Source organism: Salarias fasciatus, chromosome 17 (genome assembly GCF_902148845.1).
Source record: "Salarias fasciatus chromosome 17, fSalaFa1.1, whole genome shotgun sequence".
Taxonomy (NCBI): Eukaryota; Metazoa; Chordata; class Actinopteri; order Blenniiformes; family Blenniidae; genus Salarias; species Salarias fasciatus.
The window spans coordinates 14,554,309-14,624,570 of record NC_043761.1 but is presented as its reverse complement, the minus strand read 5'-3'; the positions used below and the strand labels follow the sequence as shown (position 1 = coordinate 14,624,570).

The 70,262-nt window shown below is 46.0% G+C and overlaps 3 protein-coding genes and 1 long non-coding RNA gene across 4 annotated transcripts; all 4 read left to right on the top strand.

Annotated features, from left to right (window-relative positions):
• Window positions 1–18,652: 18,652 nt before the first annotated feature.
• LOC115404070 (uncharacterized) lies at window positions 18,653–19,296 on the top strand. The gene is made up of 4 exons (XR_003933297.1): window positions 18,653–18,721; window positions 18,815–18,915; window positions 18,987–19,092; window positions 19,176–19,296. It is a non-coding gene; the product is annotated as an uncharacterized LOC115404070 (long non-coding RNA).
• A 215-nt stretch (window positions 19,297–19,511) lies between these two features.
• LOC115404659 (plexin-D1-like) lies at window positions 19,512–26,947 on the top strand. The gene is made up of 7 exons (XM_030114063.1): window positions 19,512–19,594; window positions 25,515–25,590; window positions 25,737–25,778; window positions 25,863–25,996; window positions 26,226–26,405; window positions 26,568–26,676; window positions 26,930–26,947. The coding sequence occupies exons 1-7, from the start codon at window positions 19,512–19,514 to the stop codon at window positions 26,945–26,947; spliced, it is 642 nt and encodes a 213-aa protein (XP_029969923.1).
• Window positions 26,948–30,880: 3,933 nt separating this feature from the next.
• LOC115404658 (plexin-C1-like) lies at window positions 30,881–38,558 on the top strand. Its single transcript, XM_030114062.1, has 16 exons — window positions 30,881–31,490; window positions 33,219–33,320; window positions 34,249–34,383; window positions 34,477–34,577; window positions 34,649–34,754; window positions 34,838–34,997; window positions 35,150–35,252; window positions 36,226–36,301; window positions 36,461–36,502; window positions 36,587–36,720; window positions 36,950–37,129; window positions 37,298–37,406; window positions 37,590–37,769; window positions 37,850–38,017; window positions 38,184–38,283; window positions 38,500–38,558. Exons 1-16 carry the CDS (start codon window positions 30,948–30,950, stop codon window positions 38,556–38,558), a joined length of 2,298 nt encoding a protein of 765 aa, XP_029969922.1. The 5' UTR covers window positions 30,881–30,947.
• A 3,719-nt stretch (window positions 38,559–42,277) lies between these two features.
• LOC115404657 (plexin-C1-like) lies at window positions 42,278–67,727 on the top strand. Its single transcript, XM_030114061.1, has 13 exons — window positions 42,278–43,293; window positions 45,533–45,673; window positions 49,066–49,200; window positions 49,294–49,394; window positions 49,466–49,571; window positions 49,655–49,814; window positions 49,967–50,069; window positions 51,793–51,868; window positions 66,717–66,758; window positions 66,843–66,976; window positions 67,206–67,385; window positions 67,546–67,654; window positions 67,701–67,727. Exons 1-13 carry the CDS (start codon window positions 42,367–42,369, stop codon window positions 67,725–67,727), a joined length of 2,241 nt encoding a protein of 746 aa, XP_029969921.1. The 5' UTR covers window positions 42,278–42,366.
• The last annotated feature ends 2,535 nt before the right edge of the window (window positions 67,728–70,262 follow it).

The window sequence follows — 70,262 nt, the reverse complement described above, 5'->3', positions numbered from 1 at the left end:
AGACGTTAAAGGTAAATTTTGTTTTTCAACTGCAACTCAACATTTTATTGCATCAAATGTCCATGTACACAGAAATGTTCCTGCATTTGTTTGGACACATTTTCATGATGATTTTATCAATATTCACTCAAAATTCCAGCCTTCATGTCTCTGGCTCAAGGCTCTGATGAGATGTTCTATTTCATCCCTACTCACTGCCAGAGGCATTGCTGAAAGCACTGGAATGTTCCCTTTGCGCATGCGTAGTTCGAGTATGTATACCAACACACGTCACTCGTGACTCCCCGGGTAACCCCGGAACCGTATAAATACTGGTTCCCTGACCCGGAATCGGCTCCTGTGTTCTTCTCGCGTTTGTTCGAGGCTTGAAGAAGTGGACTTGCCTTTTTTTTTCGGCATATTTTTGCTCGGTTGCTGGGAGCCTTGAGACGCTGTTGGTCGGAGCTGCGGACGCCCTCCAAAGGCTGCAACCGTACTAATCTTTTCCATCTACGCCGCGGCGCCTGGTAGTCACCGCGTCTCCTCGGCAGGAGGATCTGTGCAATCACCGTCACCGTAAGGTTGCTGTTTCTGTCTGGACTTCGCGGATTGTGGGACTAGCCGGAGAGCTCTCCTCTGCCGCATGCACGCTGCTGCCGCTCCGTGAGCACTGGGCCTGTGCTGCGGGCTTAGGGAAGTGGCGCTGGGCGCCACGCCATGACCGCATTTCTCGTTGTGGCGTGTGTTGGCCTGCTGGTCGGGACGCCGGCTCTCTCGCCTGGCTGTTTCCGGCAGGTTGCGCCGCTGTCGGCAGTGGGAGAGGGTGCCGCGAGGCGGTCGCTTCCCTCTCCCATGTGTGCTCGGCTAGGCAGCTAGCTTCCCCTGTGTGATTCGCTACTGTGGTGTGGGCTGTGCAGGCGGCGTATGCCTCCTTCCCTCGGTTTTCTGCACTAAGTGACATTTGTCAGTTGCGTGTGGCCGTGCAGGTGGCGTCTGCCCCCTTCCCTCGGCTACTGCACTGTTGCTGTTTTTTTTTACCCGCTACGTGCGCTCAAGCGGTGCTGCGTAAAGCCGAGGGGGCCGCCTGGTGGCTGTTCCCCCCTCTGGCTGGGAGTGGGTGCTTCGTGCCTGGTGTTCACGGTGGGTTGTGCAGGCGGCATACGCCCTCTTCCCACAACCCTTCGTATTCTGGCTTGGCTTCAGGTGGAGGACGACCCGAGTGCCTGGTGATGGACGGTCCCCATCGTTGTGTGGCCTGTGGGGTTCCCCTGCAGGTGGATGATGGCCACGACCTTTGTCCACGGTGCCTTGGCCCTGTTCACTTCAGGGAGGCGCTCTCGGACCACCCCTGTATGAACTGCAGCTTCATGCCTTATGCCCAGCGAGCTGCTCGTCTGGCACAGGTGTCTGCGGCGGCCGGAGGAAGCCAGGAGTCCTCCTCGCCGGGGCCACTCCCTGCCCCTCAACCACGGCGGTCTAAACGCTGTGCGGCGACCTCGATGGAGACCCGACCGCCGGGGAAGAGACCAAAGTCTGAGCAGGAGCTCGCCACGGAGGTGGCTCAGCTGCACCGGGAGCTGGAGGAGATGAGGTCTCTCCTGCAGGAGCGTGCGCCTGCCTCACCTGCGGAGGAGGGGGCAGGGACGCCATCCACCCAGACTGCATCCCCCCCCCCGAGGAGGACGTGATGTCCTTGGCGGCGTCCGCCTCACACTTTTGTGAGGTGGGCGGCGACCATGTCTCTGTGGTGTCGGGTCAGGAGTCTGCCCGGTCATCTCAGAGTTCTACGGGCGAGACGGGGGATGACTCCATGTGGTCTGTTCTGCGTGCGGCTCTGGAGCGTCTTCAGCTGCAGATTCCGCCACCGACCCAGCCTGCCACAGTGAGTGCCTTCTTTAGACGCAGGCGCCCTCCCTCTGCGTTCGTTGTCCCTCCCTCTGAGGACTTTGTGAGGGAACTGCACTCCTGCTGGAGGGATAGTACCGCCCCCTCCAGAGTGTCTGCGGATGGTCGAGCCTTGGCGGCCATGCACGATGCAGCGGCGGCTGGCTTGGAGCAGATGCCCGACGTTGAGCCAGCCATGGCAGCTCTCATCATGTCGGCGGAGGAGTCACTCCGGTCTGAGGTACGGTGCCCCCATCCTCAGTGCCGGATCATGGACGACCTCCTTACACGGGCCTGCAGTGCGGGTGCGCGTGCTGGGCGGATGGGTAAGTCCCTGGCCCACCTCATGCTTGCACTCTCAGCCTCCCTGTAGGGAAGCGTCGTTGATGCTGCTGCGGTTAGCTTCTCTGATGCGGCGCTGCAGGCCTTTGCCCTCATCACACGGGACCTGGGTCGGATGATGTCGTTGCTGGTTTTGGCGCGCCGCCACGTGTGGCTGGCGCAGTCCCCCTTGTCGGAGGCCTCTCGTCGGGCTCTCCAGGGATTGGCGGTGGAGCCCAGACAGCTCTTTGGCTCAGCCGCCGTGGAGGTGTTGGAGAGGTCGGCCCGGGCGCGTGAGACTAGGCGACAGTTGGTCGGCATCGGTAGGGACCGTGCCCCCCGTGGGGCTTCTGGGGGTCCCTCCGGCCATTCCCGTTTTCGCCCGCCTCCAGGACCCCACCCCGCTGCGGACTACGCCCCCGGACGGGCGTCACAGGGGGCGGCGGGGGCCTTTCGGCCCCCTCCCCCTGGACAGGCATCTCGGCGCACCCGGCGTGCGGGCCCCAGTGGTCGCCCCTCTGGCGCCCCTAGGGGCCGGAGGACCAGGGACTGATGCCCGGGGGCCGGTCGTCGGAACATTTTCTCATCAGCAGCTTCACCTCTGGGCGGCTACAGCCGCAGATCCCTGGGTAGTGTCCGTCCTGACCCAGGGGTACAAGCTGCAGTTCCGACGCCGGCCCCCCACCTTTCGCCGGGTCACCATGACCTTCATCAGGGACCCGGCGCAGGCGCTTGCTTTGGACCAGGAGCTGGCCTCCCTCCTGGCCAAGGGGGCAATCGAGGCTGTGGACCCCCTGGTGGACCCGGGGGGTTCTACTCACTGTATTTCCTCGTGCCCAAGAAGACTGGATCTGAGACGTCTCAACCACTGCTTACAGGTACTGCCGTTTCGCATGTTTCGCATGTTGACACTAAAGGAGGTCCTGCGAGCCGTCTCTCCAGGAGACTGGTTCACATCTGTCGATCTACAGGACGCCTATTTTCATGTCCCCATTGCACCTCAGCACCGGCGGTTCCTTCGGTTCGCCTTCAGGGGTCACCACTGGCAGTTTCGGGTGCTTCCCTTCAGGCTTTTCCTGTCGCCGCGGGTCTTTACCCGGGTCGTGAAGGCGGCTCTGTAACCCTTACAGGCACAGGGTATGACGGTGCTCCCGTATATAGACGACTGGCTGATTTGTGCACCGTCGCAGGTGCAGGTGGCCCGTTCCACTGCACAACTTCTGGCCCACGTGGAGCGGTTGGGCCTCAGGGTCAACCGCCCGAAGTCCTGTCTGGTTCCTGTCCAGAGGATAGACTTCCTTGGGGTGACACTGGACGCAACAGTCATGAGGGCTTGGCCGTCCTCTCGCAGGGTGGACGACGTTCTCGACCTTCTCGGCCTGTTCCGAAGGGGTGTCGTCGTGCGTTACGGCACCCTTCTTTGGCTGCTGGGGAAGCTCGCTTCCCTTATGACAGTTGTCCCCCTGGGCCTGCTGTCGTTGCGCCCCCTGCAGAGGTGGTTGAACGGCTTCCACCTGGACGCTCAGTGGCATCGCCACCGCAGGCTCAGAGTGTCATGGCAGTGTCTTGTTGCCCTGGCCCCGTGGAGGGACAGGGCTTGGTTGTTACGGGGCGTTCCGCTGGGCGCGGCCCCTGCCCGCCACGAGACCGTCACCTCAGATACCAGTCTCACGGGCTGGGGTGCGGTCTGGCACCGCAGGACGGTGCGAGGGTGGTGGTCTGCCCGGGACGGCGCGGACCACATCAATGTGCTGGAGCTGCGGGCTGTACACCTGGCCCTCAGTCATTTCCTGCCCTTCCTGAAGGGACGGCACGTGGTTGTGCGGTCCGACAACACCTCGGCAGTGTTCTACATCAACCACCAGGGCGGGACCAGGTCTGCCCGCCTGTTGGAGGTTGCTCGGCAGTTGCTCCGCTGGGCGGCCCCCCGCCTAGCCAGCCTGTGGGCGGTGTATCTCCCAGGGGTTCGCAATCAGCTGGCGGATTCTCTCTCCCGCCCGGGGTTCTCGTCCGGGGAGTGGCGCCTCCACCCACAGGTGGTGTGTGCGCTCTGGGAGCGTTTTGGCAGGGCCGAGGTCGACCTCTTTGCCTCCTCAGAGGCGTTCCATTGCCCGCTCTGGTTCTCTCAGGGAGAACCCCCGGGCCCTTGGGCCAGGATGTGCTGGCGCACCCTTGGCCGCGGGCCATGCTCTATGCTTTTCCTCCGAACCCCCTGATTTAGCCTACGCTCCTCCGGGTGCTACGGGAGGGACACACCCTGCTCCTGGTGGCCCCTTTCTGGCTGGGCCGGGCGTGGTTCCCCCTGCTCCACAGGCTGTCTTGCAGCAGCCCATGGCGCCTTCCCTGCAGGAGGGATCTGCTGTCCCAGCACAGCAGCCGGATCTGGCATCCCTGCCCTCACCGTCTCTGCCTTTGCGCTTGGCTTCTGAGGGGGCCGAGCCGATGTTGAGCGGCTGTTCGGCGCCGGTCCAGCGCACCATTCTCAATGCTAGGGCGCCGTCTACCCGGCTGCTGTATCCCTGCAGGTGGCTTTTATTTGTGCACTGGTGCAACGGCTGCGGGGCGGACCCGGTGCTTTGCCCGGTTCCGGTGGTTCTGGACTTTCTGCAGTCCCTCTTGGACAGGGGCCGCTCCCCGTCCACCCTGCGGGTGTCTGTGGCAGCAATTTTGGCTGCCCATGTGCCGGTCGCAGGCGGCACGGTTGGGGGCCACACGCTGGTGTCGGCCTTCCTCCGGGGGGCCTTGCGGCTTCGGCCCCCAGGGTTCTGCGGGCACCAGCCTGGGAGTTACATCTGGTGCTGGACTCTTTGTGCCTGCCTCCCTTTGAGCCTTTGGCGACAGCAGAGCTTCAGTGGGTGTCCCGCAAGACGGCGTTTCTGCTGGCCATTGCTACAGCAAAGTGTGAAGGGGAGCTGCACGCACTGTCTATGCACCCGACGTGCCTTCGGTGGCACCCGGATGGGGTGGGCGTCACGCTTTGGCCGAACGCCACCTTCTTACCTAAGGTGTTGTCACGGCGAGCCGGCCAGCCCATTTGGCTCGCTCGATACGACCCCCCGTTGGTCGACGTGGGGGGCCGGTCGGAACTCCTCTGCCCAGTCAGGGCCCTGCAGTGCTATATGGCAGCTACGGCGGATGTGCGGGCGTCAGATCAATTGTTTGTCTGCTGCGGTGGCTGTCGTAAGGGCTCTGCGCTGTCCAAACAACGCCTGTCCCACTGGGTGGTGGACACTATACGTCATGCTTTTCAGGGCGCGGGCCGGCCTGTGCCCCAGGGGGTGCGCTGCCACTCCACCAGGGCGGTGTCTACGTCGTGGGCCGCCCTGAAGGGGGTGCCCCTGGGGGAACTGTGTGCTGCCGCATCCTGGACGACGCCTGGCACCTTCTCCCGGTTTTACAGGCTGGATGTTGTGCCTCCACATCCGCTGCGAGTGGTGCTGGACCCTACAGAGGCGTCCCAGTAAGGTGGGTGCCTGGCTTCCTCGTGACTGAGTTGGCATTTGTCATTCCAGTGCTTTCAGCACCGCCTCTGGCGGTCAGTAGGGATGAAATAGAATGAGAGTTACGTATGTAACTACGGTTCTATGAATCCTGGATGACCGCCAGAGCGCTCTGTCACTCGGAATCCTCGTAGTACGCGAGAAGATTCCATTGGAGCCGATTCCGGGTCAGGGAACCGGTATTTATACGGTTCCGGGGTTACCCGGGGAGTCACGAGTGACGTGTGTTGGTATACATACTCGAACTACGCATGCGCGAAGGGAACATTCCAGTGCTTTCAGCACCGCCTCTGGCGGTCATCTGGGATTCATTGAACCGTAGTTACATACGTAACTCTCGTTTTCTGTTTTAGATTAAATACGGTGACAAGACAGTGTTACTTGCTCCTCCAATGTTAATGCATCCAGTCATTGTCATCCTGCGTTTCATGCTGATCCCCTGTGTTATTGCTGGTAAGTGGACAAAAACAACAACATATCCACTTTGAAAACACTAATTTTGTTTTCCAGTTTTTCAAATACTTGAACTGTTTTCTCATAGACTTTTCTCTTTCACCGAATCTTATTGAATGGTTCTCTGCTTTTGATAATCAGTGTTTTCTTCTTCACTTGTGATTAAAATTGTGTTTTTCCTTGATTTGAACTGGAATGTGTTTTTTGTTTTATTTTTTTAGCTCTGGTGTTTATCTGTCTTTGGGATAAGAAAGTCACCACGAAGAGGAACAGACACTGATGACTGGTGCTGTTTTCTGAGAAAAAAGGTCGAAATCCTCCCCAAAAAGTATGGATTTGTTGTTTTTATTATTAATTTCAGATGCTTGTATGTCCGCACTGTAAATGTGGCTGTAGTGGTTAAAGCTTCTAAACACCACAGGCAGCGTCTCCATTTCTCTTCTTTTTTAAAGTATAATTTACCATTAAATCATTTCTTTTGGTTTGATGTGAAGCAGATACTGTGACCAACAAAGACAGAATCCATCAGATTTCAGACTGACTGTATGTCACTGGGATCAGGTTCTCATGTTCATGCATCTCATGTTTGCTGTATTGAGAGGAAGCTTGTAGGAATCAATTTAAATCAGGTGAAGCACTTTTTTGTAGTTTTATTCACGTATGATAGCTCATATTTAATATAAGTCTATTGCAACTTTTTGTCTAACTTTGTAATATTACTCAGACTTGCCTCCATTTTAACATATTTGTTCCAAATAAAATAAAGCCTTTTTTTTATTCAAATGTTTCTTGTATTAACCAGTTTTACAGACTCTGTACATGTTATGCCTGGTGACCATGGTTACCCATTTTCATAATAAAATTTGCTTATTATACTTCTTATCTTCTCAGTTGTCCTATTTGCTAGATTTAGACTAAATTTGGAAAAATTTGCTTTAATATAATAGTGCATTGGTTTTATATAGTGCTTTTCAGGACACTCAAAGACACTTTACATTATTCATTCTCGCCATACTGGGTGGTGGTCAGCTATTGCTATAGCCACAGCTGCCCTGCGGCAGACTGACGGAAGCGAGGCTGCCAATCTGCACCATCGGCCCCTCCGACCACCACCACCATTCACTCTCACAACTTTCATGCCAGGCAAGGTGGGTGAAGTGTCTTGCCCAAGGACACAACAGTTTCATACCTGCGGGAGCGGGGATCGAATCGCCAACCTCCCGGTTAAAAGACAACCTGCTCTACCAACTGAGCTACATTCGCCCCAATATAGAAAGAACAAAAAAGAATTGAAATCATGACAAAGTCAAAACATTTAATTTTAGTCAGAGTTCAACAAATGTGAAACATGTCAGCTTCTCTAAATGTAGAATCTCTGGTTAACCTGTCATGTTTTACACTGTGGCAGGAAACTGGAGGACCTGAAGAAAACCCAGCAATGTAATGAGAGCACAGCGCTCATAGTTTATTTTAGAGGTTTGAGAAGTTACTCTTTATATTCATTATTCAAATCCCAAAGTTAGCAAAACATTCATTGAAATTCTTATCATTTAATTAATCATCTACTCAAATCAGGTAATTAAATGTTATTTGTCTTCAAAAAATTATTTCATGTGGATTCAAACCTGACCGATTTTCATTCTCGGTCTGTGTCAGTGGTAACAGTTGAGGTGGTGTCCAAACAGAGTGTGTGTATTAGGTGCATGAAGTCTATCTGCTCATGGCAATACCACAAACCCAAGTTGAAGATACTGTGAACAGGCCTCGTGCGTCTCAAAATCTCAACTTATTTTTTCTTTGATGCTTCGACAGGCTGTGTGACTGTCAAAACTGTTGGTACTTAAAATGCTTCTTGTGCAGTTTGTCGCAGAGACATGGGGAGAATATTGTCTACTTACTTGAAGTAACATGCCATAAATCAGCATCAATAACTTCCTGTCATATTGTCACATGTTGCGCACAGATTATTGTTTTACAGGTTTAGTTTTCTCCCCCCTGACCTGCCACCTTAAAGTGGTGTGGGAGTTTGAGTGCCCACGTGATCCCAGGAGCTATGTTGTCCGGGGCTTTATGCCCCTGGTAGGGTCTGCCATGACAAACAGGTCCTGGGTGATGGGCCAGACCAAGGGCAGGTCAACAGCCCTTATGAGTATAGTACAATTGAGGTCCATGATGCATCGAACCTGGACCTACAGCATGCACTGGGGCGGTTCGCAGCCAAGTGTGAAGCGACAGGAATGAGGATTAGCACCTCCAAATCCGAGGCCATGGTCCTCAACCGGAACAAGGTGGCTTGACCTCTCCAGGTTGGTGGAGAGACCCTGGCCCAGGTGGAGGAGTTTAAGTATCTTGGGGTCTTGTTCACGAGTGAGGGACGGATGGAGCGTGAGATTGACAAGCGGATCGGTGCAGCGGCTGCAGTGATGCGGTCGTATCGGTCCGTTGTGGTGAAGAGGGAGCTGAGCTGAAAGGCGAAGCTCTCGATTTACCGGTCAATCTACGTTCCCACCCTCACCAATGGTCATGAGCTTTGGGTCATGACCGAAAGGAAAAGATCTCAGATACAAGCGGCCGAAATGAGTTTCCTTCGTAGGGTGGCTGGGCGCTCCCTTAGAGACAGGGTGAGGAGCTCAGTCACCAGCGAGGAGCTTGGAGTGGAGCCGCTTCTCCTCCACATCAAGAGGGGCCAGCTGAGGTGGCTTGGGCATCTGTTTAGGATGCCTCCTGGACGCCTCCCTGGGGAGGTTTTCCGGGCATGTCCCACCGGGAGGACACCCCGGGGAAGACCCAGGACACGCTGGAGAGACTATGTCTCTCAGCTGGCCTGGGAACGCCTTGGGATCCTCCCGGAAGAGCTGGAGGAAGTGTCTGGGAACAGGGAAGTCTGGACATCTCTGCTGAGACTGCTGCCCCCGCGACCCGGCCCCGGATAAGCGGTGGAAGATGGATGGATGGATGGATGGATGGATGGATGGATGGAGGTTTAGGTTTTGTAGCTGTATGTGTTGTAGGATAAATCAGCACACAATACTGAATCCTTATTTGGTCCAAACTGAAATTGGCAAGCGACAATTTTCTGTTCTACTTCATGTGGTGCTTCGCCCACCTACGGGCTTCGCTATTAGTCCTCTCCCTGGCGCCAGCCAGACACTGAGACAGATCAAAAAAGCTGACGCGCCAATCCCACACGTGCGCTGGCACACTGCCCCGCCCCAGGGACAGTGTGCCAGCTTCTGATGTTTGTATCATCAGATAGTTGTGTTATTGGCTTTTAAAGAGAGGATTTGTGTGCAAATTCTCCCTGAACTCTGATAGGCTGATTTGATCTTGAGACAGCGGCCTCATCGCGGTGTCGCTCATCAAAGCAGCCTCTGTGTGGCTGAAAGCACGTTTTAGGACAAAGTTGAGCAAAGTCTCAGGCAGTGACCGAACTCCTCCTGTCAGGACGAAGGCGTGGAGGGCGTGAACGAGGCGGTTGGCGCCGAGTGCAGCAGGCGTCCCGACCTGAGCATGATCGCGTCCCGCCTGGACAACGAGGAGGCGACGGTCAGCCAGCTGCTCCAGTCCCTGAGGAACAAGACGCAGAAGGGGGAGCGGCTGCAGGCCGAGCTGCAGGCGTACGCCGCCAGGTAGACCAGAAACCTGAACGGATGTTTAACACAACTGTGAAAAACACAGCACCGCAGGGGGACAGATGAAACAGAAACACAGCGTGTCATTTCAGGTTAACCAACTGTTTTGCCATTAAATTGTTTTTTTATTTTGACTTTTTGCATTTTTTCACATTATTAAACAGAATGAAAGAGTTGGAAGAAACGAAGGTAAACGTGGAGGAGATTTCAACACAAACAGCCCAGCTAGAGAGCACAGAGGGCAAAGAGGAGAAGGTATTTTTAACATAATTAAGCTGCCTTTTTGTCGTCCAATCTCGTCGGCAAGACGGGAAGTGGAGTAAATTCCTTCCTGTAAACGTTCCAGGCGGCGTCGGAGGTGGAGAACCTGAAGTCTCAGATGATGACGCTCTTCAAAGAGCTGCAGCAGGCGCAGAGCAAGCTGGACGAAGCGGAAGGCATGAAGAAGAACCTGCAGGACAGGTTACACACACACACACACACACACACACACACACACACACACACACACACACACACACACACACACACACACACACACACACACACACCGACGAGTCACTGTCCTCGCATGGCCCCCTCCCCCGTCACCGACTCCGTCTGATCCCGCAGGTGTCGGGAGGTGGAGCAGGACGTGGCCACTCTGAAGTCGCAGCTGGTGGAGAAGCAGGCGGTGCAGGCGGAGAACGAGCGGCTGAAGCTGCAGCTGGGCAGCATGCAGGCGCAGGTGGCGCTGGAGCAGAGGAAGGCCGAAGAGGAGAGGTCCACACACACACTCACCGCCACCAACACACACACACACACACACACACGCTGACCTCCCCCTCCCTCACAGGAAAAACCTGGCCCAGCTGAAGGATGCCTACACCAAGCTGTTTGAAGACTACAACGAGCTCAAGGAGGAGAAGAAGAAGAGAGAGGTGATCAGAAGAGTTTGGGCATCTTAAAAATAATAATAAAGTGCATTATTTACGCGTCCGTTTGCTCCGGCAGGCTCAGCTGGTGGAGAAGGAGCAGGTGGAGGAGCTGCAGCAGCGGCTGGCCGCCGCCGAAGAGGCTCTGGCGGTGAAACAGAGCAAGATCGACGAAATGAAGCAAGACATGTTCCAGAAGGAGAAGGAGCTGGAAACCATCTCTGTCTTCCAGGCTCAGGTGAGCGGCTGCAAGCAGCTCCGCCGTCTTGTGTTTGGAAAGCTTGACGCTCATGGCAGCCACGCGGCGTTCTCCCTCCGCAGGCGGAGGTCTACTCCTCGGACTTCTACGCAGAGCGAGCAGCGAGAGAGAAGCTCCACGAGGAGAAGGAGCGTCTGGCCACTCAGCTGGAGTACATCAAGAAGCAGAACAGCCAGCTGCAGGAGGAGATGGACTCTCTGGGCCGGTATGGACGACTCCTCTCCCGCTCTGCAGACATTTCCATCAGATTGATGGATTTCTGATGTGATTCACGTTGCTTCTCCTCAGGCGCTCGCTGAACGAGATGCAGAGAAGACACGTGGCACCGGGAGGAAGCCCGCATGGAGCCGGGCCGGCTCTGGTCGGAAGAGGTACAAGATGACTGGTTAAAGAAGAAAGCAACTAAATTCAAAATAATAATGACATTAAAGATACTAAAGCCAGAATCGCTCTCTTCCCCCTTCAGGAGCAGCCGCTGACTGGCAGCATCAGGAGAACATTCCTGAACACGCCTGTCCCAATTCTGGAAACATATTTAAGCATTTAACCATACGTAGATAAGATAGTAAAGCCTGTCCACTCCTGGGCGCATTTCATCTGAACACTGGAAACAAGCTGAAACTATTCAGGGCAAAACTAAACTTGTACATGCAAAATAAAACCTGTGAACCTTTGACAGCACCTGGTAAGATGCTGTCCGACACACACCGATTCTTCCACCAAAGCTGAGCCTTCACAGGTTGCTTTTGTTAACTAAATATTTAGTTGATGAAGGTTGTTTTTTCTATATTTTAATGAAGGCTTCTTTTTCAATTTAAAGTGAAATCCTCTCTATTTTTCCTCGGTGACAATATTTGTGTTGTTGATGTTGGGGGGAAAAGAATATGCAATAGGCACTTTAATACGAACAGTGTGTTTTATTTTGGCTCTGCAGGTGGTAAATTAGAGCGTAATATATTTACCTTGTTAAGCTGGAGGTTCTGTAATTCTTCCATGTTGTAATTCTGTGAAAGAAAATAAAATGATTGAAAAGTTTCTCCATGTTTTTCTCTGACTCTGATGAAGTGATGAAATGAAACGTCAGATTCTGTTATAAAACTTTTGTCCTCGTCTCTTGGTATTTGATGTTTGTATCATCAGATAGTTGTGTTATTGGTGAGAGGAGAGGAATCGTGTGCAAATTCTCCCTGAATTCTGATAGGCTGATTTGATCTTGTTCTGAGGGCTATCTCATTTGAATCAGTGATTAAAGATTGCAGTAGGGACCTAAATCTGCACGCATTGGTCAATAGCGAGGGTTTGCAAAGTGAAGAGTCTTCATACATATCGTGGAATAAAATATTTTGCCTTTAAGTCTTGCAGTCGGGGTAAATTTGTATGTTTTTATTTATTGCAGCATTCAGACCTTTAAGGTTCCTGATTTCCACACTGAAAAATTCTCAACAAATTTCATTATGAATAAAGTCGTGTTTTATTGAGGAGGGCTCAGCATCAGGATGGTCAGATTTTGCACACAGATTATTTGCGGACGGACTTAATTTTGAAATTAAAATTCACATTGCGCAGCAAATAGTTCTACGCTGTGTAATCGGGACATTTCCTGAACAAACACAGATAAATGTCAGTTGATTTTCAGCCTCACAGGACTTGCTCCCTCCCATTTTCAGCACCTCTCCTTTTCACTCAGGCGCTTTTACGCACGGCTTCAGGACGTGTGTGTTGGAGAGCAGAGAGCCATGCAGGTCTGAAGTGTGTGAGGGTCTCTCAGCTGAAGCTGCCTCCCTCCCTGGAAGATGGTCCTGCTGCTCGGTCTGCTTTTAACCCTCTGTGGAGCCCCGAGTCTGTGTCTGGAGGAAGACACATCCTTTCTGTTGGATGGAGACATCCGTCACTTGGCCGTGGACAGTAACACGGTTTACATCGCCACTGAAGAGAAACTGTACCAGCTGAACCACGACCTGACCCCGGTCCACAGTCTGACCCTGAGAGGAGTCCTGAATCCGGACACGGAGGACTTCTACAGAGTTCCTGCTGCCGCTGACTGGAACGCAACTTTCAGGGTCAATGTTTTATTACCGTTTGAGAAGAATCAGTCTGTGATCAGCTGCGGTGTGATCGATGGAGCGTGTGGATACTGTGAGATTCTAGACCTGAACAACATCTCCAACATTCTGCACAAGGAAAACTTCCAGGTGGGACCAGCCAAACGCAGCAGCGCGTCCGTCGCTTTTCTGGTGACCCTGAAGAAAAACCAGCCTCGCAGTGACTCTTATATTCTGACTGCGATACAACAGGACGGGTCTGGAGAGGAGAAATGTCCCTCTGATTCAGGAACTGTAAACCTTCACAACACTGAAGACACTTCCAGCGGGGGGATATTTTCTCTCAATGAGGCATCTGGCGTACCCACCATCGAAAGTAAAGGGAACGTGGAGTTCGTGGACGGATTTCAGATCAACTCGACCATTTATCTGCTCGCCAATGAGCCATCAGACGCTGAAAACAACCGAGTCCGTCTTTTTAGACTCGAAGACAAATTAAATGAAAAGGAGACTCTGGAGTCTCTGAGGGGAGCTCTCATATTCTCTCGTGTTGGTGATGGCAGCAGACTGCTGGCCTCCTCGGTCGTCCCGGGTGGTCTGCAGAGGCAGTGGAGCGGCGTGTTCAGTGTGGATGGAGGAAAAACCAACACCCAGCTGCTGCTGTTTGACTTCAGTTTGGCTGTCCAAGGAGAGCACCATACTCCACTCCAAAGGGCAATGAAGGTAAGTCTGTGTTTCACATCAGTTTTGCTCTTAATGAGTTTTTACAAACAAGTTTAAGTCATTGTAGCTCAGTATGGTCAGAAAGAAATTACGAAATTATGAAATTTAACTTCACAAAAAGCCCAGAGAGCTTCTGATTTAGTGGTAGAGGAGGATCTCAGCGACTGTTTTTCATCCATCACTTCAGAATAGAGAAACTATGTTGTGACAAACAGGCTCACCTTCTCACTAATTTCACCTGTTAGTGATGTGAGTGACTGAGTGACTCCTTCACTTCCTGCAGCCTGCTGGAACTCCAGGACCCTAATGAAACATGTGACACTGGTCCTGTTCTCAAAGCTGGAATAGCTGTAAATTTAAAATTCTAAATGCTACGAGGTAAAATTGTAACTCGAATAAAACTTCACGTGTTTAAACTTATGGAAATTATGTTGATATTACTCCAATTTATTTTTGTCAAGTATCTGTGTCTACTCCACAGATCTGAAATATTTAGATATGTAAATTCAAAAAATAGATTACTTTTACTTTTTTCTTCTTTTTTCTTCATTAATAAAACAACACTAAATTATTTAGGGGGGCTCAAGAATATATTAGGGGGGCTTTAGAATCAGTGTGTTTGAAATTTCCCTGTAAATTCACAGTAAGCAGGTACGTTGCTGCTATGATCCTGTTATTCTATAGTAACCCCGCCCTACCCTTCAAAACAGTTTATCACTGTAAAGTGTATCACAGTGCTGTGCTGTTGAGAATGTCTACAGTGTAATCCTGGCAGCTTGATTGGTGTCATTTTAATATTGCTACTGCGCTGCTCAGATTGAGACATCAGATTGAATATTTTTGTGGGGTGGACATGAAAACGAAAACGCAATCCCCCTTTAGCTTTATCTTCTTAGTTGTGATACAAAATGTGCAACCTTAAGATGAAAATTAAAATGCAGTTTGGATGATTGTTTCTTAATTTTAAGAGTAATTTAATGCAGTCAGAACCTTAAAATTAAAAAAGCAATTTGGCTAATGCATTTCTAATTGAATTTTGGCCCATATTTGCTTCCGTAAACCCAAAGTATAACAACAGGGCATCACTGATGATAAAAAGATGATGGTGCTGAGCAGTGTGTGCAGTCCAGGTGCTTCATGCTAGCAGGTCAAAGCTTAGCAGAAAATCATCATCCTCACTTCTTCCACTCTGGTCCATCATATTTTACACCTATTTCTTCATAGCTCAGTGTTGAACCTTTTTTTTTCTCAGAAAACTAATGCAGAACACAGTCGCACTCAAGTCAACCTAAGTCAAAAATATTGTCACCTACTGTAAGAATGTAATTTGCTTCAAATGTATTTTTCTTTAACAACATGTGAATTAACATAAGCTGTACCAAAAATACCCTATTTTTACAGTTGTTAGTTGCGGGGTTCTCTGTCACTCCAGAGGCATTTCTCCTCAGACAGAGCAACATGACCTCTGTTCTGGCAGTGAGGCAGAACAGCTGGATGGTTTTCTTCATCGGGACTGGAGACGGGCAGCTCATCAAGGTGAGTCCATCAAACTGTACAGCTTGTCAGCATCAAACAGCTTGTTAGACCTAAAAGCCAAAAAAACCTCAAACTATTGAATCTGTATTTCGAGTTCATGTACAATGCCCAAGAAAACAAAGGAAAGAAAAACTGCATGAAAGAGATAAAATGGTAAAAATTACTATCTCTGTTCCTATAAATATTGTTCATGGTATTTTGGTACTCATTCTTTCTGTTTATATTAGTCACTATTAATCTTTGTACATATTAGTATTTAAAATTACTCATGATTAATTTTTATTCTGTCTTGTTTTTGATTAAACTTTCTTTCTATTCATTCTGTGTGGATCAACAGTTAAAACATTTTTCCTCTGGGATGATTAAAGTATTTCTGTTCTGTTCTAAAATGTCAAATTTCTCTGAAAGATGCTGGACCAGAAGGATGAGACCAATAAATCAGGAACAACAAAAGCTGAAAATGTATCAAAATGTTTTCCATCCTGAATTTAAATTGAAACTTCATGAATGCAGCATAAGACACAGTTCTACTTCATAAGTGCTTAGCCCACCTACGGGCTTCGCTATGGGGACCTCGTCCCTTGACCAGTCACTGAGACAAAAAGGAAGCTTGACGCACCAATCCCCCACGCACGATGGCGCAGCGCCACGCCCCACGCCGAGGGTATATAACTTCAGGGGACCTTCTGCAAATCCTTCTTCTTCCTCAGTACTTCATGAGACTAGAAGCTTTCTCCGGATCAAGACCACGGATCAAGAGATGGATTCACCGGCCCGCGACCAGTCGCCATCGGGCGTCGGGCCTTTCACCTGCCGCTCTTGCGGCACTCCGCTCTGCGAGGGAGATCATCACGAGCGCTACTTCCTCTGCCTCGGCCGGCAGCATCACCGCCAGCGGTCCTCCTGTCCGGCCTGCCTCACGCTGCCGCCAGAAGAGCTTCACCGGCGAACCGCCTTCGTGGGAGAAACCTCTCTGGTTCCCGCCCGCGAAGACGACGCCGAAGACGCAGTGGACATCACCGCCCCTGCCGCCTACGAGTGGGTCGACGCCGTAAGAAGCATCATCAGCAGCAGCGATTCGGTGTCGCGGAGACAACTCCGCCTCCACCGTTTCCCGCACCAGCCGCTGTGAGTCCCCCCGCGAGCCTGTCGAGCACCTCGCGGAGCTCCTCACCTCCGCCACCGAGCGCATCAGCCTCGCGCTGCCGCCGCAGCCTCCGGAGCCGGTTCAGCGCGATTTTGCAATCGGGCTAGCAACCTCGTCATGGACTCGGTCCCGGACTGCGGTGTTATGTCCCGCCGTGCCTTCATTCCAAGAGTACATACGGAAGGATTGGGGTACGCCGCTCACCGCCAAAGGCGCGGTGAAAGGCTACCGTGAATATTCCTGCGTGGACGGCTGGCCGCCGGTCCCCGGAGTGCCTGCAATAGAGGACTCCATGAGATTGTGCCTTCTCCCCAAGCCCTCCGCCTGGCCAGGCGGAAAGCCCATGCTGCCGTCTGAGAGAGACAGGCGCATGGCGACCTTCCTGGATCGTGGTTACGCCAGCGGCAATCAGATATTCGCCCGAGCTAACAACATGACCATCCTGCTGGGCTCTGTGGATAAGATCTGCCACGAGAGGTCCCAGCTCACTCCAGACGACATCGAGGAAATCTCGAACGCGGCCGAGGTTCTCATGCGGATGTGCAGAGCTATCGCCATCAACGGAGGCCGCGTCATGGCAAGCGCACATCTCGCCATGAGGCATCTGTGGCTTGGCCTGTCCTCGCTCTCTGATCGTGACCAGTGGGGAGTCCTGGGCCTCCCCCTGTCCACCTCCTCTCTCTTCGGGCCTGACATACAGGCCATCATCGAGCGCTTGGAGGCGACTGCGCGCGGTTCACAGTAGCTCGCTCCGCATCTGCAGCCTCGCTGTGAAGCGCCGCCGCAGAAACGGCGTCCCGCGAACCAGCGGCGCCCAGCCCCCTGGAGCTCCCCGGTGTGTGGCCAGACTCGACCGTCTTCCCGCCGACCCTTCCGGGACGACGACCAGTCGAAACGGGCCCACGCTTCCGAGTCCCGGAGCGCCCCGTCCGCTCGTCCAACTTTAGCTGTGAAATCTGTGAATAAAGGCCGCCGGGCACGTTACAACTATTTCAGTGCAGCTGTCTCTTCTTTCCCCCGGTGTTTACACGATCAAAAAGTGTTAAACTCGACAGGTTCTCTCCAGCCCCCCGGTTTCAGGACCACGGCCAGTGACCTGGGAAACTCCGCGCTCTCGCAGCTTCTGCCCGGGTTGTCTCCAACAAAGAGCCGGCCCGCGGCCCCGGAGCGGCCGCCCGCGCTCGAGCATGGAACGCCCCCTCTACGGCCCTTTCATAGGCGGCCCCCCCGTCTCCCGAGGCTGGGAGGACGGGTGGGCTGTCCCCCCAAGCCATAGTGCAACCACTCACGCTCCGTTTTCATGCATGGCGTGTTATGTTGGGTCCACTTTCTCCCTGGCTGTCCAGGACGCTGGGAAACGGTTATGCCCTGCAGTTTGCCTGTCGCCCGCCTCTCTTCAACAGCATCCTTTGTACACGGCTCGCATGCCCTGCGGGGGTGGCCGCTCTCGAAGTGGAAGTAGCCTCGCTCCTCCGCCAGGGCGCGATCACGGAGCAGAGCGTGGAGGAGGCGCACTCGGGCTTCTATTCCCCCTACTTCTTGGTTCCCAAGAAGTCCAGGTGAGTGAGATCCATTTTGGACCTGCGGGTCCTCAACACTCACATAGCCACCAGGAGTTTCCGCATGCTGACGGTCAAACACCTCCTGGAGTGCATTCGTCCTGGGGACTGGATGACGTCGGTCGACCAGACAAACACCTACTTCCACGTCCCCATTCTGAGGAGGCACAGGCCCTTCCTCAGGTTCGCCGTGGGAGACAGGTGCTTTCAATACACCCGGCTCCCTTTCGGCTACTCTCTCGCTCCTCGCACTTTCACCAAGTGTGTCGAAGCAGCGCTGGAGCCCCTCCGTCGTCACGGTTTGAGGATCCTCACTTACATCGACGACTGGCTCATACTGGCATCTTCCCAGCAGGAGGCAGTGCTGCACACGACTCAGGTCCTGCACCACATCGAGCTCCTGGGGTTCAGGGTGAAACCACTGATGCTAATAAAACTCAGCAGTATAAGATCTTAACACACGCATATTAAATGCAAAACCATCCAAACATCGCTCGCTCTGACTTGTCACGAACCACATCCTATGAACGATGAACGATTCACAGCTTTTTAAAGACTTCTTAGAAAAACAGGATGCAGTTTGAAGTTGAAGTTTCTTCCTCAGAACATTTATTGACTCACACTCTTTTGTCGTCAGCTTGCTGTGGACAGGAACTATCACACCACCTGTCCCAGAGTGCTCTACATGTCCAACCAGGACTGCCGAGTGTTTCCCAGAATGCATCTGGATCCAGTGGATCATAAACATGTGTATGTGCCATTTCAAAATGAGGTAGATATTGATGGAATTGTCTCTCACAGCGAATAATAGTTTTCCTTTGCATTTGGTGTGTTTTGAAGTCTTCCTCAATGTACTCGTTTGTAGATGAAGCGTGTGGCTGTAGCAAAGTGCAGCACACACACAAATGTCCAGGAGTGGTGGACTGCTCAGGATCCATACTGTGTGTGGTGTGTCTCCAAAGGAAGGTGAGAGAAGAAGCTTCTGGAACAGTTCAAGCAGTCATGAACTTGGTGAGAACATGTGTTTCTTTCCAAAGCTGCACCTTTGAAGATGACTGTGAGGACTCCGACTGGCTGTCCATTCCTGATGTCTTCCAGCAGAAACTGATTTCCCACAAAGTTGTTGAAGACGGGACTGGACAGGTTCAGACCAGATCACACTCTGAGGACTGAAACCAGCTGGAGCTCCTTGATTCACCACTCATCTTCTGTTCTTTCTCTCTCAGCTCACTCTGAACATCCAGACTCATGTGAGTGTGAGCAAAGAGACGCGGTTCGCCTGTCAGTTCTCCACAGCTTCTGGGGAGCTTTGTAGCCAGGATGGCCTTCCTCCACAGTTCCCACAATGCACCTGCATCCTTTCTGAGCAGACCGTTCCTCCTGAAGGTGGGTGATTTGATAGAAATGATGAAGGTAATGCAAAACAGATCCAACATTCACCACCAGTTGACTGATCTCTTGTCTCATTACATTCTGTTACACATTAAAATATATTGTCAGTTTTCAAAATGATGAAATGCAGATCATGTTTCTGTTTGACAGGCCTGCTGGTCACTGTAAAGATGGTGCTTGGCTCAACAAATCTGACCGAACAACTGCAGTTAATGAACTGTTCTGATATGAGTGGACCACCAACCCGAGTCTTGTAAGTCATTCACTCACACAGCAGTGGAGACAGCTGCAGGGGAACATGTTTCCACAGTGGGGGTATTGAAGTGCACGGTTCAGTTATATACAGCAAAATGTCATCAGCATAAAGTGATCATTTGTGTTCATCGTGACCAATTTGGAGACCTGTTATGGAAATGTTGGATCGAAGTGGAATTGCTAATAGTTCAATTGCTCGTGCAAAAAGTAAGGGTGAGTTGGAGCAGCCTTGCCTGCATCCCCTGGTGGTCTTAGCTTTTTTTGTGTCACATGATTCAAATTTGTATATACTTTTCATCTTGAACCTTACTGACAGTTTGTTTATTTTAATTCTACTTCGTAAGTGCTTAGCCCGCCTACGGGCTTCGCTAGTGGCACTCCCCTTGGCGCAGCCAATCAACTGAGACAACAAAAGCTCGACGCACCAATCCCCCGCCGCCCGATGGCGCGGCTCCACGCCCCCCGAGGGTATACCCCGAGCTGGAGGCAGCCATTCTCCCTTCTTCTTCCTCAGCATCACTTGAGACATTATGAAGCCACAAGTTTCTTCGGATCAAGATTCTTCGAATCAAGATGGATGGACCTGCCCGTGACCAGTCGCCATTGGGCGTTGGGCCTGTCACCCTGCTCATCAAGCAAGATCATTTCAAGCGCTGCTTTGTCTGTGTCGGCTGACGGCATCACTGCCAGCGGCCTTCCTGCCTGCCTGCCTCACTCTGCCGCTCGAGGTAACCCAGTGGCGAGCGGCCTTTATGGGCGCCGTCTCACCGGCTCCCGCGCATGCGGCAGCAGCAGCAGCAGCGGCGTCCCCGCGTCTATGGAGCCCACGCAATGCGACGGCGCCTTCTCCACCTTATTCAGACCACCGTGAGACAGGTTAGTTTGCCCTACTCATGATGTGTTGTTGCAGTACTCCTGCCTGAGCCCCCCGCGAGCCCGTGGAGCACCTCGCGGGGCTCTTCACCTCCGCCGCTCAACGCGGCCTCGCCCCTCCGCCGTAGCCTCCGAGCCGGCGCAGCGCGGCTTAGCACTCGGGCTAGCAACCCAGTCACGGACTCGGTCCCGGACTGCGGTGCTGTGTCCCGCCGTGCCACCGGTCCAGGCCTGCGTGCGGCGTGTCTGGGACGCCCCGCTCACCGCCAAGAGGACGGTGAGGGGCTACCATTAGCACGGCTGTTGTGATACGTCACTAAGGAGCAGCTAGCCTCCCCTCTTCCCGCGCAAGCTGGAGGGGCTCTCTCCCTCCCTTCTCTCGCTACGTGATAAAGCAGAGAATGGCGAGCGGAGCGTGCGCGAAGCAGCCCGGACGCACGGCGCTATCACGGGCTCTCCCTCCACGCGCTCGCCGCGCTGCTGCCTATGGGTGGCCGTTTGTGCCATACATCGCCTGGTACAAAACGCCGTTAAGAACGGCGCTTTTATTTTGAAACGCCTCCCGGCGTCTCAAACTGTTACAACATTACATTCCCAGTACAGTTAAGTTTTTTCAAATAATATCTGAATGCATGATTAGAAGAAGTATTTGAATATTCGTTTGGTAGTAAGTGTCAGGGATGCTGAACTACTTAAACACAAATCTTCACACTGGTTATGTGGCTCCCGCTTAATTTATTATGACATAATTTGTTTTATTTTGTTACTGTTCATATTTTTAATAATAAATCACACAACATAAAACAACAGTTTAACTGGTACGAAGGCACAGATAATTATTTCACTTATAAACATGTTATTTCTGGCTGCATAGGGACATTTTATCTCAACGATGCAGTCATTGGACACCATGACATCTGGGGAGCCACCAAGCAGGTTACTGTCAGAGAGGAACACTGCTTTTCCTGGATCGTCACACCAGTGGGCTTCATGTATTCCTCTCAATTCTGAAGTCACAAGCCTGGGGTCAAAAAGATAATTTATTGCACAATGTGTAGGTATTATTACAATCTGTTATTACAAAATAGAAGGAGAGAAGGAAAGAAATATAGGCTCAACTATTCAAGATTTCTTTGTTTACACAAGACTCCTTTGTGGGGGTTTTTTTCTATCACAAGGTGGGATTTATTTATTGTATTTATGAGAGTTAAAACATTTCCGGTGAAGGAATTTGATTCTACATAAATTTTGAAAATGTGATCTAACTTTTTCAAAGGTAAAAAATTCCCTGTGGGAACATTTCCAATCCTTTTGTCCTGTTCTGACTATTCGCAAACTTTAGCTGCTCTGAAAACATGTCAGATAAGTAATTTTTTGAACATTTTCCACCCTATAACCCTGTAAGTCTCCTCATTAAGCTCACCCCTGATCAAAAGTATTTATTTTTTTGTTTTTAAACATTTCAGTTTTGAAAAATTTATTAGAAAGGAAAAAATATATTTTAATACATTTAATATATCAAACGTCATGTGGACAAGAAAACATATATGGAAAAAAGTTCCTCACTCAGTTTTCAAGCGCCTAGTGGCGCTTTAAAAGCCTTCAAAAGCCTTTAAACGCCTTCCGGCGTTTGAGACGCCGGAAGGCGTTTCAAAATAAAAGCGCCTGGCGGCGTTCGGCGTCAAAAGCGCCGTTCTTAACGGCGTTTTGTACCAGGCGATGTATGGCACAAACGGCCACCCATAGCTGCCCTGTAAGCGGGACGCAGCGGCGAGCTTGACCGCTGGCTCTCCCGCCGAGCGCGAGGCGCAAACGGAGCGCCGTCGAGGTCCTGCACGGTGCCTCGCAACGCTCCAAACTACTTTCCGCCGGCTTCCGCCTGTGTTAAGCACAGCGAGGCGTCAGAGCGGCGGAGCCACGCCGGCCGGGTCCCCGCTGATGAGCGCCCCGCCCTGGTAGCATTACCGCGGCCGGCGGCCCGAGAAACTTCGGGACCGCACCGCCTCTGCCGGGTTCGCCCCCAACAAAGCGCTGGTCGCCCCCTCATTGCCATGCTGCAGCCGTGGACGTGGGTCACAGCAACGAGCTGAGGCTGCTGGCTCATCCACCGTGTGCTATGCGCATGAGGAACGCCGTCGAGGTCCCGCCGGTACCTCGCGAACGCTCCAAACTGCTTTTTCCGCTGATTTCCGCCTGTGTCAGCACGGTGAAGCGTCAGAGCGGTGGAGCTATCCAGCCCGGGTCCCCGCCGATGAGCGCCCCGGCCCTGGCATCATTCAAAAACGCTCCAAGCTGCGTTATCCGCCGGCTTCCGCCTGTGTTAGCACAGCGAAGCGTTAGAGCAGTGGAGCTGTGCCAGCCTGGGTTCCCGCTGATGAGCGCCCCGGCATCGTCACCAAGGTCAGCGGCCCGAGAACTTCGAGATCACGCCGCCTCCACCGGGTTTGTCCCCAGCAAAACACTGGTCCGCGGCCCCGAAGTGGCCGCCCGCGCTCTTTCATGGGACACCCCCTTCAGCCCTTTCGCCGGGGGTCCCCCGTCTCCCGAGGCTGGGAGGACGGGTGGACTGTCCCCTCAGGCCGTGGTACAGCCACTCACGCTCCGCTTCGGACGTGGCGTGCTATGTTGGGGACCGCTTTCTCCCTGGTTGTTCAGGACGCTGAGAAGCGGCTATGCCCTGCAGTTCACCTGTCGCCCGCTTCTCTTCAATGGGGTTCTTTGTACGCGGCTCGCATGCCCTGTGGGGCGGCCGCTCTCGAAGCAGGAGTGTCCTCGCTCCTCCGCCGGGGCGCGGTTACGGAGCTGGACGCGGAGGAGGTGCATTCGGGCTTTTATTCTCCCTACTTCTTGGTTCCAAGAAGAGCGGAGTCATGAGACCCGCTTTGGACCAGCGGGTCCTAAACACTCACATAGCCACCAGGAGGTTCCGCATGCTGACGGTCAGACACCTCCTGGAGAGCTCCTGGGGTTCTTGGTGAACCGGGACAAGAGCGCACTCACCCCAGCTCAGCACATGGCTTATCTTGGTTTGGAGCTGGACACGCTCTCTATGATGGCCCGCCTCTCTGCGGACAGGCGAGCCTCCCTCCTCTCAGCCCTGAGGTCTGCAGTGACCATGCCTCTGGTCAGGGTCTGTTTGGTCAGGACCGTCCTGGATTTAATGGCCGTGGCCCACCTGGTGGTACGGTTGGACCTTCTGCACATGCGCAGTCTGCTACGGTGGTTTGCATGCCTCCGCTGCTTGGGGAAGCGGGACAGATGCAGAAAGGTCTCGATCCCGCCCCCGGGCATGCCAGGATCTCCTTCTCTGGATGGATCCTGCTCTCCTATGCTAGGAGTCCCCCTGGGCTGCGTATCGCATCACGTCGAGGTGTTCACGGATGCGTCTCTCGCAGGGTGGGGAGTCACCCTGGACCACCACGCGGTGGGCGGTGCCTGGGATTCCATGGAGTTCCTCCAGGCCCTGCTGGACGGTGGCTGCGCTGCATCCACACTGCGGTGTTTGCATCGGCCATCATAGTGGGTTACGGCGGCTTTGGCCGCTTCTCTGCACGCAGTCACCTGCTGTTGAAGCGGTTTCTGTGTGGGGGGTGTTGGCTACGGCCACCCCCCAGGCATGTGGTCTCCCCGTGGGACCTCCACGTTGTGTTGGAGGGTCTTGGGGGGCTCCCCTCTTCGAGCCTTTGGAGAAGGCGGAGGTCCGCTTTCTCTCCTTCAAGGCCGCCATCTTGTTTGCGCTGGTATCCGCCAAGAGAGTTGGGGATCTCTGCGCCTTGTTGGTCCGCCTGGGGGCGTGGGGCCCCCCCCGACCTCTCAGCGTCTCGTCCACTGGGTGGGGGGCGCTATTGCAGCTGCCTGCAGGGCACAGAATCTCTCGCCGCTGGCAGTGATTCATGCTCATTCCACACAGCGTGTGGCTGCCTGTGCGGCCCTGTGCAGGGGTGTCACGGTGACATCTGCCAGGCTGCCGTCTGGGCCTCCGCGTTCATATCTGTTGGATATGTGAACTGACTCTGTGGCCATGTCGGTTTCAGCGAGAACGCGAGTTCCGTCGCTTAACCGTTTTGGTCCTTCTGGCCTGTTTGCCGCGTCTCGAGTGGGGTCGCGGACCAGGGCTTTCCCGCCTGCTGCTTGGTTTTTTCCGCGGCCTGCTGATGTTGTGACTGTGACGGTGCTTAGCGGGAACGGGAGTTCTGCCGCTTGCCGTGTTGGTCTTCCTGCTCGGCTGCCGCGTCCTGGGTGGGGTCGCGGACCAGAGTTTTCTCCCCGCCTGCCGCTTGGCTCTGCCACGGTGTGCGGATGTTGTTACAGTGACGGTGTTCGCGGGAACAGGAGTTCTGCCGCTCGCTGTATTGGATTCTCTAGCCCGGCTGCCGCTTCCCTGTGTGGGTGGCGGACCAGGGTTCCCCGCCTGCTGCTGTGGCTTGCCCCGGCCGGCGTGTGTGTGTCGCTGTGGCGATGTTTGTTCACGTCGCGGGCGGCATTTCGGCGCATGGATGCCTCGTTCTTCGGGGGTTCTGCGACCGTTCTGGACGGACGGTTTGTTTACTTCCATCTTACGCACCAATCCCGTCAGCAGGCCAGCTGGGAGTACATTCATCGACCTACGGCCTTCGCCTGGGTGTGTGCCACTAGCGAAGCCCGTAGGCGGGCAAAGCACTTACGAAGTAGAATTAGTAGTTACTGGATGTAACTCCAGTTCTACGAGTAAGTGCGTGCCCGCCTACCTGCTGGCCCAGCTGTCTGCTTCCCTTACTTGGCTGATTCAGAAGAAGGGAGAATGGCTGCCTCCAGCTCGGGGTATACCCTCGGGGGGTGTGGAGCCGCCCCATTGGGCGACGGGGGATTGGTGCGTCGAGCTTTTGTTGTCTCAGTTGATTGGCTGCGCCAAGGGGAGTGCCACCAGCGAAGCCCGTAGGCGGGCACGCACTTACTCGTAGAACTGGAGTTACATCCAGTAACTACTAATTTTGGTGACTGTGGTGTATGAAGCTCTTCCTGTTCCTTCCTGCACATTTAAACTCTGATTTGTGTTTTCCCTTCAGGTGTCAGCAGTGTATCAAAGCCGGCTGTGAATGGAGCAACAACGGCTGTTCCTGGGCTAATGAACAACTGTTAAATGTAGTAGCATCTTTCTTACTGTTATACAGGCTCATCTACACTACTTGTTAATTTAGCAGTAAATCCAAATCATACATGAACTCACAGCATTTGCTCTGTCAGACAGATGCTCCATCACTGTAAAGTGTTTCTTCCTCCTCCTGCAGGACAGTGTGTGTCAAACGCTGCAGTCTGAGCTGAACTTTCCTGTGAGTCTCTTCCTCTGACTCTCTCCTCCTCCACACTCTGACTGTATTGCTGCTGATTGTGTTTTGATGTGTTTTCCTCGTCAGAAGCCTGAGATCTCCTCCATCAGCCCCAGCATTGTGTCTTTCTATGGAAGAAACCACGCAGTGTTGTCAGGTGGTAACCTCAGCGGTGTGACCGGAGTGAGGATGCAGGCAGACCTGGACTGTACGCCACAGGAGTGAGTCGCTTCACACACATCTGGGAAGTCCAAGAGGAGAAACAGCAGCCATGAAACACACTGACCCATCACATTTTAACAGGAGTGACATGATCCAACCTTTTCTCTCAGCTCTCAGGAGAACATGGTGCAGTTTTCCAAGAGTGATGGAGCATTGAGGAGCATTTCTCTGCTCAGTTTTCATTTGTTTCTGGATCTTGTTGAGTCTTGTTGTGTGTTCTCTGCTCAGGTCTCCTGTCTGGAACAACAGCGGCTCCAGTTTGACCTTCCACATTCCCAGAGCAAACCGTAAAGGGACAGTGAAAGCCTGCGTTCTCCTCCCAGACGGCAGTTGCCACGGTGACGCGAGCATCACCTACCAGTCGTCACCTTCCTGTCGAGACATTTCACCGAGGAACTCCTGGATCAGGTGTGTTTGGATTTACTGATACTGTGATGCTCAAAACAAAACACAATAATCAGTCGACTGTCTGAAAATGAAGAGTTACGGGGAGGTTTTCTTTTTAATCTGTTTTCAATGTATCATGCTGAGCTAGAAGTTTCATGTCGACGACTTTCCTTGAACCTGCAGTGGGGGGAGGAAGATCACACTCACTGGATCTCACCTGGAGTTTGTGGAGGGGGTCATTCACAGCCGAGCCCCTCAGGAAGTCCAACCTCCGACTGACAGGAACCATCAGGTGGGTCTGGAGAGCGAAGACCAGGGTTTGGGTTTCTGTTGTGAAGGATGGAGGAAATGTTTCCTCAATCTGAAGACCCACAACATCTTGGAACAGCTTAATAATTATGATCATAGAAACAATGAGTCAAACAACAATCGTATCATCAATATGAGACGTCTCTTTTATTTTGATTTCATGCAGATTCTCACCTTCAAGTCACCTGCAGCTACAAATCCCTCCAGAGTTTCCAGCAGTTCTCTTCTGTTGAAAGTCGCCAATGAAACCTTGATCTGCTCCACAAACCTGATCTACCATCCAGACCCAGAGTTCACCAGCTTCACATCCACACAGAGGGGTGACCACGCCCAGATCACCATACAGGTTGAATTTCTTCTGTTTTGTTTGAAATCACACCAACGTGTTCCACATGGGATCAACATTAGTTTCTGCTGTCATTTCAGAGAAAAGCAGACAAACTGGAGATAACACCAGCGGAGTTGTCAGTATGGGGGGAGCAGGAGGAGAAACGATACCCCTGCATCATGGAAGACAAAGACCCCGGTGAAGAGTTCAACTTTTACTCTTGTGAGATTCAGAGCCCACCCAGCGCACAGTTCCAGACGTTAAAGGTAAATTTTGTTTTTCAACTGCAACTCAACATTTTATTGCATCAAATGTCCATGTACACAGAAATATTCCTGCATTTGTTTGGACACATTTTCATGATGATTTTATCAATATTCCATCAAAAATCCAGCCTTCATATCTCTGGCTCAAGACTCAGATGAGATGTTTTCTTTTTTAGATTAAATACGGTGACAAGACAGTGTTACTTGCTCCTCCAATGTTAATGCCTCCAGTCATTGTCATCCTGCGCTTCATGCTGATCCCCTGTGTTATTGCTGGTAAGTGGACAAAAACAACAACATATTCCACTTTTAAAACACTAACTTTGTTTTCTAGTTTTCAACGAATTAAACAGTTTTTCTTATAGACTTTTCTCTTTCATATAATTATTTCGGATGGTTCTCTACTTTTGATAATCAATGTTTTCGTCTTAACTTCATGACCAATATTGTGTTTTTCCTTGATTTGAACTCGAATCTGTTTTTTGTTTTGTTTTTTTTAGCGCTGGTGTTTATCTGTCTATGGGATAAGAAAGTCACCAAGAAGAAGAACAAACACTGATCACTGGTGCTGTTTTATAAGAGAAAGTTCAAGGTCTTCAAAACGGTTTGGATTTGTTTTTATTGTTTTATTGCTGTAGTGGTTAAAGCTTCTCATCACCACAGGCAGCAGCTCCATTTCTGTTCTTTTTCATGTCTAATTTACCATTAAAACATTTCTTTTGGTTTGATGTGAAGCAGATACTGTGACCAGCAAAGACAGAATCCATCAGATTTCAGACTGACTGTGTGTCGCTGGGATCAGGTTCTCATGTTCATGTATCTCATGTTTGCTGTATAAAGAGGAAGCTTGAGGGAAACAATTTAAATCAGGTGAATCACTTTTTTGTGTATATTTATTCACTTATGATCATTTATAGCTCATATTTACAACAGATCTCTTGCAACTTTTTGTCTCTCTGTGGTATTCCTCAGACTGGTCTCCATTTGTATGAATTTGTTCCAAATAAAATAGTCTTTTTTTTTCAAATGTTTCTTGTATTTTCATATTTTTACACTATGGCAGGAAACTGGAGGACCTGAAGAAAACCCAATGCAATGAGAGCACAGCGCTCATATTATAGATTAATTTAGAGGTTTGATTAGTTACTGATTGTATTCATTATCCAAATCCCAAAGGTAACAACAAATTCATCAAAGTTGTTATCATTTATTTAAATATCTACTCTAATCAGGTTGTTAGATGTTATTTGTGCCCAGGCACATGGGAAGGTGTTTTGAGAAGAGAGGGCTGGCAAATGAATGAATGAAGGAGTGACTTGATTGTTTTTTTTTTCCCTGCTGCACATTGCCACTCATGCTACTGGCTGGAAGTCTTATGATACACACAAATAAACATTAAGAAGTTCTAACAAACTCACATCTTATTACATTTTTTCTCCATAAGGAGGTTGGCAGCAATTCACCATCTCACAAGAGCAGACAGAACAAAAACACTTTCCAGCAGTAAATCGCGGCCATTTTAAGCGCTGTCCTTGGTGCTGAAGATGCAAAAAAACAGTCAGGTGGGTCTATACTCCAAATCTCACTGCCGCTGACATGACAGGTAGTAAGGATAGATTAAAAACAAAAAAACATCAGCAGATGAAGACAAGTCCCGCAAACCAACAGCAAGGAGGAGTCTATGAGGAGACGGTGGTGCTAAGCTGCTAGCTGACGTGATTTCAGTTTCAGCTGCCATGATGATGTTTTTATCTTTGTCATCCTTGGAAACATTTGATTTAAATTTTTTGGAAGTATTGCCTGTGAAAAAATCCAATATTCTCTTCTGCTTGCTGTCTGCCACACAGACGTCATACACGTAGACATTCACGCTGCTGTGAATTGGAGCCCACGTGCCTGCTGGCGGCCATCTTGCTGGGGTGGACCTTGCTTCCACAGCACATTGAGGAATGATAAGTTTCACCATAGAAGTGATCATAAATCGATAAATTTTCGACTTCTATTCTAGTTTGTTATGAATATCAGACATGGAGGACACACACAGAAACAGAATGAAATGAACTCATAAACTGTTCAGGCTGATTGAGATTTTTATTGAGAGAATTGGTTTAAGGATGTATATTGTACTTGATTGTTATTGATATTATGACTGTATGATTCTGGTCATCATATTGCATTGTTATATCTATTATTGTCACTATTACGATAATTAGTATTGTTATTTACATTTTATAATAACTATTATGATTATTATTGCTATTATTATCTTTTAATCATCACAGTGTTGCTGTTTCCATTTTATTTTGATTGATACTGAGTTTCAACATGATAAAAACCATAAACAGGAAAGCCTCGGATGCAACATCTGTGTCATTAAAACCATCTGCACATCTACAAACTACTATAAACTACTAGAACTATAAAATACGGTTTATTGATGATGTTTTGTTCTGGCCATGGCGTCCAGCATCAGTGTCTCTCATCCAGATTTAGTCTGATCTTCCTCCAGTCTTCTTCCCAGCGTTTTCTTTGGGTCAGGCATCCACTGAAGTCAGCCACCTTTTAGAACAATAAAAGCTGCAATTTTTAAACTTTAACCTGAAAAAACCTAAAACAGAGAAAATAAAATATCTGAAAGCTCAAAACGTATTAGAATGAATAATGTGATGCTTTGATGAGAGCTTTCAGATCAGAAATGTTCATGGTTTGTTACAAACATGATTAGCAGGACGAAGCACTTTGTGTATTCTCATGCAGGCCTGAAGTGTGTGAGGGTCTCTCAGATGAAGCTGCCCCCCTTCCCTGGAAGATGCTATGCTGCTCGGTCTGCTTTTAATTCGGGAACACGGAAGACCTTTATTAGGTTATTAAATGTAATTTGTTTCAAGATTTTTTCTCACTTTGTAACTATGATATAGTTTCAGTCATGACTGCATCAGTGGTGAAAGGTGTCCAGAATGACTTTATACAGCTGTGTGCCAAACAGCATGCAGCTTTTCCTTTTCATTTTGATGTTTACTCTTCAAAACCTGTGTTGACTTGTCTTTACCGAAAGGTGTTGACTCAGTACGTCTCTGAAGTCTTTTGAAATAAAGTATCTGTTAATTCAATGTGCTTATTCCATGGGCATCATTCAACGTTTGCAATAAACACCAGAAGAGAACTTCCCAGACCCGACACTAGATGTCACCTCTGTCTCATTAGTTGTCGAATCTGTTGCTCTCTTTTTTTGTTTTTTTTGGATGGTTTCTCGTAGAGGTATGTGGCGAATATCTGGTTAATGTAATATGCTGTCAGCCACCATGCTCTTATGGTTTTGCATTATTTTCCGGCTGGAGTCTGTTCTTGTTGATTCATGAGGAGCGCACAGAATCTGATTTTTCACAGATTCTTTGCGTCCAGACTTAATATAATTGAAATACATATTGCGCAATAAATAGTTCTACGCTGTGTAATCGTGACATTTCCTGAACAAACACAGATAAATGTCAGTTGAGTTTCAGCCTCGCAGGACTTGCTCCCTCCCATTTTCAGCACTTCTCCTTTTCTCTCAGGCACTTTTACACACGGCTTCAGGACGTGTGTGTCGGAGAGCAGAGAGCCATGCAGGTCTGAAGTGTGTGAGGGTCTCTCAGCTGAAGCTGCCTCCCTCCCTGGAAGATGGTCCTGCTGCTCGGTCTGCTTTTAACCCTCTGTGGAGCCCCGAGTCTGTGTCTGGAGGAAGACACATCCTTTCTCTTGGATGGAGACATCCGTCACTTGGCCGTGGACAGTAACACGGTTTACATCGCCACTGAAGAGAAACTGTACCAGCTGAACCACGACCTGACCCCGGTCCACAGTCTGACCCTGAGAGGAGTCCTGAATCCGGACACGGAGGACTTCCACAGAGTTCCTGCTGCCGCTGGCTGGAACGCAACTTTCAGGGTCAATGTTTTATTACCGTTTGAGAAGAATCAGTCTGTGATCAGCTGCGGTGTGATCGATGGAGCGTGTGGATACTGTGAGATTCTGGACCTGAACAACATCTCCAACATTCTGCACAAGGAAAACTTCCAGGTGGGGCCAGCCAAACGCAGCAGCGCGTCCGTCGCTTTTCTGGTGACCCTGAAGAAAAACCAGCCTCGCAGTGACTCTTATATTCTGACTGCGATACAACAGGACGGGTCTGGAGAGGAGAAATGTCCCTCTGATTCAGGAACCGTAAACCTTCACAACACTGAAGACACTTCCACCGGGGGGATATTTTCTCTAAATGAGGCATCTGGCGTACCCACCATCGAAAGTAAAGGGAACGTGGAGTTCGTGGACGGATTTCAGATCAGCTCGACCATTTATCTGCTCGCCAATGTGCCATCAGACAATAAAAACAACCGAGTCCGTCTGTTTTTGCTCAAAGACACATTAGATAAAAGGGAGAGTCTGGAGTATGTGAGTGAAGCGACTCTCCTCCCTGACAGTGATGGCAGCAGACTGCTGGCCTCCTCGGTCGTCCCGGGTGGTCAGAGACTGTGGAGCGGCGTGTTCAGTGTGGATGGAGGACAAACCAACACCCAGCTGGTGCTGTTTGACATCAGTTCTAATGACTGTTGGGGAATCTTGTTGGTGCCTCCCAGCTCCTCACATGAGAAATCAAAACTGAGCGTGAGTCACTGTGTTCAGTTTACTCTTAATGGCTTTGCATGTTCAAAAAAATTCAACTCAATTGAATATTTTGTAATGTCATAATGACAACATGACAGTCAGTGCTGGTCGGAACAGATGATCAAAGTTCATGAATTTTTAAAAGATCAGTCATGTGAGGGTTTATGTGATCATCAGACCCAGACCGGGTTGGAAAAATGAGAACATAGAAAGAACATTGAACAATTAATGAAGAGGTTGTCAACAATATACAAATTGCACATGACATTTTAGGTCCCTGCCTTCAGAATCAGTCAGAACAGACACAAAGTCAAAAAACTGTCTTCAACTGAACTATATCTGACTGAACAGAATGTTGAAACTGGTGATTTTAATTTGTCACTGTGGCTGCAGTGTGGGTTGTTCCTGTGTGGAAGTGAGGTTCTGTGTGGAGATGTGTTGTGGGTTTATATGAAACCTCATTCTAAGTCAATGACTCCTTTATAAGGGTGGTGTGTCACACACTCTGGACTGCAGCAGTCACACACACTTTATCCTGCAGCTCCAATCAGCCTGACTGACTTCAGGTGTGACTGATCTCAAAAGCAGTGATCACAAAGAAAAAAAGAAAAGCAGATCTGAAAACATATTACACCAAAAGGGAAAATATCTGCACCTGAATATATTTTTAAATGAAACCGTAAACAGTCCTGAGCAATAGTGAAACTCTCACCCTGGCTGTGAGGCTTAAAGAAAGCAACACGGTGCTCAAACCACGGTTTATAAGAAAGAATTGAACAAAGTTGTGTCCACTCTGCAGCCAAAGCTAACTATGCTAGTAGCTAACAGTGACTGAAAACATCAGCATTCAGGAGGTCGTGGTGAACGCAAAGCCGAGACTTTAGATTCACGTTTAGCTTCAAAAATATAGCTATATATAATAAACCTGTCAACACAAAGTGTCATAATAGTGTATTACTGATAATAAAAAGATGATGGAGGAGAGCAGTGTGTGCAGTCCAGGTGCTTGATGCTAGCAGAAAATCATCACCCTCACTTCTTCCTCTCTGATCCATCATATTTTTCATTGCTGAGTGTTGAACCTGCTTTTTCTCAGAAAACTAATGCAGAACACAGTCACACTCAGGTCAACCCAAGTTAAAAAAAAAATGTCACCTATTGTAAAAAGTTATGGCAAATTGCTTGAAACATAGTTTTCTTTAATAGCATGTGAATTTACAAAAGGTTTTACAAAAAAATACCCTATTTTTATAGAAAGATTTTCTAATATGGACTGCAACTCCGGAGGCAGTTCTCCTCAGACAGAGCAACATGACCTCTGTTCTGGCAGTGAGGCAGAACAGCTGGATGGTTTTCTTCATCGGGACTGGAGACGGGCAGCTCATCAAGGTGAGTCCATCAGACTGAACAGCTTGTGAGATTTAATGGACCCCCCCAAAAAAGAAAGCCCAAACTATTGTACTTTATTACTAAGTCTGAACTTGATCTACAATACCCAGGAAAAATGAAAAAAAACAAGAACAAGAAAGAATGCATTAAAAAAAGATAAAATGTCAAAAATGACAAAAATATTCCTCCCTCTTGAGGCCGTAAAACTGTAAATCTTTCCTGTGCATATTGTTCATGGTGTTTTGGTTCATGTGTTTATATTCATCAGCATTAATCTTTGTGCAGTTTGATATTTAAAATGACTCATGAGTCACAATTCTTTTTTATCCTTGTTTTTCAACTTTCTTTTGATTTAATTCTGTGTGGATGAACAGTTAAATCATTTTTCCTCTGGTATTAGGAAAGCATTTCTGTTCTATTATAAAATGTCTAAATTGTCTGAAAGATGCTGCAACAGAAGGATGAGGCCATTCAAATCAGGAACAGAGAAACCTGAAAATGTTATGAAATGTTTTCTGTTCCAAATTTAAATTGAAACTTCCTGAATGCAGCATAAGATACAGTTTTTTTTATTCACAATTACATTACATGTGAAATTTCAGAAGCTGTGCTCTTCTCATTTTAAAGGATAGACATGTTTTGTGACTCCAGATAAATTTGATTCGGTGGAAAATCAGAAAAAAAGCTGTTCCGGTCATAAGGATTGCGAAACCCCTGATGCTGGTAAAACTCAGCAGGATAAGATCTTAACACACGTTTGTTAAATGCAAAACCATTGAAACTTCCCTCGCTCTGACTTATCACGAACCACATCCTGTGAACGATGAACGATTAACAGCTTTTTAAAGACTTCTGAGAAAAACAGGATCCAGTTTGAAGTTGAAGTTTCTTCCTCAGAACATTTATTGACTCACACTCTTGTCGTCAGCTTGCTGTGGACAGGAACTATCACACCACCTGTCCCAGAGTGCTCTACATGTCCAACCAGGACCGCCGAGTGTTTCCCAGAATGCACCTGGATCCAGTGGATCATAAACATGTGTATGTGCCATTTCAAAATGAGGTAGATATTGATGGAACTGTCTCTCACAGCTTGTAATAATTTTCCTTTGCATTTGGTGTATTTTGAAGTCTTCTTCAATGCTCTTGTTTGTAGGTGAAGCGTGTGGCTGTAGCAAAGTGCAGCACACACACAAATGTCCAGGAGTGGTGGACTGCTCAGGATCCATACTGTGTGTGGTGTGTCTCCAAAGGAAGGTGAGAGAAGAAGCTTCTGGAACAGTTCAAGCAGTCATGAACTTGGTGAGAACATGTGTTTCTTTCCAAAGCTGCACCTTTGAAGATGACTGTGAGGACTCCCACTGGCTGTCCATTCCTGATGTCTTCCAGCAGAAACTGATTTCCCACAAAGTTGTTGAAGACGGGACTGGACAGGTTCAGACCAGATCACACTCTGAGGACTGAAACCAGCTGGAGCTCCTTGATTCACCACTCATCTTCTGTTCTTTCTCTCTCAGCTCACTCTGAACATCCAGACTCATGTGAATGTGAGCAAAGACACGCGGTTCGCCTGTCAGTTCTCCACAACTTCTGGGGAGCTTTGTAGCCGGGATGGCCTTCCTCCACAGTTCCCACAATGCACCTGCATCCTTTCTAAACAGACTGTTCCTCCTGAAGGTGATTTGATAGAAATGATGAAGGAAATGCAAAACAGACACAATATTCACCTCCAGTTGACTGATCTCTTGTCTCATTACATTCTGTTACACATTAAAACATATTGTCAGTTTTCAAAATGATGAAATGCAGATCATGTTTCTGTTTGACAGGCCTGCTGGTCACTGTAAAGATGGCGCTTGGCTCAACAAGTCTGACCGAACAACTGCAGTTAATGAACTGTTCTGATATGAGTGGACCACCAACCCGAGTCTTGTAAGTCATTCACTCACACAGCAGTGGAGACAGCTGCAGGGGAACATGTTTCCACAGTGGGGGTATTGAAGTGCATGGTTCAGTTATATACAGCAAAAGATCATCAGCGTAAAGTGATCATTCGTGCTCATCATAGCCAATTTGGAGACCTGTTATAGAAATGTTTGATTAAAGGTAGGGTACACGATGTTGTCCAAAACCACTTTTTGTCATACTGAGTGAAATGCTCCTCGCCCCCTGGGAGAAGTCAATACATTATTTGTATGGAAAAAAGTGCGGAAAAAATCTGACAACAGTAGCGGCCAAAGGACAGTAAAAACTCCGACCAATCGTAAGGCGCGAACCGCTCTTCAGGAACCGATCAAATCCCTTCGCCGTTTTACCAGACCCCTGCATGTACATTTCAATGGCGTGCACTGGCCCTGCTTCAGTGCGCGCGCCCGTTGTCAAGCTCTCGGAGCTCTCGGCGCTCGCGTGAAAAATAGAACGAGGTGGAGCGGGCGCGGTGCGCTCCTATGCGCGTTATGTGCGGGCAGTCAGAAAGGTTAATAACATTGGAGGCGATCACAAACTCCGTGTGAGTGGCGCTCCCGCGCGCGCGGCGCTTCTGCGTCCAGTGCTTTCGCTGCCAACGGGAGCTCCTCCAATGGGGTGGGAGCTGGGCGGAGCCTTGGGAGATGCTACATTCGTGCTACATGCTAGTTTTCCAAGATTGCCGACCCTCGCTTTGAATTGCAATTGCTTAAAGTTCAATTGCTTGTGCAAAAAGTCAGGGTGAGCTGAGGCAGCCTTGCCTGCATCCCCTTGTGGTTTTAGTTTTTTTTTTTTTGTGTCACATGATTCATGCGAGTATATATTTTTCATATTGAACCTTACTGACAGTTTGTTTGTTTTAATTTTGGTGACTGTGGTGTATGAAGCTCTTCCTGTTCCTTCCTGCAGATTTAAACTCTGATTTGTGTTTTCCCTTCAGGTGTCAGCAGTGTATCAAAGCCGGCTGTGAATGGAGCAACAACAGCTGTTCCTGGGCTAATGAACGACTGTTAAATGTAATAACATCGTTCTTGCTGTAATACAGGCTCATTGACACTTCATTTATGTTGTACTTGTTAATTGTGCAATAAATCCAAATAGTACATGAGCCCACAGCATCTGATGTGTCAGAAAGATGCTCCATCACTGTAAAGTGTTTCTTCCTCCTCCTGCAGGACAGTGTGTGTCAAACGCTGCAGTCTGAGCTGAACTTTCCTGTGAGTCTCTTCCTCTGACTCTCTCCTCCTCCACACTCTGACTGTATTGCTGCTGATTGTGTTTTGATGTGTTTTCCTCGTCAGAAGCCTGAGATCTCCTCCATCAGCCCCAGCATTGTGTCTTTCTATGGAAGAAACCACGCAGTGTTGTCAGGTGGTAACCTCAGCGGTGTGACCGGAGTGAGGATGCAGGCAGACCTGGACTGTACGCCACAGGAGTGAGTCGCTTCACACACATCTGGGAAGTCCAAGAGGAGAAACAGCAGCCATGAAACACACTGACCCATCACATTTTAACAGGAGTGACATGATCCAACCTTTTCTCTCAGCTCTCAGGAGAACATGGTGCAGTTTTCCAAGAGTGATGGAGCATTGAGGAGCATTTCTCTGCTCAGTTTTCATTTGTTTCTGGATCTTGTTGAGTCTTGTTGTGTGTTCTCTGCTCAGGTCTCCTGTCTGGAACAACAGCGGCTCCAGTCTGACCTTCCACATTCCCAGAGCAAACCGTAAAGGGACAGTGAAAGCCTGCGTTCTCCTCCCAGACGGCAGTTGCCACGGTGACGCGAGCATCACCTACCAGTCGTCACCTTCCTGTCGAGACATTTCACCGAGGAACTCCTGGATCAGGTGTGACTGGATTTACTGATACTGTGATGCTTAAAACAAAATACAATAATAATAATCAATTGACTGCCAGAAAATGAAGAGTTACGGGGAGGTTTTCTTTTTAATCTGTTTTCAATGTATCATGCTGAGCTAGAAGTTTCATGTCGACGACTTTCCTTGAACCTGCAGTGGGGGGAGGAAGATCACACTCACTGGATCTCACCTGGAGTTTGTGGAGGGGGTCATTCACAGCCGAGCCCCTCAGGAAGTCCAACCTCCGACTGACAGGAACCATCAGGTGGGTCTGGAGAGCGAAGACCAGGGTTTGGGTTTCTGTTGTGAAGGATGGAGGAAATGTTTCCTCAATCTGAAGACCCACAACATCTTGGAACATCTTCATCATTATGATCATAGAAACAATGAGTCAAATAACAATCGTATCATCAATATGAGACGTCTCTTTTCTTTTGATTTCATGCAGAATCTCACCTTCAAGTCACCTGCAGCTACAAATCCCTCCAGAGTTTCCAGCAGTTCTCTTCTGTTGAAAGTCGCCAATGAAACCTTGATCTGCTCCACAAACCTGATCTACCATCCAGACCCAGAGTTCACCAGCTTCACATCCACACAGAGGGGTGACCACGTCCAGATCACCATACAGGTTGAATTTCTTCTGTTTTGTTTGAAATAACACCAACGTGTTCCACATGGGATCAACATTAGTTTCTGCTGTCATTTCAGAGAAAAGCAGACAAACTGGAGATAACACCAGCGGAGTTGTCAGTATGGGGGGAGCAGGAGGAGAAACGATACCCCTGCATCATGGAAGACAAAGACCCCGGTGAAGAGTTCAACTTTTACTCTTGTGAGATTCAGAGCCCACCCAGCGCACAGTTCCAGACGTTAATGGTAATTGAATGCAACAAAGCTCGTTATTGTATGAAATGTCTATGTGCACATAAATATTCCTGCATTTGTTTGGACACATTTTCATGATGATTTTATCAATATTCACTCAAAATTCCAGCCTTCATATCTCTGGCTCAAGGCTCTGATGAGATGTTTTCTGTTTTAGATTAAATACGGTGACAAGACAGTGTTACTTGCTCCTCCAATGTTAATGCCTCCAGTCATTGTCATCCTGCGCTTCATGCTGATCCCCTGTGTTATTGCTGGTAAGTGGACAAAAACAACAACATATTCCACTTTTAAAACACTAACTTTGTTTTCCAGTTTTAAAATACTTGAATTGTTTTCTCATAGACTTTTCTCTTTCACCGAATCTTATTGGATGGTTGTCTGATAATCAGTGTTTTCTTCTTCACTTGTGACTAAAATTGTGTTTTTCCTTAATTTGATTTGGAATGTGTTTTTTGTTTTGTTTTTTTTAGTGCTGGTGTTTGTCTGTCTGTGGGATAAGAAAGTCATCACGAAGAGGAACAGACACTGATTACTGGTGCTGTTTTCTGAGAAAAAAAGGTCAAAATCCTCCCCAAAAAGTTTGGATTTGTTGTTTTTATTATTAATTTCAGATGCTTTTATGTTTATGTGTTACTTGCTCCTCCAATGTTAATGCCTCCAGTCATTGTCATCCTGCGCTTCATGCTGATCCCCTGTGTTATTGCTGGTAAGTGGACAAAAACAACAACATATTCCACTTTTAAACCACTAGCTTTGTTTTCCAGTTTTAAAATACTGAAACTGTTTTCTTACAAACTTTTCACTTCCAGTGAATTTTATTGGAAGGTTCTAATCAATGTTTTCTTCCGAGCTTCATGACTAATATTGTGTTTTTCCTTGATTTGAACTGGAATCTGTTTTTTGTTTTGTTTTTTTTCGTGCTGGTGTTTATCTGTCTGTGGAATAAGAAAGTCGCCACGAAGAGGAACAGACCGTGATCACTGGTGCTGCTTTATAAGAAAAAAGTTCAGTATCGTCTCAAAAGAAAGGTTTGGATTTGTTGTTTTCATTATTAATTTCAGATGCTTGTATGTCTGCACTTTAAAGGTGCCTTAAGGAGTTTGCACGTTTTATGCGAAACAGCGCCCCCTGCAGGCCTTGGGCGTAATGCAGCTTAGTGAAAAACTCGTCCCTGTGGCTCCCGTGCACGGAAGAGGGGAACTCCTTCTTCACTCGTTTAGAAGCGCTCAAGTAAGATTTAAGTTTCTTTTCCCTGGTGGAGTCTGTGTGGAGCTGTGGCAGTGCTAGAAGCCAGTCTGTTCTTACTTTCTGGAAGATCCTGCACAGTTGCTGCTCACTAAGCATCTGGCGGAGTAATGGCGGACAAATCGACACTCAAGGAGCCGGAGCGCGCATTACATCATTCCTTTCAAATTCTCCCCAAAAAAATGCTGGGGCCGGACCGGCACTGCAACTTTCAAGTGACAATTTAGCGCTGTTAGAGGTACTTGTAATGAATATGTCAGGGCACATTGTACACATCATTAAAAATGTGTAACATATTTATGGTGGAAAATAAGTATTTTTAAGGTTGTAAAACTCCTTAATGCACCTTTAAATGTGGCTATAGTGGTTAAAGCTTCTAATCACCACAGGCAGCGGCTCCATTTCTGTTATTTTTAAAGTCTGATTTACTATTCATTAATTTCTTTTGGTTTGTTGTGAAGCAGATACTGTGACCAGCAAAGACAGAATCCATCAGATTTCAGACTGACTGTATGTCACTGGGATCAGGTTCTCATGTTCATGTATCTCATGTTTGCTGTATAAAGAGGAAGCTTGTGACTTTAATTGTGACTTTTTTATGTTTTTATTCTCTTTAGAACATTTATAGCTCATATAGCTCATAGCGCATTACAACAAATCTATTGCAAATGTTGGTCTAACTCTGTGGTATTTTTCAGACTTCCCTCCATTTTAATAAAGTTGTTTAAAATAAAATAAAACCAAATATGTTTTTTATTCAAATGTTTCTTGTATTAAGTAGTTTTACAGACTGTGTACATGTGATGTCTGGTGACAATGTGGTTACCCATTTTCAGATTAAAAGGGGCACAGCGCAGTTTTAAATATTAAATTATCAATTATTCACACCCACACACGTTTTCACCTTTGCCTGATGGGCTGCAAGAGCTATTTCTGCAATATCGCAGTCGCTGTTATTTTCCTGTGCAGGGCACTGAAGGCACAGCAATATGAGTGATTCGGGTACGAATCGCTCTGAGCCTGACGTAATGCACGCTCCCGCTGGCCTGGTAATCCTTAAGTTTCGATTTGTCCGCCATTACTCCGCCAGACGCTTCGCAGCAACAACTGAGCAGTACTGAGGATGGAGCTTCCAGAAAGTAAGAAAAGACCGGCTTCTAGCACTGCCACAGCTCCAGCACAGACCCCACCAGGCAGAAGAAACTTACATTTTACTCGAGCGCTGCTAAAAGAGCGAGGAAGGAGTTCCCCTCTTCTGTGCACGTACATGGGCGCATGCCACAGACACGAGCTTTTCACTAAGCTACAGTTACGCCTAAGGCCTGCAGGGGTCGGTGTTTCGCATAAAACGAGCAAACTGCGCTGTGCTCCTTTAAAATTTGCTTGCTTTACTTCTTATCTTCTCAGTTGTCTTAATTGCTAGATTTGGACTAAATGTGGGAAACTTTGTTTTAATAATATAGTGAGAAAAAGAAATGATAATTATAATTGTTAACAAGTCAAAAAGTCAAAATGTTTCAAATGTAGCCAGAGTTCAACAGATGTGAGACATGTCAGCTTCTCCACATGCAGAATCTCTGGTTAACCTGTCATGTTTTTACACTGTGGCAGGAAACTGGAGGACCTGAAGAAAACCCAGCAATGCAATGAGAGCACAGCGCTCATATTATAGATTAATTTAGAGGTTTGAGAAGTTACTCATTATATTCATTATTCAAATCCCAAAGTCAGCAAAACATTCATTAAAATTCTTGTCATTTATCTAATTATCAACTCAAATCAGGTAATTAAATCCCGACAGATTTTCATTCTCGGTCTTTGTCAGTGGTAACAGTTGAGGGGAAGTCCTAACAGAGTGTGTGTATTCGATGCAGACATGAAGTCTATCTGCTCCTGGCAAAACCACAAACTGAAGTTAAAGGTATGGAAAAGGCCTCGTGCGTCTCAAAATCTTAACTTATTTTTTCTTTGATGCTTCGATAGAATGTGTGAGTGTCAAAACTGTTGGTACTTAAAATGCTTCTTGTGCAGTTTATCGCAGAGACATGGGGAGGATATTGTCTCCTTACTTGAAGTAACATGCCATAAATCACCATCGATAACATCCTGTCGTATTATCACATGTTGCGCACAGATGATTATTTTACAGGTTTAGTTTTTGTAGCTGTATGTGTTGTAGGATAAATCAACACACAATGCTGAATCCGTATTTGGTCCAAACTGAAATTGACAAGTGACAAATTTCTGTTCTACTTCGTGTGGTGCTTCGCCCACCTACGGGCTTCGCTATTGGTCCTCTCCCTGGCGCCAGCCAGACACTGAGACAGATCAAAAAAACTGACTCGCCAATCCCACACGTGCGCTGGCACACTGCCCCGCCCCAGGGACAGTGTGCCAGCTTCTGATGTTTGTATCATCAGATCGTTGTGTTATTGACTTTTAAAGATAAAAAGGATTTGTGTGCAAATTCTCCCTGAACTCTATCTGACAGGCTGATTTGATCTTGTTCTGAGGGCTATCTCATTTGAATCAGTGATTAAAGATTGCAGTAGGGACCTAAATCTGCACGCATTGGTCAATATCAAGGGTTTTCAAACCGAAGAGTCTTCATACATATGATAGAATAAAATATTTTGCCTTTAACTCTTGCAGTCGCAGTTAAACTTGTATATTTTTATTCATTGCAGCATTCAGACCTTTAAGGTTCCTGATTTCCACACTGAAAAATTCTCAACAAATTTCATTATGGTTAAAGTCGTGCTTTACTGAGGAGCGCACAGCATCGGGATGGTCAGATTTTGCACACAGATTATTTGCGGACAGACTTAATTTTGAAATTGAAATACACATTACGCAGTAAATAGTTCTACGCTGTGTAATCGGGACATTTCCTGAACAAACAGAGATAAATGTCAGTTGATTTTCAGCCTCAGAAGTCTTGCTCCCTCCCATTTTCAGCTTTTCTTCTTTTCACTGAGGCGATCGTGCGCTTTTACGCACGGCTTCAGGACGTGTGTGTCGGAGAGCAGAGAGCCATGCAGGTCTGAAGTGTGTGAGGGTCTCTCAGCTGAAGCTGCCTCCCTCCCTGGAAGATGGTCCTGCTGCTCGGTCTGCTTTTAATCCTCTGTGGAGCCCCGAGTCTGTGTCTGGAGGAAGACACATCCTTTCTCTTGGATGGAGACATCCGTCACTTGGCCGTGGACAGTAACACGGTTTACATCGCCACTGAAGAGAAACTGTACCAGCTGAACCACGACCTGACCCCGGTCCACAGTCTGACCCTGAGAGGAGTCCTGAATCCGGACACGGAGGACTTCTACAGAGTTCCTGCTGCCGCTGACTGGAACGCAACTTTCAGGGTCAATATTTTATTACCGTTTGAGAAGAATCAGTCTGTGATCAGCTGCGGTGTGATCGATGGAGCGTGTGGATACTGTGAGATTCTGGACCTGAACAACATCTCCAACATTCTGCACAAGGAAAACTTCCAGGTGGGACCAGCCAAACGCAGCAGCGCGTCCGTCGCTTTTCTGGTGACCCTGAAGAAAAACCAGCCTCGCAGTGACTCTTATATTCTGACTGCGATACAACAGGACGGGTCTGGAGAGGAGAAATGTCCCTCTGATTCAGGAACTGTAAACCTTCACAACACTGAGGACACTTCCACCGGGGGGATATTTTCTCTCAATGAGGCGTCTGGTGTACCCACCATCAAAAGCAAAGGGAACTTGGAGTTCGTGGATGGATTTCAGATCAACTTGACCATTTATCTGCTCGCCAATGAGCCATCAGGCGCTAAAAAAAACAGAGTCCGTGTTTTTTGGCTCAAAGACAAATTAAAAGAAAACGACACACTGGAGTCTCTGAGGGGAGTGACTCTCCTTCTCTCTGATGGTGGCAGCAGACTGCTGGCCTCCTCGGTCGTCCCGGGTGGTCTGCAGAGGCTGTGGAGCGGCGTGTTCAGTGTGGATGGAGGACAAACCAACACCCAGCTGCTGCTGTTTGACATCAGTCCTGCTGTCCTTATATTGCATAATCGTTTGTCCTTACCAAGATCAGTCGTGAGTCACTAGTTTGCTTTTAATGGGTTTTACATGTTCAAACACATTCAATTTGTTGTAAAGTCATAATAACAACATGACAGTCAATGCTGATCAGAACATATGATAGAATTTTAATAATTCTTAAAAGATCAGTCATGTGTTTTTATATTGAGGTTTATGTGATCATCTGACCCAGACTGGGTTGGATGATCAGTGTGTTTCTGTGAGAAATTTCTCTGTAAATTTACAGTGAATTGGCAGCTAAAGTTACCATAGTGATGCTTTTATTCGACAGCCAGAATTCTTCAATTTATTACTGTGAAAAATATCACAGCACTGTGTAGCTGAGAATCCCTACAGTGTCATACTGTCAGCTTGAATGGTGCTATTTATTATGTATATATTATTTATATATTTATTTTATTGTTACTTTACTATAGCATTTTTAAAATTTTATAACGTAAAAATGTCACACCTCAAACTAATACATCTCAGTAAAGTTTTTAAAAAGGCAGTGGCACAACATGACTTGTCAGTATTAGGTTTTTTATTAAAACCAAATTAGTATCAAACACCTTAAATAACTGAAAAATATAAATCCATTACACTGTAATTTTCATTGCATTCTTCATTCTAAGCAGGATCTCAGTTTACATGGTCTGCTCCAGATGTTGTGGAATTTTGTGACACAGAACCAAAGATGAGGAGTGAAGGTGTCACGCTGCACCAGGACGTCTGTCCTGGGTTTAGTTTCCATTAGTATTATGTAAAAACAAAATATGTCAAAATAACTTTGAATTTGATGACCTGCTGCATTGAACACATTCAATGCTTAACAAACCTCAAATAATCCAAGTCTTGTAAAATGAAATCCATCAGAAAAATTAATGATGTTCAACAGGTTGTCAACAATATAAAAGTTGCACGTCACATTTTAGGTCCCTGCCTTCAGAATCAGTCATAACAGACACAAAGTCGAGAAACAAACCTGGAACTTCTAAACGGGCCCACTTTAACTGAAGTACAGTCTATCTGATTGAAGAGAATGCTGAAAGTTGTGACTTTAAATTGTCAGCATGAATGTGTGGCTGCAGTGTGGGTTGTTCCTGTGTGGAAGTGAGGTTCTGTGTGGAGATGTGTTGTGGGTTTATATGAAACCTCATTCTAAGTCAATGACTCCTTTATAAGGGTGGTGTGCCACACACTCTAGACTGCAGCAGTCACACACACTTTATCCTGCAGCTCCAATCAGCCTGACTGACTTCAGGTGTGACTGATCTCAACAGCAGTGATCACAAACAAAAAAAGAAAAACAGATCTGAAAACATATTACACCAAAAGGGAAAATATCTACACCCAAATATGTTTTAAATGAAACCGTAAACAGTCCTGAGCAATAGTGAAACTCTCACCCTGGCTGTGAGGCTTAAAGAAAGCAACACGGTGCTCAAACCACGGTTTATAAGAAAGAATTGAACAAAGTTGTGCCCACTCTGCAGCCAAAGCTAACTATGCTAGTAGCTAACAGTGACTGAAAACATCAGCATTCAGGAGGTCGTGGTGAACGCAAAGCAGAGACTTTAGCTTTATGTTTGGCTTTAAAAATATATATAATAAACCTGTCAACACAAAGTGTCATAACAGGGCTTCACTGATGATAAAAAGATGATGGAGGAGAGCAGTGTGTGCAGTCCAGGTGCTTCATGCTAGCAGCTCAAAGCTCAGCAGAAAATCATCCTCCTCACTTCCTTCTCTGTGATCCATAATATTTTACATCTATTTCTTCATTGCTGAGTGTTGAACCTGCTTTTTCTCAGACAACTAATGCAGAACACAGTCAATTCAACCTCAGTCAAAAACAAACGAAAAAAAAGGTCACCTACTGTAAAAAGTTATGGCAAACCGCTTTAAACAATTTCCAGTAACACTTTATTTGAAGCCCCCCTGTATAACACATTATAAGTACATTTATAAAGTATTATAATGCCATTATAACACGTGTAGCTGTAGTTATAAACATTCATAGATGATCACAATGCCAGGACCTAACCCTAACCCTAATCCCATGCTGTGTAGTGAGTTATAATACATTGTGATCATTTATGAGTGTTTATAACTACTTATAATGGGGTGCTTCAAGTAAAGTGTGACCCAATTTTCTTTAAAAACACGCAAATTTACATCAGGTTTTACCAAAAATACCCTATTTTTACAGAACGAGTTAGCAAGGTGGCTGAGAAGTGTGCATCGGAAGACAGTTCTCCTCAGACAGAGCAACATGACCTCTGTTCTGGCAGTGAGGCAGAACAGCTGGATGGTTTTCTTCATCGGGACTGGAGACGGGCAGCTCATCAAGGTGAGTCCATCAAACTGTACAGCTTGTCAGCATCAAACAGCTTGTGAGACCTAAGAGTCAAAAAAACCTCAAACTATTGAATTTGTAATTTCATTTCATCTAGTAGAAAAAAGAGGAAAGAAAAGCTGCATGAAAAAGAGATAAAATAGTAAAAATAACTAAAATATTCTTCCTTCTTGAGGCCGTAAATCTCTGTAACTCTTTCCTGTAAATATTGTTCATAATGTTTTGGTTAATTTCATCCTTTCTGTTTGTATTAGTCACCATTAATCTTTGTAAACATTAGAATTTAAAATTACTTATTAAATTTTTTATTGTGTCTTGTTTTTGATTCAGCTTATTTATTCTGAGTGGATCAACAGTGAAAGTATTTTTCCTCTGGGATTAATAAAGTATTTCTGTTCTATTAAAAAATGTCAAAATTGTCTGAAAGATGCTGATCAGAAGGATGAGACCATTAAAATCAGGCACACAAAAAAAACTGAAAATGGATTGAAATATTTTCGATCCTAAATTTAAATTGAAACTTCATGAAGGCAGCATAAGACACAGTTTTTGTGTTTAATAATTACATTATATGTGGAACTTCAGAAGCTGTGCTCTCCTCATATTGAAGGATCAACATCTTTTTTATGTTACTCCAGATAAATTTGATTTGGTGGGAAATTAGAAAAAAAGCTGTTTCAGTCATAAAGATTGAGGGTTTTAACCTGATTCAACATGTTACAGGTTCTACACAAATCCATGGACACACACTTGATCTTGTTCTTAGTTACAATGTGCCTGTGGAAAATGTATTGATAGGTGATGCTATTGTGTCTGATCACAGTCCTGTTGTGTTTGATCTTTCTTTAAATGAAAAAGGTGATCAGTACGCTCGAACACGCGTTTGGCGTTCCCTCAAGCCAGACACTGCAGCGCGTTTTTCATTGATGTTTCCAACTGTGCTGCCTGTGAACGCTGGTTCTGCACAAGGAACTGAAAACTTAATGGAGCAGTTTAATTTGACTTGTGATCATGTTCTTGACAGTGTAGCGCCGCGTAAATTTATGCGCCCTGGAGCCACTTCAGACTTAATGATGTCACACGTGAGGCCAGGCGTGCTTGTAGGAGGGCGGAACGCAAGTGGAAGTCAGACGGACTGTGTGTTTCCTATGACATCTTAAAAGAAAGCTGGCATTCTTATCAAAGAACTGTTAGAGCTGAGAAAACTAAATATCTCTCTCACTTGGTCTCAAAAAATGTCAGCAATCCTCGAGTTCTCTTTAAAGTCATAGGCTCTGTTTTAAACCCCACTCAGTCAACATGTGAAGTGTCTCCCGAAGCCAGTAGAACTTTTTTGTCATTTTTTAGGGAAAAAGTAGATAAAATAAAGGCCAATATTGTGGCTCTTACCAATCCATCACCAGACTGGGTATGCTCTACCATGTTCTGCAGGTTTAACCCAGTATCTTTTGAGTGTCTCTCTGAGGTGGTGAATAAGCTAAAACTTTCGTCTTCTCCAACTGATCCTGTCCCACCACAGTTTTTCAGACATGCGTGGGCTACCATTGGGCCTGCTGTCCTTAAAATTAATAACAGCAGCCTTGTCTCTGGTGTGGTGCCTCAGTTTTGCAAAGAGGCTGTTGTTGAACCGCTCTTGAAAAATCCGGATTGGACTCTTCAGATCCATCTAACTATAGGCCCATTTCCAAACTCCCTCTGGTGGCAAAGATTTTAGAAAAGTGTGCACTTGAGCAGCTACAGTCTTTTTTAGTAGCTCATGATATTTTTGACATTTTCCAATCAGGTTATAAAGCTTTTCATTGCACTGAGTCTGCACTTTTGAAGGTTTTTAATGATCTGTTTTTAGTAACTGACTGTGGTAATTCTGCCATTTTAGTGCTTTTAGATCTGACGGCTGCTTTTGACACAGTGGACCACACAATTCTTCTAGATCGTCTGGAAAACTGTGTGGGTGTCAAGGGGTCTGCTCTGGAGTGGTTCAGATCTTATCTTAGGGGGAGATCTTGGTGTGTTAGGCTAGGGGAGTCCACCTCGCCGTTTGCCCCTCTTCACTGTGGAGTCCCCCAGGGTTCAATTCTGGCTCCAGTTTTATTTGCTCTCTATCTCCTCCCACTTAGTGTCATTTTTAAGAAGCATGGGATACACTATCATCTCTATGCTGACGATTGTCAAATCTACCTGCCACTCCAGAGACACTCTTCCAGCCCCTTGGCACCCCTCTTTGATTGCTTTAGTGACGTCAAGGCTTGGTTGGCAAACAATTGTCTTAGCCTTAATGAGGGTAAAACTGAGGTAATTGTACTTGGACAGATCGATCCCAGCTTAGATCTGGGCCACTTTACACACCATGTCAAACCCTCAGTCACCAGCCTATTCACTATTGACAGTGACTTTAAATTTGTCAAGCAAGTAAATGCTGTCGTCAAATCGGGCTTTTATCATCTTCGGCTTTTATCTAAAGTTAAACCATTTTTAACTTTTAAATCTTTTGAACAGGTTATGCACACTTTTATCTCTTCTCGTTTGGACTACTGTAATGCACTTTACTCGGGCATCAGCCAGAACGCTCTCTCCCGCTTACAGTTAGTCCAAAACTCTGCGGCACGCCTTTTAACTGGGAGGAAGAAATACGATCATATAACCCCCATTTTAGCATCCTTGCACTGGCTCCCTGTTCGTTTCAGAATTCATTTTTAAGATTTTATTGTTTGTGTTTAAAGCCTTAAGCGGACTGGCCCCTCGGTACATCTCAGACCTCATCCAAATTTACCAGCCCCGGCGCGCCTTGAGGTCTGAAGGCCAGCTCCAGCTCGTGGTGCCTAAGACGAGACTTAAGACCCGTGGGGACAGGGCCTTCTCTGTGGTTGGTCCCAAACTCAGGAACGCTCTGCCCCTCCACGTCAGAACAGCTCCCACAGTTGAGTGCTTTAAGTCTCGTCTTAAGGCCCACTTTTATTCTGTGGCTTTTAACACCGTGGGGTTGTGTGGTCCTCTGGGTTTTTAATCCTATTTCTATATTGTGTTACATTTTTATTGTTATTTTATTCTGATTTTTTTTTTTTTTCTTTTATTGTCATGTTGAATTTGTTGTCTGTGCAGCACTTTGGAAACTGTCTTTAGTTGTTAAAATGTGCTATATAAATAAATTTGGATTGGATTGGATAAAGATTGTAAAACCCCTGATGCTGGTAAAACTCAGCAGGATAAGATCTTAACATGCGCATATTAAATACAAAACCATCGAAACATTCCTCTCTCTGACTTGTCTCGAACCACATCCTGTGAACGATTAACAGCTTTTTAAAGACTTCTTAGAAAAACAGGATCCAGTTTGAAGTTGAAGTTTCTTCCTCAGAACATTGATTGACTCACACTCTTGTCATCAGCTTGCTGTGGACAGGAACTATCACACCACCTGTCCCAGAGGGCTCTACATGTCCAACCAGGACCGCCGAGTGTTTCCCAGAATGCACCTGGATCCAGTGGATCATAAACATGTTTATGTGCCATTTCAAAATGAGGTAGATATTGATGGAACTGTCTCACACAGCTAATAATAGTTTTCCTTTGCATTTGGTGTATTTTGACGTCTTCTTCAATGTTCTTGTTTGTAGGTGAAGCGTGTGGCTGTAGCAAAGTGCAGCACACACACAAATGTCCAGGAGTGGTGGACTGCTCAGGATCCATACTGTGTGTGGTGTGTCTCCAAAGGAAGGTGAGAGAAGAAGCTTCTGGAACAGTTCAAGCAGTCATGAACTTGGTGAGAACAGATGTTTCTTTCCAAAGCTGCACCTTTGAAGATGACTGTGAGGACTCCCACTGGCTGTCCATTCCTGATGTCTTCCAGCAGAAACTGATTTCCCACAAAGTTGTTGAAGACGGGACTGGACAGGTTCAGACCAGATCACACTCTGAGGACTGAAACCAGCTGGAGCTCCTTGATTCACCACTCATCTTCTGTTCTTTCTCTCTCAGCTCACTCTGAACATCCAGACTCATGTGAATGTGAGCAAAGAGACGCAGTTCGCCTGTCAGTTCTCCACAACTTCTGGGGAGCTTTGTAGCCGGGATGGCCTTCCTCCACAGTTCCCACAATGCACCTGCATCCTTTCTGAGCAGACCGTTCCTCCTGAAGGTGATTTGATAGAAATGATGAAGGAAATGCAAAACAGATCCAACATTCACCTCCAGTTGACTGATCTCTTGTCTCATTACATTCTGTTACACATGAAAACATATTGTCAGTTTTCAAAATGATGAAATGCAGATCATGTTTCTGTTTGACAGGCCTGCTGGTCACTGTAAAGATGAGGCTTGGCTCAACAAGTCTGACCGAACAACTGCAGTTAATGAACTGTTCTGATATGAGTGGACCACCAACCCGAGTCTTGTAAGTCATTCACTCACACAGCAGTGGAGACAGCTGCAGGGGAACATGTTTCCACAGTGGGGGTATTGAGGTGCACGGTTCAGTTATATACAGCAAAAGGTCATCAGCGTAAAGTGATCATTCGTGCTCATCATAGCAATTTGGACAGATAGATAGATAGATAAAAATGTATTAATCTCCCAAGGGAGAAAGTCAGGTGTCCAGCAGCACACACAAATCATTTGCACGCAAATAAAGAAATAACAACAGCACAATAAAGTGCTCATAGTGTACTCAGTTCGGCTCAGGCACATCTGTTATACAGCCTGATTGCCGAGGGGATGAACGACCTCTTGAAGCGCTCAGTTCTGCAGCGCAGTGACAGGAGCCTGTTACTCCGGTCACTCTTCTGAGCTGCAGCTGTGTCGTGCAGTGGATGTTTGGGTTTCCTCAAGATACCCTGCATTAGAGCCCTCATCCTCCTCTCCAAGACTGCTCCAACAGAGTCCACCTTGGAGACCTGTTATGGAAATGTTGGATCAAACTGCAATTGCTAATAGTTAAATTGCTCGTGCAAAAAGTAAGGGTGAGCTGGCCCAGGGGCAGTCTTGCCTGCATCCCCTTGTGGTTTTATTTATTTATTTATTTTTTATTTTTTTGGTGTCACATGATACAGATGAGCATATATTTTTCATATTGAACCTGACTGACAGATTGTTTTAATTTTGGTGACTGTGGTGTACGAGGGGGTACCCAAAAAAAACCGGAATTTGGTCAGAAAACAATAATAATAATGAGTTCCGACTTCTGGCCGTCACATGTGCTGCAGGTAAGCCTCATGCACATCTGTGAGAAATTTGAGCTCCGAGAGTTACACTGAAGCCTGTCGGGAGCTATTTATAGCAACAGAGTGCAGAGGCAGTCTGCGATTTTTTCCAAAATGGCGACATTGACTGGGAAGCCAGAGCAGCGCGTAAACATTAAATTCTGCTTTTTGCTGGGAAAAAACAGCAGCAGAAACACTCACCTTGTTGCAGCAAGCCTACAAGGATGATGCTCTGGGGAAGACTCAGGTCCATGAGTGGTTCGGGTGGTTTAAAAAGGGCCAGATGTCCGCGCGTCAGGTGCGCTCAGCCGTGAAAACAATGCTGAGCTGCTTCTTCGCTGTCCAGGGTCTCGTCCACAGCGAGTCTGTCCCTCCAGGTCAGACTGTAAATCAGGACTACTACATGGAAGTCCTCAGACGGCTCCGTGAGGATGTGAGGAGGAAGCGGCCCGCGGAGTGGCGGAGTGGAGCCCGGTTGATCCACCACGACAGTGCGCCAGCGGACACGGCGCTGCGCGTCACGCAGTTTCTGGCGAAGAATGAGATGAATCTCCTCTCCCATCCGCCTGATTCGCCAGATGAAGCCTCGAGTGACTTTTTCTTGTTCCCCAAGTTGAAGAAAGAGCTGAAGGGACAGCGGTTTGCAGATGTGGAGGAGGTGACAGAAAAATCGCAGCCGGCAACAAATGGCACTTTTACGCGCGGGTCTGACGACGCATTAGTGAAGTGGGAGACACGGCTGGAGCGCTGCATTAATGCAGATGGGGATTATTTTGAAGGCGACGGTGGTGTTTTATTTTGAAATGTCATAAATAAAAAGTTATAATCAAATTCCGGTTTTTTTTGGGTACACCCTCGTATGAAGCTCTTCCTGTTCCTTCCTGCAGATTTAAACTCTGATTTGTGTTTTCCCTTCAGGTGTCAGCAGTGTATCAAAGCCGGCTGTGAATGGAGCAACAACGGCTGTTCCTGGGCTAATGAACGACTGTTAAATGTAATAACATCTTTCTTAGTGTTATACAGGCTCATCTACACTTCATTTATGTTGTACTTGTTAATTTAGCAGTAAATCCAAAACATACATGAACCCACAGCATTTGCTCTGTCAGAAAGATGCTCCATCACTGTAAAGTGTTTCTTCCTCCTCCTGCAGGACAGTGTGTGTCGAACGCTGCAGTCTGAGCTGAACTTTCCTGTGAGTCTCTTCCTCTGACTCTCTCCTCCTCCACACTCTGACTGTATTGCTGCTGATTGTGTTTTGATGTGTTTTCCTCGTCAGAAGCCTGAGATCTCCTCCATCAGCCCCAGCATTGTGTCTTTCTATGGAAGAAACCACGCAGTGTTGTCAGGCGGTAACCTCAGCGGTGTGACCGGAGTGAGGATGCAGGCAGACCTGGACTGTACGCCACAGGAGTGAGTCGCTTCACACACATCTGGGAAGTCCAAGAGGAGAAACAGCAGCCATGAAACACACTGACCCATCACATTTTAACAGGAGTCACATGATCCAACCTTTTCTCTCAGCTCTCAGGAGAACATGGTGCAGTTTTCCAAGAGTGATGGAGCATTGAGGAGCATTTCTCTGCTCAGTTTTCATTTGTTTTTGGATCTTGTTGAGTCTTGTTGTGTGTTCTCTGCTCAGGTCTCCTGTCTGGAACAACAGCGGCTCCAGTTTGACCTTCCACATTCCCAGAGCAAACCGTAAAGGGACAGTGAAAGCCTGCGTTCTCCTCCCAGATGGCAGTTGCCACGGTGACGCGAGCATCATCTACCAGTCGTCCCCTTCCTGTCGAGACATTTCACCGAGGAACTCCTGGATCAGGTGTGCTTGGATTTACTGATACTGTGATGCTCAAAACAAAATACAATAATCAGTCGACTGCCTGAAAATGAAGAGTTACCGGGATTTTCTTAAATATCTGTTTTCAATGTATCATGCTGAGCTAGAAGTTTCATGTCGATGACTTTCCTTGAACCTGCAGTGGGGGGAGGAAGATCACACTCACTGGATCTCACCTGGAGTTTGTGGAGGGGGTCATTCACAGCCGAGCCCCTCAGGAAGTCCAACCTCCGACTGACAGGAACCATCAGGTGGGTCTGGAGAGCGAAGACCAGGGTTTGGGTTTCTGTTGTGAAGGATGGAGGAAATGTTTCCTCAATCTGAAGACCCACAACATCTTGGAACATCTTAATAATTATGAACATAGAAACAATGAGTCAAATAACAATCGTATCATCAATATGAGACGTCTCTTTTCTTTTGATTTCATGCAGAATCTCACCTTCAAGTCACCTGCAGCTACAAATCCCTCCAGAGTTTCCAGCAGTTCTCTTCTGTTGAAAGTGGCCAATGAAACCTTGATCTGCTCCACAAACCTGATCTACCATCCAGACCCAGAGTTCACCAGCTTCACATCCACACAGAGGGGTGACCACGTCCAGATCACCATACAGGTTGAATTTCTTCTGATTTGTTTGAAATAACACCAACGTGTTCCACATCGGATCAACATTAGTTTCTGCTGTCATTTCAGAGAAAAGCAGACAAACTGGAGATAACACCAGCAGAGTTGTCAGTATGGGGGGAGCAGGAGGAGAAACGATACCCCTGCATCATGGAAGACAAAGACCCCGGTGAAGAGTTCAACTTTTACTCTTGTGAGATTCAGAGCCCACCCAGCGCACAGTTCCAGACGTTAATGGTAACTTTTGTTTTTCAACTACAACTCAACATTTTATTGCATCAAATGTCCATGTACACAGAAATATTCCTGCATTTGTTTGGACACATTTTCATGATGAATTTATCAATATTCCCTCAAAAATCCAGCCTTCATATCTCTATCTCAAGGCTCTGATGAGATGTTTTCTGTTTTAGATTAAATACGGTGACAAGACAGTGTTACTTGCTCCTCCAATGTTAATGCCTCCAGTCATTGTCATCCTGCGCTTCATGCTGATCCCCTGTGTTATTGCTGGTAAGTGGACAAAAACACTAACTTTGTTTTCTAGTTTTCAACAAATGAAACAGTTTTTCTTCCAGACTTTTCTCTTTCACATATGGGATGGTTCTTTACTTTTGATAATGTATGTTTTCTTCTTAACTTCATGGCTAATATTGTGTTTTTCCTTGATTTGAACTGGAATCTGTTTTTTATTTTGTTTTGTTTTTTTTAGCACTGGTGTTTATCTGTCCATGGGATAAGAAAGTCACCAAGAAGAAGAACAAACACTGATCACTGGTGCTGTTTTATAAGAAAAAGTTCAAGGTCTTCAGAACGGTTTGGATTTGTTTTTATTGTTTTATTGCTGTAGTGGTTAAAGCTTCTAATCACCACAGGCAGCGGCTCCATTTCTGTTCTTTTTTTTGAAGTCTAATTTACCATTAAAACATTTCTTTTGGTTTGTTGTGAAGCAGATACTGTGACCAGCAAAGACAGAATCCATCAGATTTCAGACTGACTGTACGTCACTGGGATCAGGTTCTCATCTTCATGTATCTCATGTTTGCTGTATAAAGAGGAAGCTTGTGGGAAACAATTTAAATCAGGCGAATCACTTTTTTGTGTATTTTTATTCACTTGTGATCATTTATTTCTCATATTTACAACAAATCTCTTGCAACTTTTCATCTCTCTGTGGTATTCCTCAGACTGGTCTCCATTTGTATGAAATTGTTACAAATAAAACAGTCTTTTTTTTTTCCAAGTGTTTCTTGTATTTTCATGTTTTTACACTGTGGCAGGAAACTGGAGACCTGAAGAAAAACTAATGTGATCAGAGCACAGCACTTACATTATAGTTTAGAGGTTTGAGAAGTTACTGATTATCCAAATCCCAAAGTTAACAATATCATTAAAGTTCTTATCACTTCATTAAATATCTACTCTAATCAGGTTGTTAGATGTTTTGTGGCCAGGCACATGGGAAGGTGTTTTAAGAAGAGAGGGCTGGCAAATGAATGAATGAAGGAGTGACTTGATTGCATTTTTTCCCTGCTGCACATCGCCACTCATGCTACTGGCTGGAAGTCTTATGATACACACAAATAAACATTAAGAAGTTCTAACAAACTCACATTTTATTACATTTTTTCTCCATAAGGAGGTTGGCAGCAATTCACCACATGACAAGAACAGACGAGAACAAAAACACTTTCCAGCAGTAAATCGCTGCCATTTTAAGCGCTGTCCTTGGTGCTGAAGATGCAACAAAACAGTCAGGTGGGTCTATACTCCAAATCTCACTGCCGCTGACATGACAGGTAGTAAGGATAGATTAAAAACAAAAAAACATCAGATGAAGACAAGTCCCGCAAACCAACAGCAAGGAGGAGTCTATGAGGAGACGGGTGGTGCTAAGCTGCTAGCTGACGTGATTTCAGTTTCAGCTGCCATGATGATGTTTTTACCTTTGTCATCCTTGGAAACATTCGATTTTAATTTTTTGGAAGTATTGCCTGTGAAAAAAATCCAATATTCTCTTCTGCTTGCTGTCTGCCACACAGACGTCATATACGTAGACATTCACGCTGCTGTGAATTGGAGCCCACGTGCCTGCTGGCGGCCATCTTGCTGGGGTGAACCTTGCTTCCACAGCACATTGGGGAATGATAAGTTTCACTATATAAGTGATCATAAATCGATCAGTTTTCGACTTCTATTTTAGTTTGTTATGAACATCAGACATGGAGGACACAGACAAACAGAATGAAATGAACTCATAAACTGTTCAGGCTGATTGAGATTTTTATTGAGAGAATTGTGCAACAATTCGCCCATCGATTCCAGGACGATCTTGCCACTACGCATAAAGAGGTCACGGGCGGAATTCACCAAACAGCAGGGGTGATTAACAGGCAGACAAAAACCTTAAGATTGGATCATAAAGCAACATTTATTCGAACAAAAAACCCCTCCCAACAGAAAACAAGCCACCCGACGCTCGGGCGCTCCTCCTTATAAACTAAACAGAAAACGCCGCACAACGCGGGAAGTCCAGAAATGAACACAAAGGGCTCACAAAGTCCTGTCTTTTATTGCCCAAAGTTCCCCAAAGTTCGAGGCGCTCGTCCCTGCAGGTGACCGACTGAGAGGCCGGTGTTGTGGGTTACTCACACCCGGTTCACTCCTCAATCCGCTGGTCTCCAAAGCTCCTCCTCTCCAGCCCGGTGGCTCCGTGGATGGTAGTCGGTTTAATCCAGTAGACCCCAAAAAACAGCAAGTTATTTCCACACTGGTGCAGATCCACCCTGGAAAACGCTCCACAGCCTCGCTCCTCCGGCAGGTGAGTTCCAGGACGGCGTGTGACGTCACTCTCCTCCTCAGCAGGTGCGCTGCCTTCCTTAAATAAACCAAGGCCCCGCCCCCAGTACCAATGTCCTGATAATTACGACGGACACGGTTTCCAAACACAAAACCGTGCCCCAGATTAAATAGCCCACAGTGACCCAAGTTTAGCATATGAAGATGACAGCACAGGAATATATTTTATCACCCCTGCTGGGTGAGGGACCTCCGTGGTCGTTATAATTGGTTTAATGATGTATATTGTACTTGATTGTTATTGATATTATGATTGTATGATTCTGGTCATCATATTGCATTGTTATATCTATTATTGTCACTATTACTATAATTAGTATTTTTATTTACATTTTATAATCACTGTTATGATTATTATTGCTAATATTATCTTTTAATCATCACAGTGTTGCTGTTTCCATTTTATTTTGATTGATACTGAGTTTCAACATGATAAAAACCATAAACAGGAAAGCCTCGGATGCAACATCTGTGTCATTAAAACCATCTGCACATCTACAAACTACTATAAACTACTAGAACTATAAAATACGGTTTATTGATGATGTTTTGTTCTGGCCATGGCGTCCAGCATCAGTGTCTCTCATCCAGATTTAGTCTGATCTTCCTCCAGTCTTCTTCCCAGCATCTTCTTTAGGTCAGGCATCCACTGAAGTCAGCCACCTTTTAGAACAATAAAAGCTGCAATTTTAAAAATTTTAACCTGAAAAACCTAAAACAGACAAAATGAAATATCTGAAAGCTCAAAACGTATTAGAATTAATAATGTGATGCTTTGATGAGAGCTTTCAGATCAGACATGTTCATGGTTTGTTCCAAACATGATTAGCAGGACCAAGCACTTTGTGTGTTCTCATGCAGGCCTGAAGTGTGTGAGGGTCTCTTTGATGACTCTGAAAAGGAACTCAGAGAAGCTTCTAGCACCACTTGATTTAATACATGGATCCAAGTGAAAAATTGTAATTAGTTGATTTAGATAAATGTTCAAAGTTTCAAACTTATTTTTTTCAAGTTATGAATAAATAAAAATGTTCCTATTTAAATCAACTTAATTTTGCTTGCAATTTGAACTCAAAATTCATTGTTGATGGGTTTAAAACAGAATTCAAGTTGTTATAACTTAACAAACTTGGCTGGATAATTTAATTTTGTCAAGGTTGACTTCACAATTTTAAGTACCTTCTCGCCACACACCATGCCTGGACAAGTTGGACAGTGGGTTAGCAGGATGGAAAACCTCAACAGAAGCAACATTTCATGGCGAGTAAAATTTATTTCTAATAGTTGGAGTAAGGACACCACATTGGCATGGTTAGTGTTGTCACAGCATAAAGGAAGCGGCCTCTTTGAAGAATTTAACAATGATGATGGTAGTGCCGCAATGCATCATGGGAGTTTGGGATGAGATATTCAAGATTTAAACACTGACTTCATGATTTATTTCAATGTTCTGATGTTAATAGTGTTATTGGTAGTTGTGTTTGGTTGTGTTCTTGTTGTTCAGTTTATCTAAATAGTTTAGTTACTTTATGTGTCAAACCTGGAATGAGAAGTACTGAGCGTTTAATCTGCCCCTGCTACTACACGATAACTTGCATGGTTCAACAGAACATTTCCCATATGACTCTGGAGTTGTCAAAGGCCTGTGTGTGCCGGAGCAGAATCAGTCCACGTTAGCTATGACAGTGTTGTATTCCCAAATAATCGCAATATTGAGGTTAAACAAAAACTGGCCATTATAACTACTTAAAAGTGGGCAGCCAATTTATTTGAGTTATCAACATAAAAATCTTGCATTTATTAAATAAGCAGTACTTAAAATGATCTTTGACTGATGACAAAAAATGAATTGACAAAGTAATACAGTTTGTTGGTTCAATGTAATTTCTAATGAGGTTGCCATAACTTAAAAAGACTAATGCAAACTGTTGCGTTGATTTTTTTTTGTTGAGTCTTGACATTTCTTTTTAGAGTGTATGAGGCGGACATCTGCTTGATGTAATATGCTGTTAACCACCATGCTCTTATGGTTTTGCATTATTTTTCGACTGGAGTCTGTCCTTGTTGATTTGTTGAGGAGCGCACAGCATCGGGTTGGTTACATTTTTGCGCACAGATTCTTTGCGTTCATACTTAATATAATTCAAATTCACATTGCGCAATAAATAGTTCTACGGTGTGTAATAGGGACATTTCCTGCGTGAACACAGATAAATGTCAGTTGATTTTCAGCCTCAGAAGTCTTGCTCCCTCCCATTTTCAGTACTTCTCCTTTTCACTGAGGTGATCGTGCGCTTTTACGCACGGCTTCAGGACGTGTGTGTCGGAGAGCAGAGAGCCATGCAGGTCTGAAGTGTGTGAGGGTCTCTCAGCTGAAGCTGCCTCCCTCCCTGGAAGATGGTCCTGCTGCTCGGTCTGCTTTTAACCCTCTGTGGAGTCCCGAGTCTGTGTCTGGAGGAAGACACATCCTTTCTCTTGGATGGAGACATCCGTCACTTGGCCGTGGACAGTAACACGGTTTACATCGCCACTGAAGAGAAACTGTACCAGCTGAACCACGACCTGACCCCGGTCCACAGTCTGACCCTGAGAGGAGTCCTGAATCCGGACACGGAGGACTTCTACAGAGTTCCTGCTGCCGCTGACTGGAACGCAACTTTCAGGGTCAATATTTTATTACCGTTTGAGAAGAATCAGTCTGTGATCAGCTGCGGTGTGATCGATGGAGCGTGTGGATACTGTGAGATTCTGGACCTGAACAACATCTCCAACATTCTGCACAAGGAAAACTTCCAGGTGGGACCAGCCACACGCAGCAGCGCGTCCGTCGCTTTTCTGGTGACCCTGAAGAAAAACCAGTCTCTCAGTGACTCTTATATTCTGACTGCGATACAACAGGACGGGTCTGGAGAGGAGAAATGTCCCTCTGATTCAGGAACTGTAAACCTTCACAACACTGAGGACACTTCCACCGGGGGGATATTTTCTATAAATGAGGCGTCTGGCCAAACCACCATCGAAAGTAAAGGGAACTTGGAGTTCGTGGATGGATTTCAGATCAACTCGATCATATATCTGCTCGCCAATAAGCCATCAGGCGCTCAAAACAACCAAGTCCGTCTTTTTTGGCTCGAAGACAATTTAAAGGAAAACGACACACTGGAGTCTCTGAGGAGAGCATACATCCTCCCTGACAGTGATGGCCGCAGACTGCTGGCCTCCTCGGTCGTCCCGGGTGGTCTGCGGACGCTTTGGAGCGGCGTGTTCAGTGTGGATGGAGGACAAACCAACACCCAGCTGCTGCTGTTTGACATCAGTCCTTCTCACCTCATGATGACGTATCATCGTTGGTCCATGTCAAGATGGAGCGTGAGTCACTAGTTTACTTTTGATGGGTTTTACATGTTCAAGCAAATTCAATATGTTGTAAAGTCATAATAACAACATGACAGTCAATGCTGATCAGAACGTATGATAGAATTTTAATATTTTTTAAAAGATCAGTCATGTGTTTTTATATTGAGGTTTATGTGATCATCTGATCACACTGATCATCTGGGTTGGATGATCAGTGTGTTTCTGTTAGAAATTTCTCTGTAAATTTACAGTGAATTGGTAGCTAAAGTTACCATAGTGATGCTTTTATTCGACAGCCAGAATTCTTCAACGACAATTTATTACTGTGAAAAATATCACAGCACTGTGTAGCTGAGAATCCCTACAGTGTCATACTGTCAGCTTGAATGGTGCTATTTATTATATATATTATTGATATTTTTATTATATTGTTACTTTACTATAAAAATTTTAAAAATTCAAGAATGTAAAAATGTCACACCTCAAACTAATACATCTCAATAACGTTTTTAAAAAGGCAGTGGCACAACATGACTTGCCAGTATTAGGTTTTTATTAAAACCAAATCAGTGCCAAACACCTGAAATAACTGAAAAATATAAATCCATTACATTGTAATTTTCATTGCATTCTTCATGCTGAGCAGGATCTAAGTTTACATGGTCTGCTCCAGATGTTGTGGAATTTTGTGACACAGAACCAAAGATGAGGAGTGAAGGTGTCACGCTGCACCAGGACGTCTGTCCTGGGTTTAGCTTCCAATAGTATTATGTAAAAACAAAATATGTTGAAATAACTTTGAATTTGATGACCTGCTGCATTGAACACATTCAATGCTGAACAAACCTCAAATAATCCAAGTCTTGTAAAATGAAATCCATCAGAAAAATTAATGATGTTCAACAGGTTGTCAACAATATAAAAGTTGCACGTCACATTTTAGGTCCCTGCCTTCAGGATCAGTCATAACAGACACAAAGTCATAAAACCTGCTTCAACTGAACTATATCTGACTGAACAGAATGTTGAAACTGGTGATTTTAATTTGTCACTGTGGCTGCAGTGTGGGTTGTTCCTGTGTGGAAGTGAGGTTCTGTGTGGAGATGTGTTGTGGGTTTATATGAAATCTCTTTCATAGTCTATGACTCCTTTATAAGTGTGGTGTGTCACACACTCTGGACTGCAGCAGTCACACACACTTTATCCTGCAGCTCCAATCAGCCTGACTGACTTCAGGTGTGACTGATCTCAAAAGCAGTGATCACAAAGAAAAAAACAAACAGATCTGAAAACATATTACATCAAAAGGGAAAATATCTACACCCGAATATGTTTTTAAATGAAACCGTAAACAGTCACCAAACAGTAGTGAAACTCTCACCCTGGCTGTGAGACTTAAAGAAAGCAACACGGTGCTCAAACCACGGTTTATAAGAAAGAATTGAACAAAGTTGTGTCCACTCTGCAGCCAAAGCTAACTATGCTAGTAGCTAACAGTGACTGAAAACATCAGCATTCAGGAGGTCGTGGTGAACGCAAAGCAGTGAGTTTAGCTTTATGTTTGGCTTTAAAAATATATATAATAAACCTGTCAACACAAAGTGTCATAACAGGGCTTCACTGATGATAAAAAGATGATGGAGGAGAGCAGTGTGTGCAGTCCAGGTGCTTCATGCTAGCAGCTCAAAGCTCAGCAGAAAATCATCCTCCTCACTTCTTCCTCTGATCCATCATATTTTACACCCATTTCTTCATTGCTGAGTGTTGAACCTGCTTTTTCTCAGAAAACTAATGAACACACAGTCAATTCAACCTCAGTCAAAACAAAAAAAAAAAGGTCACCTACTGTAAAAAGTTATGGCAACTTACTTTAAACAATTTTCTTTAAAATCACGCAAATTTACATCAGGTTTTACCAAAAATACCCTATTTTTACAGATAGATTTTCCATGGTGGCTTAGAAGTTGGCTTCAGAATACAGTTCTCCTCAGACAGAGCAACATGACCTCTGTTCTGGCAGTGAGGCAGAACAGCTGGATGGTTTTCTTCATCGGGACTGGAGACGGGCAGCTCATCAAGGTGAGTCCATCAAACTGTACAGCTTGTCAGCATCAAACAGCTTGTGAGACCTCAGAGCCAAAAAACCTCAAACAATTGAATCTGTAAGAAAAGTTGCTTGAAAAAGAGAAAAATTTTTTTAAAATGACTAAAATATTTTTCGTTCTTGAGGAAGTAAATCTCTAACTCTTTCCTGTGAGTGTTGTTCATGGTGTTTTGGTAAATTTCATCCTTTCTGTTTGTATTAGTCACCATTAATCTTTGTAAATATGAACATTTAAAATGACTTATTATTACATTTTTATTCTGTCTTGTTTTTGATTCAACTTATTTATTCTGTGTGGATCAACAGTTAAAGCATTTTTCCTCTGGGATTAATAAAGTATTTCTGTTCTATTAAAAAATGTCAAAATTGTCTGAAAGATGCTCAGAAGGATGAGACCATTAAAATCAGGCACACAAAAAAGCTGAAATTGTATTGAAGTGTTTTCCATCCTAAATTTAAATTGAAACTTCATGAAGGCAGCATAAGACACAGTTTTTGTGTTGAATAATTACATTATATGTGGAACTTCAGAAGCTGTGCTCTCCTCATTTTAAAGGATGAACATCTTTTTTATGTTACTCCAGATAAATTTGATTCGGTGGAAAATCAGAAAAAAAGCTGTTTCGGTCATAAAGATTGTGAAACCCCCGATGCTCATAAAACTCAGCAGGATAAGATCTTAACACACGCATATTAAATGCAAAACCATCGAAACATCCCTCGCTCTGACTTGTCACGAACCACATCCTGTGAACGATTCACAGCTTTTTAAAGACTTCTGAGAAAAACAGGATCCAGTTTGAAGTTGAAGTTTCTTCCTCAGAACATTTATTGACTCACGCTCTTGTCGACAGCTTGTTGTGGACAGGAACTATCACACCACCTGTCCCAGAGTGCTCTACATGTCCAACCAGGACCGCCGAGTGTTTCCCAGAATGCAGCTGGATCCAGTGGATCATAAACATGTGTATGTGCCATTTCAAAATGAGGTAGATATTGAAGGAACTGTCTCACACAGCTAATAATAGTTTTCCTTTGCATTTGGTGTGTTTTAAAGTCTTCTTCAATGTTCTTGTTTGTAGGTGAAGCGTGTGGCTGTAGCAAAGTGCAGCACACACACAAATGTCCAGGAGTGGTGGACTGCTCAGGATCCATACTGTGTGTGGTGTGTCTCCAAAGGAAGGTGAGAGAAGAAGCTTCTGGAACAGTTCAAGCAGTCATGAACTTGGTGAGAACATGTGTTTCTTTCCAAAGCTGCACCTTTGAAGATGACTGTGAGGACTCCCACTGGCTGTCCATTCCTGATGTCTTCCAGCAGAAACTGATTTCCCACAAAGTTGTTGAAGACGGGACTGGACAGGTTCAGACCAGATCACACTCTGAGGACTGAAACCAGCTGGAGCTCCTTGATTCACCACTCATCTTCTGTTCTTTCTCTCTCAGCTCACTCTGAACATCCAGACTCATGTGAGTGTGAGCAAAGAGACGCGGTTCGCCTGTCAGTTCTCCACAACTTCTGGGGAGCTTTGTAGCCAGGATGGCCTTCCTCCACAGTTCCCACAATGCACCTGCATCCTTTCTGAGCAGACCGTTCCTCCTGAAGGTGATTTGATAGAAATGATGAAGGAAATAATAATAATAATAATAATAATAATGCATTTTATTTGTAATGCGCTTTACATTTCAAAATAAATCTTAAAGTGCTACAGAACAAGATTAAAAAACAATTCTCAAGGCAGAAGTACAATGATCAGAAAAAAAAAACAAAACAAAAAAAAAAAACATAACATATTAAACATATTAAAACTTCAAGTCACAATGAAGGAGAAGACAGTGGATCTAATAGGCCTTTTGAAACAGTAAAGTCTTTAGGCCTTTTTTAAAGGTTTCCACACTTAGTGGGGCCCTCAGCGTCTCGGGGAGAGCATTCCACAGCCGAGGGGCCACTGCCTGGAAAGCCCTGTCTCCCATGGTGGAGAGTTTAGTCCTGGGTTGTTGGAGGCAGTAGGTGGAAGAGGAGGAGGAGCGGAGACTTCGTGTGGCGGTATGGGGTGTAAGTAGTTCGCGGAGGTAGGACGGGGCAGTTCCATGTAGGCACTGGTGAGTGAGGAGGCAGACTTTGTAGTGGATTCTGTATTTGATTGGCAGCCAGTGGAGAGTTTTGAGTATCGGCGTGATATGATCGAATTTGCGCCTCCTCGTCAAGATCCGGGCAGCACAGTTCTGAATGTGCTGCAGCTTTTGCAGATTCTTGCCAGGGATCCCGACGAGGAGGGCATTGCAGTAATCCAACCTGGAGGTGATGAAGGCATGGACCAGCCTCTCAGCATCTGGTTGGGAGAGGGAGGGGCGGAGTTTGGCTATGTTTTTGAGGTGGAAGAAAGAGATTTTACAGAGGTGGTTTATGTGGGTTTCAAGAGTGAGCTGAGGGTCAAAGATGACTCCGAGATTTTTAACAGAGGATGACAGGGAAATGTTGTGACCAAAAATGGGAAGACTGCTGAGGGGGAGGGACCGAGTTTGATGTGTGGTACCAACCAAGATGGCTTCTGTTTTGTTGCTGTTTAATTGAAGAAAGTTTTCAGACATCCATGCCCTTATCTCCTCCAGGCAAACACAGAGAGCTGGAGGTAGAGCTGAGGGGAGTGCGGAGTCCATTTTTATGTATAATTGATAGGGGTGGGACGAGACACAAATTTCACGGGACGAGATGTCTCGCGAGATTGAGTCCACGAGATCGAGACGACACGAGACCGGGGGGGGGGGGGGGGGTTTGGTGCTGAGGTGTGGGGGGCAGCGCGGTACTCACATGCAGCGTCGGAGCATGGAGTGTCGGGTCGGAGTGCCCCTTGTACGGCCACGTTGCCCTCCGCTCTACACTGCGCCCGAGGCGGCCGCCCAGTTCGCCTATTCCCATTCAAACCGCGGCGCACAGACGACGCCATGACTGCATTTGCACTTCATGCCACTAGGTGCGCTGTTTGCATGTTCAACCTTATTTTACACAGACACCACAGAGGAAGAAGGGTGCAGCAGCCGCTGCAGGCTCTCTCTGCATGCTGTTAGAAAAAGAGTGTGAGCCGGTAAGACGTGGTAAAATGTTCATTGATGCGATACACCGTTTTTTCAATAAAAGAGAAGAACTGAACGATCGTTTCCGCACATTTTCTTTACGTCGTATCAATTAAACTGTATCACAAGTAGTTTGTGTACTCAAAAGACCAAGATTCCTTGCAGATAGAACATGCGCAGAACAGTATTTCATGTCCTTTTCGACCGGGTTTTTAAATATGAATATGAGCACATTCAGGGTTTTGCACGTGTTTATATGGCTGTGCTCCATGTAATGTATTATTCCGTCAATATTCCAGTTAATAAAGAGTTTTTGCCTTTATATAAACGTACTTAATCTCGCGGCATTCGATCTCGCAAGATCTCGCGGCATTGCGATCTCGCGAGATCTCGTGACACGAGATCTCGTCCCATCCCTAATAATTGAGTGTCGTCGGCGTAGCAGTGAAATGAGACATTATGTTTTTGAATGATATGACCAAGGGGAAGCATGTATATGGAAAAGAGGGTTGGACCGAGAACTGAACCTTGTGGTACACCACAGCTTACAGAATGGGGGAAAGACTTGGATTTGCCGAGTTGCACATATTCCATTCTGTCCGTGAGGTAGGATTGGAACCATTTGAAAGTGGTTCCAGTGATACCAATCACTGATTGGAGGCGATGGAGCAGAATGGCGTGATCAACGGTATCGAAGGCAGCTGACAAGTCCAGTAACAGGAGGAGGGATGATGAGCCCTGGTCCGCAGGCATGAGTAGATCGTTCATGACGCGGACCAGAGCTGTCTCTGTGCTGTGTGCAGATCGGAAACCAGATTGAAATTTTTCATATAAGTGATGGCTATGAAGATGGGTATGTAGTTGGGCTGCAACCACCTTTTCTAGTACTTTGGAGAGGAAAGGTAAATTTGAAATAGGCCTGTAGTGAGCAAAGATTTCGGGGTCGAGAGAGGGCTTTTTCAGATGGGGGCGGATGACTGCTGTTTTGAGAGCTGGAGGGAATGCAAAACAGACCCAATATTCACCACCAGTTGACTGATCTCTTGTCTCATTACATTCTGTTACACATTAAAACATTTTGTCAGTTTTCAAAATGATGAAATGCAGATCATGTTTCTGTTTGACAGGCCTGCTGGTCACTGTAAAGATGGCGCTTGGCTCAACAAGTCTGACCGAACAACTGCAGTTAATGAACTGTTCTGATATGAGTGGACCACCAACCCGAGTCTTGTAAGTCATTCACTCACACAGCAGTGGAGACAGCTGCAGGGGAACATGTTTCCACACCAGTGGGAGAGTTTTGAAGATTAAAGAGAGTTAAAGAAGATCATCAGTCAGATGCATCACTGATAATGGAGTTAACCTGCAAAGTTGTTTCAGTAATTTCCCCTCAATTTACAGATGCATTACGTTGAAAGATAAAGTTGATTAAGCTATTGTCATTTTATTCCTCAGAAATACTCTGTTGTTTCTGCCGTAATTACCTTTTCTCTGTCTTCACAGAATACAAAACTAAAGCAGGCGTGTCAAAAATAAGGCCTGCAGAGGCTCTAATCCAGCACACCAAACCACCAAGGAAATTGTACAAATGTCATCAGAAGCAGACGTTTTTCAAGGAGCAAATAGCAAATTCTATATTTTTCATGTTGAACCTTCCTGACTGTTTGTTTTAACTTGAGTGACTGTGGTGTATGAAGCTCTTCCTGTTCCTTCCTGCAGATTCAAACTCTGATTTGTGTTTTCCCTTCAGGTGTCAGCAGTGTATCAAAGCCGGCTGTGAATGGAGCAACAACAGCTGTTCCTGGGCTAATGAACGACGTTTAGATGTAATAACATCGTTCTTACTGTCATACAGGCTCATCTGCACTTCATTTATGTTGTCCTGGTTAATTGAACAGTAAATCCAAATCATACATGAGCCCACAGCATTTGATCTGTCAGAAAGATGCTCCATCACTGTAAAGTGTTTCTTCCTCCTCCTGCAGGACAGTGTGTGTCAAACGCTGCAGTCTGAGCTGAACTTTCCTGTGAGTCTCTTCCTCTGACTCTCTCCTCCTCCACACTCTGACTGTATTGCTGCTGATTGTGTTTTGATGTGTTTTCCTCGTCAGAAGCCTGAGATCTCCTCCATCAGCCCCAGCATTGTGTCTTTCTATGGAAGAAACCACGCAGTGTTGTCAGGTGGTAACCTCAGCGGTGTGACCGGAGTGAGGATGCAGGCAGACCTGGACTGTACGCCACAGGAGTGAGTCGCTTCACACACATCTGGGAAGTCCAAGAGGAGAAACAGCAGCCATGAAACACACTGACCCATCACATTTTAACAGGAGTGACATGATCCAACCTTTTCTCTCAGCTCTCAGGAGAACATGGTGCAGTTTTCCAAGAGTGATGGAGCATTGAGGAGCATTTCTCTGCTCAGTTTTCATTTGTTTCTGGATCTTGTTGAGTCTTGTTGTGTGTTCTCTGCTCAGGTCTCCTGTCTGGAACAACAGCGGCTCCAGTTTGACCTTCCACATTCCCAGAGCAAACCGTAAAGGGACAGTGAAAGCCTGCGTTCTCCTCCCAGACGGCAGTTGCCACGGTGACGCGAGCATCACCTACCAGTCGTCACCTTCCTGTCGAGACATTTCACCGAGGAACTCCTGGATCAGGTGTGCTTGGATTTACTGATACTGTGATGCTCAAAACAAAACACAATAATCAGTCGACTGCCTGAAAATGAAGAGTTACGGGGATTTTCTTTAATATCTGTTTTTAATGTACCATGCTGAGCTAGAAGTTTCATGTCGACGACTTTCCTTGAACCTGCAGTGGGGGGAGGAAGATCACACTCACTGGATCTCACCTGGAGTTTGTGGAGGGGGTCATTCACAGCCGAGCCCCTCAGGAAGTACAACCTCCGACTGACAGGAACCATCAGGTGGGTCTGGAGAGCGAAGACCAGGGTTTGGGTTTCTGTTGTGAAGGATGGAGGAAATGTTTCCTCAATCTGAAGACCCACAACATCTTGGAACATCTTAATCATTATGATCATAGAAACAATGAGTGAAATAACAATCGTATCATCAATATGAGACGTCTCTTTTCTTTTGATTTCATGCAGAATCTCACCTTCAAGTCACCTGCAGCTACAAATCCCTCCAGAGCTTCCAGCAGTTCTCTTCTGTTGAAAGTCGCCAATGAAACCTTGATCTGCTCCACAAACCTGATCTACCATCCAGACCCAGAGTTCACCAGCTTCACATCCACACAGAGGGGTGACCACGTCCAGATCACCATACAGGTTGAATTTCTTCAGATTTTTTTGAAATAACACCAACGTGTTCCACATGGGATCAACATGAGTTTCTGCTGTCATTTCAGAGAAAAGCAGACAAACTGGAGATAACACCAGCGGAGTTGTCAGTATGGGGGGAGCAGGAGGAGAAACGATACCCCTGCATCATGGAAGACAAAGACCCCGGTGAAGAGTTCAACTTTTACTCTTGTGAGATTCAGAGCCCACCCAGCGCACAGTTCCAGACGTTAATGGTAAGTTTTGTTTTTCAACTGCAACTCAACGTTTTATTGCATCAAATGTCCATGTACACAGAAATATTCCTGCGTTTGTTTGGACACATTTTCATGATTTTATCAGTATTCACTCAAAAATCCAGCCTTCATATCTCTGGCTCAAGGCTCTGATGAGATGTTTTTCTTTTTTAGGTTAAATACGGTGACAAGACAGTGTTACTTGCTCCTCCAATGTTAATGCCTCCAGTCATTGTCATCCTGCGCTTCATGCTGATCCCCTGTGTTATTGCTGGTAAGTGGACAAAAACAACAACATATTCCACTTTTAAAACACTAACTTTGTTTTCCAGTTTTAAAATACTTGAACTGTTTTCTCATGGACTTTTCTCTTTCACCAAATCTTATTGGATGGTTGTCTGCTTTTGATAATCAGTGTTTTCTTCTTCACTTGTGACTAAAATTGTGTTTTTCCTTGATTTGAACTGGAATGTGTTTTTTCTTTTGTTTTTTTTAGCGCTGGTGTTTATCTGTCTTTGGAATAAGAAAGTCAACACGAAGAGGAACAGACACTGATCACTGGTGCTGTTTTCTCAGAAAAAAGGTTGAAATCCTCCCCAAAAAGTTTGGATTTGTTGTTTTTGTTATTAATTTCAGATGCTTGTATGTCCGCACTGTAAATGTGGCTGTAGTGGTTAAAGCTTCTGATCACCACAGGCAGCGGCTCCATTTCTGTTCTTTTTTTTAAGTATAATTTACCATTAAATCATTTCTTTTGGTTTGATGTGAAGCAGATACTGTGACCAGCAAAGACAGAATCCATCAGATGTCAGACTGACTGTGTGTCACTGGGATCAGGTTCTCATGTTCAAGTATCTCATGTTTGCTGTATGGAGAGGAAGCTTGTGGGAAACAATTCAATTCAGGTGAATCACTTTTTTGTGCTTTTATTCACTTATGATAGCTCATATTTAATATAAATCATTGCAACTTTTTGTCTAACTTTGTAATATTACTCAGACTTGCCTCCATTTGAACATATTTGTTCCAAATAAAATAAAGCCTTTTTTTTATTCAAATGTTTCTTGTATTAACCAGTTTTACAGACTCTCTACATGTTATGCCTGGTGACCATGCTTACCCATTTTCATAATAAAATTTGCTTATTATACTTATCTTCTCAGTTGTCCTATTTGCTAGATTTAGACTAAATTTGGAAACATTTGCTTTAATAATACAGGAAAAAACAAAAAAGAATTGAAATCATGACAAAGTCAAAACATTTAAATTTAGTCAGAGTTCAACAGATGTGAGACATGTCAGCTTCTCTAAATGTAGAATCTCTGGTTAACCTGTCGTGTTTGTACACTGTGGCAGGAAACTGGAGGACCTGAAGAAAACCCAGCAATGCAATGAGAGCACAGCGCTCATATTATAGTTTAATTTAGAGGTTTGAGAAGTTACTCATTATATTAAATATCCAAATCCCCAAATTAGCAAAACATTCATTGAAATTCTTATCATTTAATTAATCATCTACTCAAATCAGGTAATTAAATGTTATTTGTCTTCAAAAGATTATGTCATGTAGACTCAAACCTGACTGATTTTCATTCTCGGTCTGTGTCAGTGGTAACAGTTGAAGTGGTGTCCAAACAGAGTGTGTGTATTAGGTGCATGAAGTCTGTCTGCTCATGGCAATACCACAAACCCAAGTTGAAGATACTGTGAAAAGGCCTCGTGCGTCTCAAAATCTCAACTTATTTTTTCTTTGATGCTTCGATAGGCTGCATGACTGTCAAAACTGTTGGTACTTAAAATGCTTCTCGTGCGGTTTGTCGCAGAGGCATGGAGAGGATATTGTCTACTTACTTGAAGTAACATGCCATAAATCAGCATCAATAACTTCCTGTCGTATTGTCACATGTTGCGCACAGATAATTATTTTCCAAGTTTAGTTTTCTCCCCCCTCACCTGCCACCTTAAAGTGGTGGGGGGGTTTGAGTGCCCACGTGATC

What these genes read in the sequence shown, in the direction of transcription:
- LOC115404659 (XM_030114063.1), top strand. Translation starts at nt 19,512, where the DNA reads ATGGTGCTTGGCTCAACAAATCTGACCGAACAACTGCAGTTAATGAAC. An exon ending in CTAATGAACAACTGTTAAAT is followed by an intron (nt 25,591 to 25,736) that starts GTAGTAGCATCT and finishes CTCCTCCTGCAG; the next exon opens with GACAGTGTGTGTCAAACGCT. An exon ending in AGTCTGAGCTGAACTTTCCT is followed by an intron (nt 25,779 to 25,862) that starts GTGAGTCTCTTC and finishes TTTCCTCGTCAG; the next exon opens with AAGCCTGAGATCTCCTCCAT.
- LOC115404658 (XM_030114062.1), top strand. Translation starts at nt 30,948, where the DNA reads ATGGTCCTGCTGCTCGGTCTGCTTTTAACCCTCTGTGGAGCCCCGAGT. An exon ending in CCGAGGAACTCCTGGATCAG is followed by an intron (nt 37,130 to 37,297) that starts GTGTGACTGGAT and finishes TTGAACCTGCAG; the next exon opens with TGGGGGGAGGAAGATCACAC. An exon ending in ACGTCCAGATCACCATACAG is followed by an intron (nt 37,770 to 37,849) that starts GTTGAATTTCTT and finishes CTGTCATTTCAG; the next exon opens with AGAAAAGCAGACAAACTGGA.
- LOC115404657 (XM_030114061.1), top strand. Translation starts at nt 42,367, where the DNA reads ATGGTCCTGCTGCTCGGTCTGCTTTTAATCCTCTGTGGAGCCCCGAGT. An exon ending in TGTTTGACATCAGTCCTGCT is followed by an intron (nt 43,294 to 45,532) that starts GTCCTTATATTG and finishes CTATTTTTACAG; the next exon opens with AACGAGTTAGCAAGGTGGCT. An exon ending in CTGGACTGTACGCCACAGGA is followed by an intron (nt 66,977 to 67,205) that starts GTGAGTCGCTTC and finishes TTCTCTGCTCAG; the next exon opens with GTCTCCTGTCTGGAACAACA.